This window comes from Salmo salar, chromosome ssa07 (genome assembly GCF_905237065.1).
Source record: "Salmo salar chromosome ssa07, Ssal_v3.1, whole genome shotgun sequence".
NCBI lineage: Eukaryota > Metazoa > Chordata > Actinopteri > Salmoniformes > Salmonidae > Salmo > Salmo salar.
Window position 1 is genome coordinate 47,653,166 of NC_059448.1, and position 72,089 is coordinate 47,725,254.

Below are 72,089 nucleotides of genomic sequence, written 5' to 3' on the forward strand. Positions count from 1 at the left end.
GCTTCACAACATTAAAGTTGAACTAAAATCATTTATTTTGATGGTTCAAGGTATTTCATAAACTGCTTATTATGAAGACAATGTAGGTATGCATCTTTAAAGTATCTATTAGGAAACTTTTGATAAAGCTCTCAAATAAAAATCAACTTTAAAACCTCTCCCGATGTTCTTATTAGGCCTATACTTTGTAGATGTCCCTGCATAATAGCCAGGGCCTGATTACGAACAGGTTTGCAGGGTCAAACTCAGGGCACGCGCCCCGGGGCCCCAACCCATGGCAAAACGTTTAGAATTGCAGGAAATTAGCTTTAAAACTGCAACATTTTATCTTAGCCTCAAGACAAAGTATGTAGAGTAGAATTCTAAAACTGCACATTGTTCCTCCTGCACCATGGCAAAATGTGTTGAAATACAGGAAGTTAGCAGAGCATTTGTTGTTGTTGTTGCTTAAATGTACCAAATCAATTATTAGTAGGCGAAGAACTGATGGAAAAACGCATAAAATGATTATTGTGAATTTCTATGGGCATAGTTGCAACTTGGAAAAGTTGTCGCAAATGTCACCCATTATCTCATTCTTAAATCGACAAAATCAACAAGTGCATGCATGTTCTCTTGTGCAAGCACTCACTACTAATATGAAGGGAATCTTGCCAAGATTGACTAACCTTGAGGAAAGCACTCCCCCTGAATCCACTTCCCACATCCAGTTCATAGTTAGTATTCCTTGAGACTACTGCATTTCCCTCGAAGTGGCCCCTGTTGACTCTGTAACCACTATCGAGTCTAAAGAAGTCACAAACACCTTGAGAAATCTGCGGATGAGATCAAGGGCTCCCTCTTTCGTCTTTGGCAGCACACCTCTAAACTAGATTTAACCAGAAAAACACATTCAGGAGCCTCGTTTACCAACACTTCAGAAATGCGTCTTTTTCGGCCAACAAGATTAAGTATGACTTTAAAATGTCATTTTCGCAAAAGTCAGACCAGAGAATGGTATTGTTTGTAAAGGTTACTGCACATTCCATGCCATTCAAAATACCAGGAGCGAGAGAAGGCTAATTTTGGGACCGTTCAATTTCTATAATTCCTGGACAGTGACTGCACAGCGTGAGTTGAGAGTTCTCTCATCTTTGTCAACAACTAACAAGCAACAATGTAACAGAACATTAATAACAAATAACAACGCATACGACGAAGTTTTCAGAACAGCGAGGGATGACCCTGACCAGTTTTGGAGTGAAGCAGCACAGAATGTAACCTGGTTTGAGCCATGGGGCCGAACACTGGACAATGGGGACGCCATATTTCCTAAGTGGTAACTATTTTCTGTATGTTGCTTAGTTTGAGTCCATCAATACCAATGAGGTGAACGCCAAATACGGGTTTGTTGCATAATGGTAAATATTAGTCATTTTACAACCGCTGGTGAATGACAAAGCAATGGAAAAAGCTACTATTAATTACATGGGCATTATCCTGCAAGTCATTTCGGTGCAACGTAGAATTCGCTCAGTAACACTTGGGGCACAGAATTTCTAAACCCAGTGGCGCAACATTGTGAGACTTCCGGGAACGCTTGCAAAGCAGACCAGTCCTGGGTTTGAGATGTCAATGAAAGAGGTGAAAAATTCGGAATCTGTAGGCACAACGTAGATTTGAGCCAATGTCCTAACTAGTTGAACATATTATAACTTCACACTCTTCGCAGCCGATGTGAGTAAGACCTTTAGACAGGTCAACATTCACAGGGCCAGACGGATTACCTGGACGTGTACTGCGAGCATGCGCTGACCAACTAGCAAGTGTCTTCACTGACATTTTCAACCTCTCCCTGTCCGAGTCTGTAATACCAACATGTATTAAGCAGACCACCATAGTGCCTGTGCCCAAGAACACTAAGGTAACCTGCCTAAATAACTACCTGTCTGTAGCCATGAAGTGCTTTGAAAGGCTGGTCATGGCTCACATCAACACCATCATCCCAGAAACCCTAGACCCACTCCAATTTGCATATCGCCCCAACAGGTCCACAGATGATGCAATCTCTATTGCACTCCACACTTCCCTTTCCCACCTGGACAGAAGGAACACCTACATTTGAAGTCGGAAGAATACATACTGTCACGTCCTGACCAGTACAGGGGTTATTGGTTATGGTAGTTTGGTCAGGACGTGGCAGAGGGTATTTGTTTTATATGGTTCGGGGGTTATGTGTATGTAGAGGGGTTTTGTATTTATGTGTTCCGGGGTTTTTGGTGTATGTTCTTGTTTTGGGTTTCTAGGTTTTCTAGGTTTTGTATTTCTTTGTTGGCCTGGTGTGGCTCTCAATCAGGAACAGCTGTACATCGTTGTTCCTGATTGGGAGTCACACTTAGGGAGCTTGTTTTCACCTGTCTCTTTGTGGGTAGTTGTATTTTGCACTGCTGTTATTATTAGCCTGTAAAACTGTTGGTCTGTCGTTCTTTGTTTATTGTTTTCGTGTTCACTTTAATTAAAATAAATTATATGATGAGCACGCAACCCGTTGCGCCTTGGTCCCCTTCTCTCTTCAACGACGGCCGTTACACATACACCATAGCCAAATACATTTAAACTCATTTTTCACAATTCCTGACATTTAATCATAGTAAAAATTCCCTGTTTTACGTCAGTTAGGATCAACACTTTATTTAAAAAATGTGAAATGCCAGAATAATAGAAGAGAGGATGAATTATTTCAGCTTTTATTTCTTTCATCACATTCCCAGTGCGTCAGAAGTTTACATACACTCAATTTTTATTTGGTAGCATTGCCTTTAAATTGTTTAACTTGGGTCAAACGTTTCAGGTAGCCTTCCACAAGTTTCCCACAATAAGTTGGGTGAATATTGGCCCATTCCTTCTGACAGAGCTGGTGTAACTGAGTCAGGTTTGCAGGTCTCCTTGCTTGCACACATTTTTTTCAGTTCTGACCACACATTTTCTATAGGATTGAAGTCAGGGCTTTGTGATGTCCACTCAAATACCTTGACTTTGTTGTCCTTAAGACATTTTGCCACAACTTTGGAAGTATGCTTGGGGTCATTGTCCATTTGGAAGACCCATTTGCGACCTAACTTCCTGACTGATGTCTTGAGATGTTGCTTCATTATATCCACATAATTTTCCTGCCTCGTGATGCCATCTATTTTGTTAAGTGCACCAGTCCCTCCTGCAGCAAAGCACCCCCACAACATGATGCTGCCACCCCCGTGCTTCACGGTTGGGATGGTGTTCTTCGGCTTGCAAGCCTCCCCCTTTTTCCTCCAAACATAATGATGGTCATTATGGCCAAACAGTTCTATTTTTGTTTCATCAGACCAGAGGACATTTCTCCAAGAAGTACGATCTTTGTCCCCATGTGCAGTTGCAAACCGTAGTCTGGCTTTTTTATGGCGGTTTTGGAGCAGTGGCTTCTTCCTTACATAACTTTCAGGTTATGTCGATATAGGACTCGTTTTACTGTGGATATATGTACTTTTGTACCTGTTTCCTCCAGCATCTTCACAAGGTCCTTTGTTGTTGTTCTGGGATTGATTTGCACTTTTCGCATCAAAGTACTTTCATCTCTAGGAGACAGAACGCATCTCCTTCCTGAGCGGTATGACGGCTGCGTGGTCCCATGGTGTTCATACTTGCGTACTATTGTTTGTACAGATGAACGTGGTACCTTCAGGCGTTTGGAAATTGCTCCCAATTTGCTCAACAATTTTTTTTTCTGATTTCTGATTTCTTTTGATTTTCCCATGATGTCAAGCAAAGAGGCACTGAGTTTGAAGGTAGGCCTTGAAATACATCCACTGGCTCAGTTGGTAGACCATGGTGTTTGCAATGCCAGGGTTGTGGGTTCAATTCCCATGGGGGACCAGTACAAAAAAAAAAGAAGAAAAAAAATCTATGAAATGTATGCATTCACTACTGTAAGTCGCTCTGGATAAGAGTGTCTGCTAAATGACTAAAATTTAAAACATGTTAAGGTATAGGGGGCAGTATTTTCATGGCCGGATGAAAAGCGTGCTCAGAGTAAACTGCCTAATACTCGGGCCCAGAGTCAAATATTTGCATATTATTAGTAGATTTGGATAGAAAACACTCTGACGTTTCTAAAACAGTTGAAATGATGTCTGTGAGTATAACAGAACTCATATGGCAGGCAAAAACCTGAGTAAAATCCAACCAGGAAGTGGGAGATCTGACACTTGTAGTCTTTCAAACCATTGTCTATTGAAACTACAGTGTCTGTGATGTCATGTTGCACTTCCTAAGCCTTCCACTAGATGTCAACAGTCTTTAGAAAGTCGTTCGAGGCTTCTATGGTGAATTTTGAGGGAATAACAGCCGGTTCAAGCAGTGGACTGTCTGAGGTCATGTAGTTACTTCATGCGAGTTCACGCATGGTTAGCATTTTACATTTTTCTTCTGTAATGAATACGCTATTGTCCGGTTGGAATATTATCGACTTTTTATGTTAAAAACACCCTAAGGATTGATTGTAAACATCGTTTGACATGTTTCTACAAATGGTAATGGAACTTTTGAGCTTTTCGTCTATTGAATTGCGCTCCCGCATCGCGCCTTTGGAATAGTGTTCTGGACGCGCCAACAAAACGGAGGTATTTGGACATAAATGATGGACTTTATCGAACAAATGAACATTTCTTGTGGAAGTGGGAGTCCTGCGAGTACATTCCGCCAAAGATCAGCAAAGGTAAGGAAAGATTTATAACACTAATTTAGAGTTTTATTGATCCCATGACTTGGCGGGTAGCTGTATCTTGCATTGATGGCTGAGTTCTGTACTCAGAATATTGAACAATGTGCTTTCGCCGACAAGCTATTTTAAAATCAGACACAGCAGTTGCATTAAGGACTAGTATATCTATAATTCTTTAAATAATTGTTATATATTTTGTCAACGTTTATGATGAGTATTTCTGTAAATTAATGTGCACATTCACCGGAAGTTTTGGGAGGCAAACATTTTCTGAACATCACGCGCCAATGTAAAATGCTGTTTTTGGATATAAATATGAACTTGATCGAACAAAACATACATGTATTGTGTAACATGATGTCCTATGAGTGTCATCTGATGAAGATCGTCAAAGGTTAGTGCTTAATTTTAGCTGTATTTCTGGTTTTTGTGACGCCTCTCCATGCTAGGAAAATGGCTGTGTGGCTTTTCTTGTTTAGGTGGTGTGCTAACATAATCTAATGTTTTTCTTTCGCTGTAAAGCCTTTTTGAAATCGGACAATGTGGTTGCATTAAGGAGAAGTGTATCTTTAAAATGGTGTAAAATAGTCGTATGTTTGAGAAATTTGAATTATTCGATTTTTAATGTTTTGTATTTCGCGCCCTGCTATCCCATTGGCTGTTGGCTAGGGGTCCCGTTCCGCTAGCGGAACGTCTGTCCTCAACAGGTTTTAATGTTTGCCACAATGCGGTGGATCGCCATGTCGAGAGCGGACGAGGAGATCCACCGGCCATCATTTATGACAGCCCAGTGACTGGAACTAAGCAGACCATCACTTTTAAAGAACTACAGGAACAGGTAATGATCTTAACCACTTTTAGAGAACTACCAGAACAGGTAGTGATCTCAACCACTTTAGAGAACTACAGGAACAGGTAATGATCTCAACTACTTTTAGAGAACTACAGGAACAGGTAATGATCTCAAACACTTTAGAGAACTACAGGAACAGGTAATGATCTCAAACACTTTAGAGAACTACAGGAACAGGTAATGATCTTAACAAACCTCTTCACACTGTAGATATTCATTTAGACTGTAGGACATCCCTCTAAATATACATTTTCACCAGTATGTTGTAACATAGTATAGCCTCCCCTAAGCAGCTTGAGCCCCTTCCCCTCCTCTCTGCCCAGGTGTCCAGGCTGGCTGGGGTCCTGGTGAAACATAGGGTGTTGAAGGGCGACCTGGTGGTCATCTACATTCCCATGGTGCCCCAGGCCATGTTCACCATGCTAGCCTGTGCCAGGATCGGAGCCCTGCATAGCCTCATTTTTAGGGGATTCGCCTCCAAGCAGCTGTCTGTCCGCATCGACCATACCAAGGTCAGCTGACCATCATAGCTTCACATTGTGTCTCTTTAGTTTGATGTGGTGGATGACACGTCCCTTTGTTCTCTCAATTTCGTTTAAAATGGACCATGCACTCAAATATATTTTGCTATTTGTTATTTTCTCCACTGTCAGATCTGTTTAATGGTTGAATGGTTAAATGTGAAATGTACATGCCACATTTATAGCACTGTTTATAGAAGAGTTGATGGCCCACTTTCACAGTCACAGAGATAGTAATATTACAGTATATAAAGGTCTCACTGAAGCCAAGTGAACCACTTTGTTGGAGGGATTTCATCAAAGCAGCAGGGATATTAGCCAGTATGCGACTCTGATGCTGAATTACATATACTGAAATCCTTTTAAGCTATATAAGCCAGACCTTCAAGCCTTTTAAGTTTTAGGCCTATATAACATTCAGAGAGGAGCACCTCCACTATAGCTGAAGATTCCTCCTCAAACATTTGGGTAGAGTTGATAAGCCTGTTTTATATTGCATTAGAATGAAAGAACAAGTGTCTCTAATTTTTCAATGTTGAATGAGACAGTCATTTCAGATCTCTTATTAAATTTGATCAGTAACCCGAGGAAGGTATCATGGTGTGCAGATAGTAATTGAGAGGTAATATTGGTCATATTGATAGTACATTACATAATCATAACATGGCCTTTCAGAATGTTCTAAAGTCCATTTCAGACTAATGCATTTGTTGAGCTGTGTTGTATCACATCTCTTAAGTCTTGTTTCTTTTAAGAGGCACCGCTAGCACACTGTGTGAGTGCTGTGTCTTCCAGCCTAAGATGATAGTGACGGACTCCTTTGGCATTGAGCCTGGCAGGAGAGTGAGAGACATTTTTATTTTTTATTTTAATTTTTTATTTCACCTTTATTTAACCAGGTAGGCTAGTTGAGAACAAGTTCTCATTTGCAACTGCGACCTGGCCAAGATAAAGCATAGCAATTCGACACATACAACAACACAGAGTTACACATGGAATAAACAAAACATACAGTCAATAATACAGTACAAAAAAAAAAGTCTATATACAGTGAGTGCAAATGAGGTAAGATAAGGGAGTTAAGGCAATAAATAGGCCATGGGAATGGTAGATGTGCAGAAGATGAATGTGTAAGTAGATATACTGGGGTGCAAAGGATCAAGATAAATAAATAAATACAGTATGGGGATGAGGTAGATAGATGGGCTGTTTACAGATGGGCTATGTACAGGTGCAGTGATCTGTGAGCTGCTCTGACAGCTAGTGCTTAAAGCTAGTGAGGCAGATATGAGTCTCCAGCGTCAGTGATTTTTGCAGTTCGTTCCAGTCATTGGCAGCAGAGAACTGGAAGGAAAGGCGACCAAAGGAGGAATTGGCTTTGGGGGTGTCCAGTGAGATATACCTGCTGGAGCGCGTGCTACGGCTGGGTGCTGCTATGGTGACCAGCAAGCTGAGATAAGGCGGGGCTTTACCTAGCAGAGACTTGTAGATAACCTGTAGGCAGTGGGTTTGGAGACGAGTATGGAGCGAGGGCCAACCAACGAGAGCGTACAGGTCGCAGAGGTGGGTAGTATATGGGGCTTTGGTGACAAAATGGATGGCACTGTGATAGACTGCATCCAATTTGTTGAGTAGAGTGTTGGAGGCTATTTTATAGATGACATCGCCGAAGTCGAGGATCGGTAGGATGGTCAGTTTTACGAGGGTATGTTTGGCAGCATGAGTGAAGGATGCTTTGTTGCGATATAGGAAGCCGATTCTAGATTTAATTTTGGATTGGAGATGCTTAATGTGAGTCTGGAAGGAGAGTTTACAGTCTAACCAGACACCTAGGTATTTGTAGTTGTCCACGTATTCTAAGTCAGAGCCGTCCAGAGTATTGATGCTTGACGGGCGGGCAGGTGCGGGCAGTGATCGATTGAATAGCATGCATTTAGTTTTACTTGCATTTAAGAGCAGTTGTAGGCCACGGAAAGAGAGTTGTATGGCATTGAAGCTCGTCTGGAGGTTAGTTAACACAGTGTCCAAAGAGGGGCCAGAAGTATACAGAATGGTGTCACCCCCCTGGTGGAGAAAGCCCTGGAGCTCAGCTCTCACAGTCCCTCCAAGGTCCTCATCTACAACCGGCCCAGCAGGGTGAGGTCCAAGAGATAGAATACTGTTCTATGTTATTCTGTGGTAAGGCCTAACTCACTAACGTCAACTCTCTCGGAGAGATGCCTGTCATTTCCCAAAGACAATAACTCTGCTGACATGCAATAGTTTTACATTATCCTCTCTATTGGTTACCTAATGCTATTACTTCCTGAATGGACCACGAATCCGGTTCCAGTGTATATATAAATGGGATGATTTCAGCCGTGAGCTTGTATGGAGTTATGGATGGCTCGACAGATCTGTCACTCTTAAACGGCCTGTTGAAACAAAGGCGGGAGAGAGAAACGGTGCGCATGAGGGACTGAATCACGTAACGCACGCAGCGCTGAGATGTGCCCCTAGGTTGTGGTGGGGAGCCTGGCACAGCGTCAGAGTGAAACCAGGGAGAACCGGTAGAATAAAAGACAGTCAATTTCCCCCAAAACAGCCAGCAGGCACTTACAGTAATGTGTTGGCACTCCAGCAAACTGAAATGAGTTTCTTCTCAACTCGTACATAAAAACAGCCAAATCTCTGCTCAGGGAAATCATTCTGAAAATGCTTTGCAAAGTATTGCAATTACTCTGCTCAGGCAATCTTTCACACCTATTTTATTAGTACCACCTATGTTTGGAATGTATCACAATGTCTGGGGTTTTGCACCCTGATTGCTGCTGTGTTACCTTTATGCACAGTTACCCTAGTAGCTATTTTTGATTATGCAACACTGTCACAGTATCCACAGAAAATGGTGCCCCTCCTCGGCCGGGCGGCACTCGCCGGTCGTCGTCGCCGGTCTACTAGCTGCCGCCGATCTGTGTTTCTGTGTTCATTGTGTTTTGTCTGTCTAGGTCCGCACCTGTTGTCATTTCTGTCATTAGTGGGGGGGTATTTAGTTTGTTCCTTTGGGGTTGTGTGTTGTGCGGGATTGTTTGTTTGTCAGCGGGTTTATGCTGTGGCCGTTTCTTTTCTATCGTTTTTATATTGGAGGATTTATTTTCTCGCCGGGCTGCGCCCCGTGCGTGATTTTCCCTTTGTGGATTACCTGTTTCCCTTTTGGGTATCGTGCACTCCCAGTGCCTTTTGATCACCTAGTGTGTGGGTGTGAATAAACTTCGAGCTACTGGACGATATCTCCTGCATTTGACTCTACTCCTTCCTCCTGCCCTAAGTACCCGTGACAGAATCCCGCACCACAAATTATTATGGCGTCAGCAGGACCCGAAGCAACTTCAGTAGCTGAGCAGGTGTCGCAGCATGCCAGCCTCCTCTACCGCCTAGGCTCGGCGATGGACCAAGTACTGACCCGACTGGAGAGCTGGGAGAGAGGTACCTCCTCCACCAGACCAGCTCCAGTGGCTCTGCTGGCGCCCCTACCGACACCCCCTGAAGTGGGCTCGAGTGGGATTCGGATTACGCCACCGAGGGAATTTGATGGGACGGCCGCTGGGTGTAAGGGGTTTTTACTCCAAATCGAACTGTACCTGGCGACCGTCCGCCCCTCTCCCTCCGACGAGGAGAAAGTGAGCGTCCTCATCTCCTGTCTTACGGGTAGAGCCCTGGAATGGGCCAACGCGGTTTGGGAGGGCCCAGACTCGGCTCGGAACGACTACCCGGAGTTCACCCGTCGCTTCCGGGCGGTATTTGATCATCCCCCGGAGGGCAAGGCGGCGGGTGAGAGACTGTTTCATTTGAGACAGGGGACGAGGAGCGCTCAGGACTTCGCCTTGGAGTTCCGGACTCTCGCCGCGGGATCGGGGTGGAATGAGCGGGCCCTGATGGATCACTATCGCTGCAGTCTAAATGAGGATGTCCGTCGGGAGCTGGCTTGTAGGGACCACGCCATCACCCTCGACCAGCTGGTGGATTTATCCATCAGGCTGGACCACCTACTGGCTACCCGGGGACGTTCTAGTCGGGGTCTGTTCATTCCACCTCCCAGCCCTCCTGCTCCACTGCCCATGGAGATAGGAGGAGCTGCTCCGAGGAAGACCGGAGGGGGGGGCCTCTCCTGCACCCACTGTGGACGCAGAGGACACACTGCGGACCGGTGCTGGAGGGGTCCCCCCAGGAGTCCAGAGGGCAGGCAGAGCACTACATCAACCCCCCAGGTGAGTCAGCACCAGACACACCCAGAGCCCCCTGTCGACCACATGTACACTTCTGTTTGTTTTCCCGATTTTTCCCCTCACTCCCAGTATAAGGCACTAGTCGATTCAGGTGCAGCTGGGAGTTTTATGGACCGTGGGGTCGCTAATAGGTTAGGGATTCCCCTGGTTCAGCTGGACCACCCCTTCCCTGTGCACGCCCTAGATAGTCGACCGCTAGGTTCCGGCCAAGTGAGGGAGGTTACTGTGCCACTGGTTATGACGACGTGGGGGGGTCATGTGGAACGTATCAGCCTATACCTCATTGACTCCCCGGCGTTTCCGGTGGTACTGGGACTCCCCTGGCTAGCCACTCACAACCCTCAGATTTCGTGGAGACAGAGGGCTCTTAAGGGGTGGTCAAGGGAGTGCTCAGGTAGGTGTGTAGGAGTTTCCATCGGTGCAACCACGGTGGAGAGTCCAGACCAAGTCCCTACCGTGCACATTCCTTCTGAATATGCCGATTTGGCTATCGCCTTCAGTAAAACGAAGGCAACTCAATTACCACCCCATCGACAGGGGGATTGTGTGATAAATCTCCAAGCTGACGCGGTCCTTCCTAGGAGTCATGTGTATCCTCTGTCTCAGGAGGAGACGGTGGCTATGGAGACATACGTCACGGAGTCCTTGAGACAGGGATACATACGGCCATCTAAATCACCCGTCTCCTCGAGTTTCTTTTTTGTGAAGAAGAAGGGGGAGGCCTGCGCCGTGCATTGACTATAGAGGTCTAAATTCCATCACAGTGGGGTTCAGTTACCCACTACCTCTCATTGCTACGGCAGTGGAGTCATTCCACGGGGCGCGCTTCTTCACCAAACTAGATCTCAGGAGTGCGTATAATCTGATGCGTATCCGAGGGGGAGACGAGTGGAAAACCGCATTTAGTACCACATCTGGCCATTATGAGTACCTCGTCATGCCGTATGGGTTAAAAAATGCTCCCGCTGTCTTACAATCCTTTGTGGACGAGGTTCTCCGAGACATGCTCGGACAGGGGGTGGTGGTGTACATCGATGACATCTTGATCTACTCCGCCACCCGTGCCGAGCATGTGGCTTTGGTGCGCAGAGTGCTTGGGCGTCTGCTGGAGCATAACCTATACGTCAAGGCTGAGAAATGTGAGTTCTCCAAACGAGCCGTCTCCTTCCTAGGATATCGCATTTCCACCACAAGGGTGGTGATAGAATGTGACCGCGTTACGGCTGTGCGTAATTGGCCTACCCCTACCACGGTGAAGGAGGTGCAACGGTTTTTGGGGTTCGCCAATTATTACCGGAGGTTTATCCGGGGTTTTGGTCAGGTGGCAGCTCCCATTACCTCACTGCTGAAGGGGGGTCCGGTGCGGCTGCGGTGGTCGGCGGAGGCGGACAGGGCCTTCCGTCATCTGAAGGTTCTGTTTATTGACGCTCCGGTGCTGGCGCATCCGGATCCCTCTTTGCCATTCGTGGTGGAGGTGGACGCGTCCGAAGCTAGGGTAGGAGCAGTTCTGTCACAGCGTCCGGGCGCTCTTCTGAAGCTCCGCCCCTGCACTTTCTTTTCTAGTAAGCTAAGCCCGGCGGAGCGCAACTACGATGTGGGGGACAGGGAGTTGTTAGCTGTGGTCAAGGCTTTGACAGTGTGGAGACATTGGCTTGAGGGGGCACGTCACCCTTTTCTCATCTGGACCGACCACCGTAACCTGGAGTACATCCGGGCAGCGAGGAGACTGAATCCTCGTCAAGCCAGGTGGGCTATGTTCTTTACTAGGTTTCAGTTCACCCTTTCATACATTCCGGGTTCTCGGAACCGGAAGGCCGACGCACTGTCGCGTCTCTATGACACCGAGGAGAGGACCATCGATCCCGCTCCCATACTCCCTGCGTCCTGTCTAGTGGCGCCGGTGGTATGGGAGGTGGATGCGGACATCGAGCGGGCGGTTCAGTCAGAACCCATTCCGCCTCAATGTCCCGCGGGTCTGAGGTTCGTTCCGCTTGGTGTTCGCGATCGCCTGATCCGATGGGCCCACACTTTACCCTCCTCGGGTCATCCTGGGGTGGAACGGACAGTGCGAGGCCTGAAAGGGAAGTACTGGTGGCCCACCTTGGCTGAGGATGTAAGACACTATGTCTCTTCCTGTTCAGTGTGCGCCCAGTGCAAGGCTCCTAGGCACCTGCCTCGAGGGAAACTACAGCCCCTCCCCGTTCCACAGCGACCTTGGTCTCACCTCTCGGTGGATTTCCTAACTGATCTCCCGCCATCTCAGGGGAACACGACGATCCTGGTTGTTGTGGATCGGTTCTCGAAGTCCTGCCGTCTGCTCCCGTTGCCCGGTCTTCCTACGGCCCTACAGACCGCGGAGGCCCTATTCACCCATGTCTTCCGGCACTATGGGGTGCCCGAGGACATCGTATCTGATTGGGGTCCCCAGTTCACCTCCAGAGTGTGGAGGTCGTTTATGGAGAGGCTGGGGTCTCGGTCAGCCTGACCTCGGGTTTCCACCCCGAGAGTAATGGGCAGGTAGAACGCATCAACCAGGATGTGGGCAGGTTTCTGCGGTCATATTGCCAGGACCGGCCAGGGGAGTGGTCGAGGTTCGTGCCATGGGCCGAGATGGCCCAGAACTCTCAACGCCACTCCTCCACTAACTTGTCACCTTTTCAAGTTGTATTAGGTTATCAGCCGGTCCTGGTGCCTTGGCAGCAGAGCCAGATGGAGGCCCCTGCGGTGGAGGAATGGGTACAGCGCTCTCAGGAGACCTGGAGGGCTGTCCAGGAGTGCCTGAAGCGGGCTATCGGGCGACAGAAGGAGAGCGCTGACCGCCGCCGCAGTGAGGCTCCCGTATACAATCCAGGGGATAGAGTCTGGCTCTCGACCCGAAACCTGCCCCTCCGCCTGCCCTGCCGGAAGCTGGGTCCACGATTTGTGGGGCCGTTCAAAGTCCTTAGGAGAATAAACGAGGTGTGTTATAGGTTACAACTCCCTTCATATTACCGCATTAACCCCTCGTTTCATGTGTCTCTCCTCAGGCCGGTGGTAGCTGGTCCACTGCAGGACGCTGAGGTGCGGGAGGTCCCTCCGCCCCCCCCTGGACATCGGGGGGGGCCCGGCGTACACAGTCTGGGCCATCCTGGACTCCCGACGTCGGGTAGGGGGCCTGCAGTACCTCGTGGACTGGGAGGGGTACGGCCCGGAGGAGAGGTGCTGGGTTCCGGTGGAGGACATTTTGGATCCCACTATGCTCCAGGAGTTCCATCGTCTCCGTCCGGACCGGCCGGCGCCTCGCCCTCCGGGTCATCCCCAAGGCTGGCGTCGGCGTGCTGCGGGAGCCGCGCGTCAGGGGAGGGGTACTGTCACAGTATCCACAGAAAATGGTGCCCCTCCTCGGCCGGGCGGCGCTCGCCGGTCGTCGTCGCCGGTCTACTAGCTGCCGCCGATCTGTGTTTCTGTGTTCATTGTGTTTTGTCTGTCTAGGTCCGCACCTGTTGTCATTTCTGTCATTAGTGGGGGGGGGTATTTAGTTTGTTCCTTTGGGGTTGTGTGTTGTGCGGGATTGTTTGTTTGTCAGCGGGTTTACGCTGTGGCCGTTTCTTCTCTATCGTTTTTATATTGGAGGATTTATTTTCTCGCCGGGCTGCGCCCCGTGCGTGATTTTCCCTTTGTGGATTACCTGTTTCCCTTTTGGGTATTGTGCACTCCCAGTGCCTTTTGATCACCTAGTGTGTGGGTGTGAATAAACTTCGAGCTACTGGACGATATCTCCTGCATTTGACTCTACTCCTTCCTCCTGCCCTAAGTACCCGTGACAAACACAGGGAGGATACTTTTAAGGTGATACGTTGTATGTTGTCATGGAAACTGTCCGAGCAAATCACCATACCTCCCTTGTTGGAGAATTTGAGATGTCCCGCTTTTTCTGTTGTTGAAGTCGTTGGGAAATTTCCGCTCTTGTAAATGTTAAACCACTCTAGTAATCACTATGAAAAGGCAGCGAGTGGTTCCAGAGAAGTGGAATTCAAAACCCACCCATAAGGCCCTCGTGAATCAGAGAAGGGTCCTACTACTGGATTCTATTCTTTTGGAAGAGGAGAGAACAATTGAAAAACAGCTCAAGGTTTTGGGGGTCTTCTCTCCTTTCCCTCGGCCTTTGGGCAGTTGGAATTCCACGTGTTCTGCATCATGAAAGCTCACTTATTGAAAAATGCACAGTTGAAAACCTAAGTTGTGAAGACTATAAAAAACGTTTCTTGAACAATGTGGCATTGGTGGTCGGATGAGCCTTGTTGAGTTGTGTACAACTAATGCATCTGTTTTAATCTGTCTCTTATGTCCACGTGGTAAAAATGATTGAATGTGTGTCTCTTGAATATGTCATGGAAATGAATACATCTCTCCTGGTTGATTGTCTGCAACAGGAGAAGGTGTCCACGCACCCTGACCTCAGTCTGGACTGGGAGGAGGAGATGTCCACTGGACGTCCTCATGACTGTGTGTCTCTCCCTACCAGCCATCCTCTATACGTCCTCTACACGTCTGGGACCACCGGAACTCCTAATGTACAGCACTCGGACTAGACACAACACGTTCATTACAGGAAAGGGTGTAAAGTCCCACTGGGAACAGACATCAGTTCAACGTCTAGGTTTGATTTACATTTGGTTGAGTTGTCAACTAATGTGAAATCAACAAAAAATGTCACCATGACATTGGATTTAGGTTAAACGTTGGGTGAATAAACAGATGAAACTCCCTTACATTGATTACTTTTTTCAAATGCAATCCATTTTCCATTTTGATTCAACGTCATCACATTGCATTTTTTGGTTGAAATGACATGGAAACAACGTTGATTCAACCAGTTTTTGCCCAGTGGGGTCTGACGACTTTTATCATAAGGAAGCCAGTCAATTTCACAGTTTAATGCAAGAGATGAGTATCATATACTACAGTAGACTTTCCATGGCTCTGCAAATGTGATTCAAGTTCCTTCTAAACTCTACCACCATGAGATAGATGAGACCATGTTTAAACCAGAACCAGTAGTACTGAATATGAGGTGAACCATGCAGGAGGTAGAGAAATTGCCCGGAGGTGGCTCTAAATTGGAAAAATACAGCTCCAGATAGCTCACAGCTCCAGATAGCTCCCAGCTGAACTCCTACAGGTTTTGTTACCATACATCGTAAAGATGGCCTCACGAAATAGTTGAATTTAAAAATCAAGATTTGTACCAGGGTTTGATGTATAATAAAATAAATAAACCTGTTGAGAGCTTGTTGCATTCGTCTTGCATCAACGTTCGCCTCTTTTCTACGTGTCCCCCTCAGGGCGTTGTCAGGGATACTGCTGGGTACGCTGTGATGTTGACGTGGACCATGGCAAACATTTATGGCCTCAAGCCCGGTGAAGTAAGTCCATGTGAAACATCTCCTGTGTTCTTTATCATTGTATTACAGAACATACACCATATACATGCACAAACATAGTACAGTATGGATTCTCTCTTCTTTCTCTGCCTACTCTCTGCTAGGTATGGTGGGCAGCGTCTGACCTGGGCTGGGTAGTGGGCCACTCCTACATCTGCTATGGCCCTCTCCTCCACGGCAACACCACCATTCTATACGAGGTATGTACCGTAGCCTACATAGGCCTATTATAATGACCTGTGAATGGGTCACCATTGGTCAATTAACTCCAGAAAAACAAACAAACTCAACTTTCTCAAGGACTTGTCCCTTTCACTCAGTGATTCCAAATGCTTCGCAGATTACTCTATTTAAAGATAATGAGCGCAAGAAAAATGGACTCCTAATGACGTATGATTATATGTGGTTTCAGACAACCGGCATCTTGATATTCATGCACATGATCATCATTGCAAATTTACACCGGCCTCATTAAATCAATATTCACTGGCTCAACAAGGCCCAGTTAGCTTGGTTTGTGGAAGTTATTTGTATGAAGAGCTGCTGGTGATTCTGCTGTGTTTGGGCCCTGGGAAAATAACCCCAGGGCCCAGGGCCCAGGGAGAGAGGGGTGGGGAGGTAGGACTGCTCATGGAGCCTATCTGCCTCAATTAGCCTTTTGGTCTCTGTGGCTGTTGGAGGATTGGAGGTGGGTGTTGAATTCATCAGCCTGGCTTTAACCAGAGCCTGTTGTCTGTGGCTGCATTTGCCTTGTGGAGTGCACTGCTCCTGTCTACCCTGCTCCACACAAGACCTTCTGTCCTCTCACTGATCAATACACAGTCATAGATATTCACACTGGGAGGAAATGAAGGCCCTCGAGTCTGTTGTTGTTGATTTCCCAGCTCATTTTAATCTGTCTCTCTCTCTCTCACACACACGCCTCGTCTCTCTCATGCCTCATCTCTCGCTCTCTCTCCTTACATGTGGAGCAACCTCGCCGACTGAACCTTTAGAGAATGAATATCGGTTCCGCTCGCCCGTAGGCTCTTCCTCACTGCGACTTTTGTTGGTGCACAAAACTTTCTCAATAGAGTAATCTTGTTTCTATTCATCAGTTTCAGCCCATCTGTCTGGGCTCCAAATAGAATTTTGTCTCCATTTCAAACAGATCTTGCCATGAATATTCATTCTGTTCGGCACAGTGGAAGTGTTAATGTTGTGGAACGTCAATAGTAACAAAACTTTATGGCCTTAGTACTGTTCTTCTGTTTGATAGGTGGCTGGCTGAGTCATTACTACTGCAAGCCTCTAAAAACAGCTTGCTCTGAATGCACTGCTACACTTCAATACCCAATTGGCATGTTCATGTAAGCTTATGTCCTCAGGCTGTTTGGGTTTGTAACGGATCTCTCTCTCTATGCAGGGCAAGCCTGTTGAGACGGCGGATGTCAGGGCGCTCTTCCGCGTGCTGTCAGAGCATGGTTGTTCCTCCATGTTCCCCGCGCCCACTGCCATCCGAGCCATCCGCCAGCAGGACACCCATTCCGCCATTGGGGCTCAGTACCCCCTCACCAGGTACCCTCACCACCCAATCCCCACATATTGACATAACACTGTGGAGATGGACCATTCAACAACTGTCGTGGCTAGCTCTGTTTTGTACCTTTTCTGCCCACTTGAAGTAGGCCTACCCTTTATTCCTCTCAACGTCCAGGGACTGGGTACCTTTCATCCATACCCAGTGTTGTCCCCCACTGGCTGAAGGTTTTGGCACTGCCTGCCCACTCTCTTGTTAGTCTCTGTCCATCTGCTGGAACAGTGTCCCTGCCAGGCCCAGGCTCATCACTCACAACCTGTGTTCCCATTTAGACCTGATTGAGGTTTAATCAGGATGGATAAAACACCGGCAGGGCATTCATTCCTATTACATAATACTGTGCTGCTGCCATGCTGCTAAACACACAGGGAATCACTGAGTGCTGTAGAGAGCCCCAGGCAATACCATCTTTGATGGTGCCTGGTTCCAGGGACTGAAGTGATTGTTATCCCCATGGGAAATGTCATCATTTATATTGATAATAAATCTGTTGAAAATACAGTTTTGGTTCCTTAATATTTTGAAACAGTATCACAGTCGGGGGAGTGGTGGTAACTCCACTTATTTAGATTTTTCTCCATACCTGTGTCATAAAGCAGGGGCTTTGATCTTTGGTCATAGTTTGCCATTGAATAATCTGCATGTAGGGTATTGAAGGTATTTTGTGTGCTGTTTCTGAACACTGTTTTGCCTCGATTGCTCCAGGCAGACTTGAGACACAAATCCCAAAGGGATTGAATTCATTGTTTTCCCTGGACTTTAACATGACATTCTTTCTGCTCGTTGTTATGATGGACTATGCTTCAGTTGTTGGTTTAGTCATGTGCCATGCAGCATCTTTCCATGACTGTCTTTCTCCCAGAGGGAGCAGGTTAGTGAAAGACTACAGCAATTCAATGAGAGAGAATTGACGCACAAACACAACAACCGTAATCTAAGATGTTTCCAGAATCCAGACAGACTCAGACAGTAGTCGAATATCCGGTTGACCTTTGTGTTTCCTTGCCTGGAGACAAAACAGACAACCATCAAATGTATTTTTCTCCCTCCTCTACTACCAAACAGGTAGCAGCGCTAACAGTCAAGAAGCAGACACTAGACGTTGTAAGGGCTGTCTTCAGGAAAGGACCAAAATGCAGCAGAGTTAGTATTCATCCTTCAATTTAATTGGAAAGAACACTATACAAAAACAAGGAAACTGACAGCCAACAGTCCTGTCAGGTGCAACCACACTAAACAATTACCCACAAAACCCAAAGGAAAAACATGCTCCTTATGTGTGACTCCCAATCAGCAGCAACGAGCACCACCTGTGCCTGATTGGGAGCCACACACATGGCCCAAAACAAAGAATACCAAAACATAGAAAAAGGAACATAGAACGCCCACCCAATGTAACACCCTGGCCTAACCAAAATAAAGAACAAAAAACCCCTCTCTATGGCCAGGGCGTTACAGTACCCCCCCCAAAGGTGCGGACTCCGGCCGCAAAACCTGACTCTGAAGGGGAGGGTCCGGGTGGGCCTTCTTACGGCGGCGGCTCAGGTGCGGGACGTGGCCTCTGCTCCACCCTTGACGTCGCCCTCTTATGTGGCGCACCTGGCCGCGCCGAAGGTCTGGTGGGCGACGCTGACTGCGCCCGGCTGGCGACCGGCGATGGTTGCGCCCGGCTGGCGGGCGACCCTGGCGGCGCCCGGCTGGCGGGCGTCCCCTGGCGGCGCCCGGCTGGCGGGCATCCCTGGCGGCTCCGACGGCACTGACCCAGGATTCACCAGGCTGGGGAGACATGATGGATGCCTGGCCCTGGGCACAGGCACAGGACTCACCAGGCTGGGGAGACAGGACAAAGGCCTGGCCCTAGGCGTAGGCACAGGACTCACCGGGCTGGCGGGCGTCCCTGGCCACTCTGGCAGTTCAGGGCAGTCTGGCCACTCCGGCAGTTCAGCGCAGTCTGGCCACTCCGGCAGTTCAGAGCAGTCTGGCCACTCCGGCAGTTCAGCGCAGTCTGGCCACTCCGGCAGTTCAGCGCAGTCTGGCCACTCCGGCAGTTCAGCGCAGTCTGCCCTCTCTGGCGACTGTTGACTGGCGGGCAGCTCCGACGACTGTTGACTGGCGGGCAGCTCCGACGACTGTTGACTGGCGGGCAGCTCCGACGACTGTTGACTGGCGGGCAGCTCCGACGACTGTTGACTGGCGGGCAGCTCCGACGACTGTTGACTGGCGGGCAGCTCCGACGACTGTTGACTGGCGGGCAGCTCTGGACAGGTGAGACCCACTGGAGGCCTAGTCCTGGGAGGTGGCACAGGACGGACCAGGATGGGGAGACCCACTGGAGGCCTAGTCCTGGGAGGTGGCACAGGACGGACCAGGTGTCGGAGACCCACTGGAGGCCTAGTCCTGGGAGGTGGCACAGGACGGACCAGGATGGGGAGACCCACTGGAGGCCTGGTCCGAGGAGGAGGCACAGGATAAACCGGGCTGTGGGGGAGCACTGGAGTTCTGGTACGGACACTCTTTACCTATACTCCAGGCTGAATGCCCACTTTGGCCCGGCACGGGCGAGGAGCAGGCATTGGGCGAACTGGACCCTCCCAGCGCTCTGGAGACACAGTGCGCAACGCCGGCGCAGGATAACCTGGACCGAGGAGGCGCACTGGAGACCAGACACGCTGAGCTGGCACCATCCGCCCTGGCTCGATGCCTGCACTCGCATGGCACTTGCGGGGGACTGGTATGTAGCGCACCGGGCTTTGAACGCGCACTGGGGACACCGTGCGCTCCACAGCATAACACGGTGTCTTACCAGTACCACGCTGCTTCCGGTAAGCACGGGGAGTTGGCTTAGGTCTACCACCTGACTCCGCCAATCTCCCCGTGTGCCCCCCCAAAAAAAATTGTGGGGCTGCCTCCCGTGTCCGTTGCGCTCCCTTTCCTCATACCAGCGCCTCTCAGCTCTCGCCGCCTCGATCTCCCACTGCGGGCGGCAATAATCCCCAGCTTGAGCCCATGGTCCTTTCCCGTCCAGGATTTCCTCCCAAGTCCATGACTCCAGATAGCGTCTCTCCTGGTGCCTCTCCTTGTGCTGCTCCTTCCTCTGCTGCTTGGTCCGTTGTTGGTGGGTAATTCTGTAAGGGCTGTCTTCAGGAAAGGACCAAAATGCAGCAGAGTTAGTATTCATCCTTCAATTTAATTGGAAAGAACACTATACAAAAACAAGGAAACTGACAGCCAACAGTCCTGTCAGGTGCAACCACACAAAACAAGAAACAATTACCCACAAAACCCAAAGGAAAAACATGCTCCTTATGTGTGACTCCCAATCAGCAGCAACGAGCACCACCTGTGCCTGATTGGGAGCCACACACATGGCCCAAAACAAAGAAAAAGGAACATAGAACGCCCACCCAATGTAACACCCTGGCCTAACCAAAATAAAGAACAAAAAACCCCTCTCTATGGCCAGGGCGTTACAGACGTGCTATTTACAGCTCAGGAAATTGGATGTTCTCAGTGAATGTAAAAAGAACGCAATCCAGTAAAGTTGAATACAATAGCAATTAATGTCAATTAAAACGTCAACTCTATTTCCCCTCTTTCTCATGAATTGATTATAAACTTGTAGTTTGAAAGGCAAGCGTTTTGAGAACACTTCATTAAGCATTAAGACACTAAAACACCTTAGTTCACGTGTGGATTGTTGCTCCTATGAACGGGTTGTTGCTGGTATCTCCTCAGTGTATGGCACCGTTATCAGTAGGCCATAGACAGTTTGGTAGTAATATGATGTGGGTGGATAGCATATGAAATATTCATCACGATCTCTCTGATAAGCTCACTGCAGTAGCCTCTTCTCAGCTCCTAGCTCAGTTACGTCACATGGGTAGCTAATTGCACTGATTCCTGTGCTAAAATATACCACAGAGCCCATAACAACTATTGCCGCTCGTGACAGAGCCTGGGGAGAAGCCACTGCCATGGACCAGAGGAAAGAGGGTCTCCGGGTACAGAGGGTCAGTGAGGCAGAGTGAACGCTTCAAACGTAGGCTTTATTACATCACTTACCAACAGAAATCAGGCTTTATTACATCACTTACCAACAGAAATCAGGCTTTATTACATCACTTACCAACAGAAATCAGGCTTTATTACATCACTTACCAACAGAAATCAGGCTTTATTACATCACTTACCAACAGAAATCAGGCTTTATTACATCAATTACCAACAGAAATGCTTACAAATAAGAAACTTAAAGTATAACTTCAAATAACAAAGACTCTCAGTTTAAGATAACCTTTCAGCCCCAAACTGTCTGCTGCTACTGTATCTCCAGTTCTCTCCCTCGAATGTGAGCAGCAGCAGCCTAATCAACTGTTGGGGCTGATTGTCCAGCCAATCACACACTTGATTGACTTATTATCCATTAGCCTACCAACAGAGAAAGTGCCGGAAAGGCGCTGGAAGGATAGATAGGTCGTGACCGGCCTCACACGCCAGTACAGTAGGTAGCGGTGTATGCACCTGTCAGTTGGTTGCGATTCGCAAACATTTTTTAAAGAAGAAGAAGGCGCTGGAAGGGCACGGCAAGAGGGCTTGCCTCCTCCAGTGCCACAAAGTCATTATGAAGGAACTTTCCTATGTGCTGATTTTCAGAAAATCAGATTTGCCTGTGTAGCACTTTCCAAGTGTTGAAAGGTGCAGACATGCCAAAACCACAAAATTGCCATTTTCAGCCCAGTATTTCGTTCTCGCTGGGTACTTCATGATGACTATTGTTATTACAACACATGAGTTGCTTCCGTGGAATGGCTCTGCACTGTAATGGCCTTGGAGCATTATCAGTGAGCTTGAGCAATTTCACTCATCACCCCAGATGTCAGGAAAGTAATAGAAAAGCGGGTTTGGAGCTCTCTGGAGTAGGAGTCACGTCTAGCTCTACCGTTCATCCCACACAGAGGAACAATCACAGCACAATGGAGCAAGCACCAGTTTATAGCCCTTATTAACATAGCCCGGAGCACTAACTCAACGCTCACAGGCAGAGCAGACTCTTACTTATGGGTGACAAAGTTCATGATTTCAGTCAATAACATTTTCCAGCTTGTAGCACCAGGAAGCTTGGCTTGTGACTCACTCTGCCTGTTTGCTTAACATTTGCAGTATTTATATCATGCATTATCTGGGATGTCATGTGCCATCTTTCAAGGAATATATGTGATATTGATATACCTTCTCATTGCAAGGTGACACGTACAAGGTGCGCATACCCTGGAGCGGCAGGGTAGCCTAGTGGTTAGAGCGTTGGGCTAGTAACTGAATGGTTGCAAGTTCAAATCCCCGAGCTGACAAGGTACAAATCTGTCATTCTGCCCCTGAACAAGGCAGTTTACCCACTGTTCCTAGGCTGTCATTGAAAATAAGAATTTGCTCTTAACTGACTTGCCTAGTTAAATAAAGAAAAAATAAACAGACAAGCACATGCATACTAAATGCAATTATGGGGCCGAATGTTTCCTCTCTCATTGTCGTTAATGAGACACAAACTTCCCCAGTGGGACTATGTTAGGTATAGTACTGTGGGACTATTGTTGCCTGTCCAAGGCTGAATCTGGGCCTCTGAAGATATGGAGAAATGTGCTTGGCCTTCACCCACCCACTTGCATAAATTACACACAGATCCAACCATCAGTGGCTGCCTGTCTCTCCCCTCCTCCCAACATCTGTACTCAGATTGTTCCAGAGTTGGAGCAGGGAACACAGGGCAAGGTGTCACGGGTGAGATTTAAATGGCGTGCGGTGTAGAATACGGAGAAAAGAGCAGCAGAGTGATGTTCTGTAGAGTTCTGTGACCCTGCTTCTTCTACCCATTCTCATTCAGATTACACCAAGACCCAGATAACAGACCAATCAGAGGAGGATGGTGGGAGGAGCAATAGGAGGACAGGCTCATTGTAATGACCGGAAGAGAATATACAGTATGGAACGGTTTCCATATGTTTGAGAATGTCCAATGACTGCATTCCAGCCATTACAATGAGCCTGTCCTCCCACCAGCCTCCTCTGAGGCCTATTCGAATTAGAATTCCTTGAGTTGTTATGTGTGGCAGGAGGCCATGGAAACTGTATGGCCTCAGACGTTTTGGCAGCAAATGAAGTCTTCTCTGCTTTATCAGACCATGTCAAGGTCCCTGAGTGAAGATTAGCATGGTCGGTTGTTTACATACACTTAGGTTGGAGTCATTAAAACTCATTTTTCAACCCTTCCACAAATGTCTTGGTAACAAACTATAGTTTTGGCAAGTCGATTAGAACATCTACTTTGTGCATGACACAAATAATTTTTCCAACAATTGTTTACAGCCAGATTATTCCATCTGGAATTCACTGTATCACAATTCCAGTGGGTCAGAAGTTTGCATACACTAAGTTGACTGTGCCTTTAAACAGCTTGGACAATTCCAGAAAATTATGTCATGGCTTTAGAAGCTTCTGATAGGCTTATTGACATAATTTGAGTCAATTGGAGGTGTACCTGTGGATGTATTTCAAAGCCTACCTTCAAACTCAGTGCCTCTTTGCTTGACATCATGGGAAAATCAAAAGAAATCAGCCAAGACCTCAGAAAAAATATTGTAGACCTTTACAAGCGCCTGAAGGTACCACGTTCATCTGTACAAACAATAGTACGCAAGTATAAACACCATGGGACCACGCAGCCGTCATACCGCTCAGGAAGGAGACGCGTTCTGTCTCTTAGAGATGAATGTACATTGGTGCGAAAAGTGCAAATCAATCCCAGAACAACAGCAAAGGACCTAGTGAAGATGCTGGAGGAAACAGGTACAAAAGTATCTATATCCACAGTAAAACGAGTCCTATATCGCCATAACCTGAAAGGCCGCTCAGCAAGGAAGAAGCCACGGCTCCAAAACCGCCATAAAAAAGCCAGACTATGGTTTGCAACTGCACATGGGGACAAAGATTGTACTTTTTGGAGAAATGTCCTCTGGTCTGATGAAACAAAAATAGAGCTTTTTGAACATAATGACCATCGTTATGTTTGGAGGAAAAAGGGGATGCTTGCAAGCCGAAGAACACCATCCCAACCGTGAAGCACGGGGGTGGCAGCATCATGTTGTGGGGGTATTTTGCTGCAGGTGGGTCTGGTGCTGTCACGGGTATCGTCGGTGAAGGAGGACCAAAATGCAGCAGGACTGTGTTTGTTCATTTTGAACATTTATTTAAATCCAAACGAACACAAAAACAACAAACAAGAGAACGAACGATCCACTGACAGTCTGACAAGGCACAAGGCTAACACAGAACAATCTCCCACAAATGACAAACACACCCTAATATATGGGACTCTCAATCAAAGGCAAATAGACAACACCTGCCTTCAACTGAGAGTCCCAACCCCAATTAACCAAACATAGAAACAGACACACTAGACTAAACATAGAATACATGAAAATCAAACAGTGCCCAAAAACCCCGGAATACTTAAATCAAATGCCCCTTCAACAAACACACCACCCCGAACCACATAAAACGAATACCCTCTGCCACGTCCTGACCAAACTACAATACCAATTAACCCTTATACTGGCCAGGACGTGACAGGTGCACTTCACAAAATAGATGGCATGAGGTAGGAAAATTATGTGAATATATTGAAGCAACATCTCAAGACATCAGTCAGGATGTTAAAGCTTGGTCGCAAATGGGTCTTCCAAATGGACAAGCATACTTCTAAAGTTGTGGCAAAATGGCTTAAGGACAACAAAGTCAAGGTATTGGAGTGGACATCACAAAGCCCTGACTTCAATCCTATAGAAAATGTGTGGGCAGAACTGAAAAAGCATGTGCGAGCAAGGAGACCTACAAACCTGACTCAGTTACACCAGCTCTGTCAGGAGGAATGGGCCAAAATTCACCCAACTTATTGTGGGGAAACTTGTGGAAGGCTATCCGAAACGTTTGATCCAAATTAAACAATTTAAAGGCAATGCTACCAAATACTAATTGAGTGTATGTAAACTTCTGACCCTCTGGGGGAATGTGATGAAAGAAATAAAGCTGAAAAAAATCATTCTCTCAACTATTATTCTGACATTTCACTTTCTTAAAAAAAAAGTGTTGATCCTAACTGACCTAAAACAGAGAATTGTTACTAGGATTAAATGTCAGGAATTGTGAAAAACTGAGTTTAAATGTATTTGTCTAAGATGTATGTAAACTTCCGACTTCAACTGTATATAACCACAGCTAGAGGGGGATTTTTACTCAGATCAACAGAAACAATATGGGTTGTTTTGTGTACACGTTTTTGTGCAAGTTTGTCTGTGACTCATAAGGCAATTATAGTCTAATGGGAAAACTCAAGCTTATTGCTTTTTTCACCCTGTTACTGGCACAACTCACTTTTATATAACTTGAAAACACAGCCGCAACCTTCCTTGGCTGTTAAATTGTTTTTCATGAACTTTGTGGTTCGAACTGTGAATGCTGATTGGCTGAAGCTGTAGACCGTATACCATGGGTATCAAAAAACATGTATTTTTACTGTTCTAATTATGTTGGTAACCAGTTTATATTAGCAGTAAGGCACCTCGGGGGTTTGTGGTATATGGCAAATATACCACGACTAAGGGCTGTATCCAGGCGTTCCGTGTTGCGTCATACATAAGAACAGCCCTTAGCCATGGTATATTGGCCATATATCACACCCTCTCAGGCCTTATTGCTTCATTATAGATCTACCACTACTCTATTACACTGTCCTGGCCTATAGAGCTTGACTGTTCTCTCTACTCCTCCAGATTGAAGAGCCTTTTCTTGGCTGGAGAGAGCTGTGACGTGGAGACTCTGAACTGGGCCAAAAGGAGCTTTGGAGTGCCTGTACTGGACCACTGGTGGCAGACTGGTAGAACTTTAATTCGCTACTGGAACATCATAATGGACACTACATGTTACACTAGGACGATGGTTTGATTTCTTGATACCGGCTGTGGTATTACATCTGACCCAACATATCCCCTATATCTCATTTAAAGGCTCAGAATTAAAGAATAGTCGTAACAAATTATAAATGCAGGACTCTATTCTCTGAGCACCTTTTGAAAGTGTGTATCTATTATAGTTTTAGTCTATCTTAGGGGAATTGTCAATGTGAGTGAATTGTTATTGCAGTCTTCGTAGTATTTTATCAGCCCATTGACATTAATTTGGCCTTGAGAAGGCGTAACAAATAGCTATGTCTCCACAGCATAACTCTTCCTTGAAAGCCCCCTGCAGGCATTAAGTGCATGGACTATGCTCCCGATTTAATTCATCCTTCGCACTTATACTGTATACGGAGCACCAGAGGAAAGGCCATTTCTTTCACTGAGTGCCATGCTAAGAAGAGGAATTAGCCCACAAGGATTTGGGATTGCTCTGCAATGGTCCTAGAGTGCCCTAAGGCTTTCACTACGCTCCCACAGCTACCCAATTAACTTAATCAGCTTCTCACTCTAACCTCATTAATACTAGTCCTTTCAGAGCAATTCACATTTCATCGTTCATAGACCATGTGCTGTGGTCTAGTAGCTTTACAATGGATAAGGAGGGGAAGTTCTTCTTGTTGGTGAAAGTGTGTGATTCATTTTGTATATAATACCTTCCAATTGACCTATCATCCATCATCACTGTTGTCTTTATTAGTGATGAGATGTGTAATTGGGGTCTTGAGTGCAGGGCTATACTGCATTGTTTTATCCTGTTTCCCCTGTCACATTCTAATGACTTTAGATTCACTAAGACCCTATTAGCCACTTGGTGGGTGATTCCAGCCCATGTTCCAGGAAGCGAGCCATCATACGAATGTCCCTCTCTCCCTTAGCCACAGTCCCACAAAACAGTGATAAATGTGGTAGAGAAGGCGGCACGAGATAGGCATTGGATTCCTTGTACGTTTTTTTTATTTATTATTCTGCGTGCCTGACAGAGAATCGATCGAGGAAGAGCAGACATCTCTGTGTTAAATATGGAATAAAAAAATAGACATGGACCTTGAGAATGTACGGGTGAGAGTGAGAGAGAATCCACCTGACACTGTCTTGGATCTCAGCCCAGATGAGTCTGTTTGGGGAGATGGCTCTTTCTCTCCCAGACCTCCCTGGAAGTGGGTGTTGTTAACTCAGCAGCAGTAACCCACAGGAGTTACCACATAAAAAGGGCTTTTGGTGTTTTACTGAGTCATCCACTGTTAGTTATCATGATCCAATGTGCCACAGTGCAACAGCTCCAGTTGCTACAATATACAGTATGAGCCTTCCTTCGTCTTTTCAGATGACCATTAGGTTGCTTTGGTTTTCTCAAAAGCCTATATATATATATATATACACTGAGTATGCCAAACATTAGGAACACCTTCCTAATATTGAGTTCCACCTAAGCTGTGGCGGTCATGACATTTTGTCAACCGGTGATTGTCAAGCAAATAACTGCTGGTCTCATGGTAATTGACCATTAATGAACACAAATTATCAAGGCTCAGGAGAAGACCAAGACGCAGACAGTTTCGACAGTAATCCAGGGTGGTATAACAAGGTACAGAACGACAGGCAGGGTCAAGGCAGGCAGAATGATCAAAAACCGGGAAAGCTAGAAAACAGGAACTAGAGACAGACAGGAGTACGGGAAAGAAACGCTGGTAGGCTTGACGAAACAAAATGAACTGGCAACAGACAAACGGAGAACACAGGTAAAAGTACACTTGGGATAATGGGGAAGAAGGGCGACACACACCTGAAGGGGGGTGGAGACAATCACAAAGACAGGTGAAACAGATCAGGGTGTGACATAAACACATTTAGCATCTCCTGGCTTCCACGCAAAGCCTACAAGCCACTGATGCAGACCTTTGGAACATCTACATTTTAAAAAGTCTGATAAATCCATGTAATATAGCCTACACCATCACAATAAATCCATCATTTATTTTAGACAGGTCTAAAGAAACATGATATGAAGAAAATGTAGTCTATTTCAGAAGAACAGAATACCATATTCTGAGTTGTCCTTATGTTAGGTGCTGATCTGGCTATGCCATATGGCTGTGGGCTACAATAGTTCATTTAGCAGACAAGATTTGCTTAGAATTCCGTGGCATTATTTTATAGTATGAAGAATACAAAGCTGAATAAAATAGAAAGGATATTTTCTCCGAACGATTTGAGGGAGGCTATTCTGTGTTGAGCGGTTAACAAAAATAACATATAGGAGTACCTGTTTCTATGTATTCATGTAACTTTAGTTGTGATACAAATGTTGTGCTATAGGTTCTGATTTTTAATACATTCTAAGGCTGCATGATGCGACTAATGATGATTTTAAAAAAGTTGCATGGAAGGCATGATCTCTGCCTTGTTTTTTGTGCAGGCTGTACACACTTCATCAGTCTCTCATTCACAATTTGACAAGCACTTGATAATTCCTCGAATTTCCCGGCTGCATCCCCTTTGTGTGGCTGTAATTCCCCCTAAAAAAAATCCATGCCTTTTGTGGCTAGTAGCCATTGTGCCCTTGGGCTGAATATAATAATTATAATTCCCTTCTCCCAGCTGTGTGCTGAAGCACCTCTTGCTCACATGGCTCTCCGTAATGTCATCGGGTCTTTCTCACCTGCTACAAGTGAAGACAGACACATCGGGGACGCAACTGCGCATCCTTATCCAATAACGAGGCGCATATTGGAACTGTCCACATTTACTTTTCGGCAGCCAACAAGATGAGTAGGCCTAACGAACAGCAAAAGCACTAGACTATGTCAATCTACTATCCCCCATAGTACAAAAGTTGACCTATTCTATTCTGTGCGAGAAACAAATATTCCAAACATAGACTGGAACAGATGCGATAGATGCCAAATTAATACAACCACTAGCATCAAAAAAACAGTTTTAAGCAATGAGCCTGACACAACAGCTTAAAATGTTGATAAACTATTAGGCTATTTCTTCACATTATGAGCGCAGTAAGCTATAAGCGCGAAGGGTAATTTCCCGCTAATGAAACATTCTCAAAAGTGACCACAAATGCGTTTATGCATGTAATGCTTTTATTATAAAGGTGCATTTTTATAGTGAAAATGTTATTCCGCAAACTTGAAACTCACGTGCTGCGTATGTATCAAATCAAATCAAATCAAATTTATTTTTATATAGCCCTTCGTACATCAGCTGATATTCTCAAAGTGCTGTACAGAAACCCAGCCTAAAACCCCAAACAGCAAGCAAAGCATGTGAAAGAAGCACGGTGGCTAGGAAAAACTCCCTAGGAAAAACTCCCTAGAAAGGCCAAAAACCTAGGAAGAAACCTAGAGAGGAACCAGGCTATGAGGGGTGGCCAGTCCTCTTCTGGCTGTGCAGGGTGGATATTATAACAGAACATAGTCAAGATGTTAAAATGTTAAAATGTTCATAAATGACCAGCATGGTCAAATAATAATAATCATAGTAGTTGTCGAGGGTGCAACAAGCACGTCCGGTGAACAGGTCAGGGTTCCATAGCCGCAGGCAGAACAGTTGAAACTGGAGCAGCAGCACGGCCAGATGGACTGGGGACAGCAAGGAGTCATCATACCAGGTAGTCCTGAGGCATGGTCCTAAGGCTCAGGTCCTCCGAGAGAAAGACAGAAAGAGAGAATTAGAGAGAGCATATTTAAATACACACAGGACACCGGATAAGACAAGAGAAATACTCCAGATGTAACAGACTGACCCTAGCCCCCCGACACATAAACTACTGCAGCATAAATACTGGAGGCTGAGACAGGAGGGATCAGAAGACACTGTGGCCCCATCCGATGATACCCCCGGACAGGGCCAAACAGGCAGGATATAACCCCACCCACTTTGCCAAAGCACAGCCCCCACACCACTAGAGGGATGTCTCCAACCACCAACTTACCGTCCTAAGACAAGGCCGAGTATAGCCCACAACGATCTCCGCCATGGCACAACCCAAGGGGGGGCGCCAACCCAGACAGGAAGACCACGTCAGTGACTCAACCCACTCAAGTGACGCACCCCTCCCATGGACGGCATGGAAGAACACCAGTAGGCCAGTGACTCAGCCCCTGTAAAAGGGTTAGAGGCAGAGAATCCCAGTGGAAAGAGGGGAACCGGCAAGGCAGAGACAGCAAGGGCGGTTCGTTGCTCCAGCCTTTCCGTTCACCTTCAAACTCCTGGGCCAGACTATACTTAATCATAGGACCTACTGAAGAGATAAGTCTTCAGTAAAGACTTAAAGGTTGAGACTGAGTCTGCATCTCTCACATTGGTAGGCAGACCATTCCATAAAAATGGAGCTCTATAGGAGAAAGCCCTACCTCCAGCCGTTTGCTTAGAAATTCTAGGGACAATTAGGAGGCCTGCGTCTTGTGACCGTAGCGTACGTGTAGGTATGTAGGGCAGGACCAAATCGGAAAGATAAGTAGGAGCAAGCCCATGTAATGCTTTGTAGGTTAGCAGTAAAACCTTGAAATCAGCCCTTGCCTTAACAGGAAGCCAGTGTAGGGAGGCTAGCACTGGAGTAATATGATCAAATTTTTTGGTTCTAGTCAGGATTCTAGCAGCCGTATTTAGCACTAACTGAAGTTTATTTAGTGCTTTATCCGGGTAGCCGGAAAGTAGAGCATTGCAGTAGTCCAGCCTAGAAGTAACAAAAGCATGGATTAATTTTTCTGCGTCATTTTTGGACAGAACATTTCTGATTTTTACAATGTTACGTAGATGGAAAAAAGCTGTCCTTGAAACAGTCTTGATATGTATGCCAGTTAATAAGCCCTGCACCTGTCGTGAAGCAGATTAACATGCTTCACTTTAAGAAGTTATTTGGCCACTTTAATTGCGATACAATCCTTATCAAAACATATAGGCCTATGGGCTAGGCAACATGAGGTGTGGAACTATGATTTGAAAAAGTTGCAAAAAAAGCATATGCTGTTTCTTGCCTTACACTGGGCATCATTCACAAGTGATAATATATCATTAATTCACACTTTACATATACTAAATAACTTGTTTTGATTTGGAGTGGACCATTATCATGCACCTGTCTCGAAATAGGGGCAGCGGGAAAAAATCGATGTCATCTATGCACTTAAATAGCAAATGGAGGACGCTTTTCCTGTGGTTCATTTTCATGCCAGTCAGGTAGGCTATACTCCTGTTGTAAAGAGCGCTTAATTTTAGGAAAGGTGAGAAATAAATATAGTAGGCCTAGCCTATAGAAAGCTGATGGGATCCTCCTCTTTTTAATAGAAGCCATCAATCCACTGTATATATATTTTTCTATTGTGTTATTGACTGTACGTTTGTTTATCCCATGTGTAACTCTGTGTTGTTGTTTTTGTCACACTGCTTTACTTTATCTTGGTGAAATAAAAAAAACAGTTTTCTCATGCAATTGCATAGCCTATAGAAATATTGGCAACATGAGCTCATGGGCTCTCATGATTTTCGATCACATTTGCATTGATGTCAGAGTGATTTGAGGGACAATAGAGTGCCTAGTACCAGGCAGTCAGCAAGTTTGGTAGGCTACTAATGACCATCAGCAGCATCAGAGCTTGGAGAAGCCTAATTACCATGACTAAACGGTCACATGGAATTTGACTGCTGTCATGATTCGTGAACTCCGGTGTGGCGGTAATACGGTCACCATAACAGCCCTATTTGCACCTACTTTTGCCTTCAGAACAGCCTTAATTATTCGGGACATGGCCTCTACAAGGTGTCGAAAGCATTCCACAGGTATGCTGGCCCATGTTGACTCCAATGCTTCCCACAGTTGTGTCAAGTTGGCTGGATGTCCTTTGAGTAATGTACCATTTTAGATACACACGGGAAACTGATGAGCCTGCAAAGAAACAGCAGCGTTGCAGTTCTTGACACAAACGGTGCACCTGGCACCTACTACCATACCCCGTTCAAAGGCACTTAAATCTTTTGTCTTGCCCATTCACACTCTGAATGGCATACATAAACAATCCATGTCTCAATTGTCTCAAGGCTTGAAAATCCTTCTTTAACCTGTCTCCCCCCCATTCATCTACACTGATTGAAGTGTATTTAACAAGTGACATCAATAAGGGATTATAGCTTTCACATGGATTCACCTGGTCAGTCTGTCATGGAAAGAGCAGTTGTTCTTAATGTTTTATATAGTCGGTATATATGGAAACCTGTAGGAGTGCATTGTTTTGCCTGAAATCGATTGTGCTTTGCCCCAGAGTTAAGGTCAATTCCATTTTAATTCCAATCGATTTCCGAAGAATTTAAATGCAGCTGGTGAACTGGAAAAACAGAGGAAATGTCACATTGATCAATTGAACCTCAGTTAATTCCACTAGTGCTAACAGAGTTGAAATGGAATTGACCCCTCTCTTTGGCGCCACTCTCCTCATATTTCACTGATCAGTCATGAGTGCTGTTTTAGCAGGCACGCCACACAGGCATTATTACGCAACTCTTTTTGGCAAGGGTGTAAATCTGCTCTGAGGGGCCAATAGGAGATGAGGGGGGATGAGTGATTGACATCCCAGCATGTGGCCCTGACACACACATAGTTTCCACAGCGAGCAGATAGATCAAAGACTGCCTTCTATTGGTTGGCTGGTACAGTGTGATCTGAATGGCCAGATGCCACACAGGCACACATATACACACACACGAATGCAAACACATATGCACACACACGTCACACACACAGTTCAGATGAGTGTAAAGCCACTGGCTGTCTCCGTACTGTCTCCTCTTCTACTCTTCCAGTTTTCAGGAGAGTCTCAGAGCCTGTCCAGCACATTGCTCAGAGGACGGGTTTATGAGGCATCTATCAGTCTGGATGTCTTCAAAAGACTCCTTCCTTCCCCAGCTTGTCCTTTGTGTCTAGCTCATCCATTCTCTTTGTGTATGTGTGTCCGTGTCTGTGTGTGTGTGTGTGTGTGCCACACCCAGTTCCTTTCCCGGCTCTTTAACTCTCCTAGGAGGTGGTTCTTCTCCATGGTTGTGGTGTTGATGCGAGGTTTATCAGAGACGACAGGCTGATTCTCAGAGCATATCCTTGGTGCTCTCTCTGTCAGTCCTAGCCCTGAGAGATATGATAGGATTCCTTCACACTATCCGCCTATGGTTCGCTGAAGTTCAGTCAAACCTCAGACTGCTGATAGATTGAGTTGGAACAATAACCCTGGCACCTTCCAGACCAGGGAGCTTCATCTACTGCAGGCTGTGTGATTGGCGGCAGCACTAACCTCAAAGCCATTACTGGGAATAAAGGCTTGCAGTTCTCAACCTGTTCGCTGGAGAGTCGAGGAGTCTGTCTCTGACAATAACCGAAAGTTCTCTCTCACCCTGGGCTTTGTCTGTCTGTCTGTCTGTCTGTCTGTCTGTCTGTCTGTCTGTCTGTCTGTCTGTCTGTCTGTCTGTCTGTCTGTCTGTCTGTCTGTCTGTCTGTCTGTCTGTCTGTCTGTCTGTCTGTCTGTCTGTCTGTCTGTCTGTCTGTCTGTCTGTCTGTCTGTCTGTCTGTCTGTCTGTCTGTGAGAGAGAATAGACAGAACTCAGACAGACTCAATATGTTAAAGGGACCATAATGAATGTGAGCAGTCTGTGTTATTGTGAGAGATGAGGAAGCTGCAGGCATGTTCTGTTCTCCACTGTCACACAAGCCTTCTAGAGCATCGGAGTTTCTGCCAGAGGTTTAGAAATGGGCCCCAAACTTTGGGCTAAAACATTTCCCTTTATATTGACAGCTGGAAAATAAAACCTCTGCAGTAATTTGATTTTGACTATGGGAGAAGGCATGCATAATTAAGTCCTGTGGAAGAACCTGACAGGCTGTGCAGTAAATTTCTGATTTCTCCCTCCTGTACTGGATTAAGTCACACGTCATCTAAGGATTTCAGCACACTGTGCGTCAACCTCTCTGTGACAGGTGATCCATCAAACCCATTTATCAGCCCCAGTCTTGTCTTCTCATGAGAAGAGGAAGGCGAACTGCAGTGATGGCAAAATCCTAACTGTGGTGCAGGTTGACATTGGCTTGCAGCCTAGGGTTCTGGAGAGGATTGTACATTTAATGCATAATGTTCTTGCAGTAATCCCAAGATCACTGAAAAAACACATTAATTAAGAAACAACACAGTTATTGGTATTATTCCAAACATTATTATTCCAAACATGTTACTTTGAAATGTTTTGGTGGGTTCTCACAAATCTAAGTTTAAGACATTCTCGGAAATCAAAGTACAACTCCTTTGGAATGCATTCCATGGACAGTTGTTTCGTTGAATAATCCATCACACACTTCCACTTATTTTTAAAGAATGTAAGATGCCTGTAAAGATTTGCCTTTCAAATGCAGTCTCCATCCAGGGGCTTTACTGCTGAGCCTACCCAGGCTGATCTACTAGCTCCCTGCAAAATGGATACAAATTGAACAAAATCAATTACTCTTGGATTTTCACAAATCATTCCACAACATGCCCTGTAATCTCTTTCCAATGTAATATTCAGCAAAGGAAAGCTGAAATCGATGGCATGAAAATCAGCAGGAATGGAGGCTCAGAGAGATAGAGATTTTAAAGGCGGGCGGGTGACGTGTGGTAATCTGAATTAGAAGACACCGCAAAGAGAGGCTGTCTGACCCATAGAGATCCTATTAAATTAAGATATAATTCTGTGGTCTGACCACTTTCAGACCACTGATCTAGAGTCAGTATTAAGGTGGTGGAAGATGATCTGAATGGAAGAGGCTGTCTGCCAGATCACTGATCTAGAATCAGAGTGAAATAGCATTCAAAGTATTCATGCTCTGTAAAGGCTGGCTGCCTTCCATCTGAGAAAATGAAATGTATCACAGCTTGAAAGCAGCAGTCCCTGGTCATTTCGTGGGCTTTTCTCTACCCTGGAGCAAACCTAGTATAGTTATGTACCACTGCTGTGTGGCAAACTGTATCATCACAGAGAGCCAGGAGCAGTGTCTCTGCCTCGTCTTGACCACCCAGGGAACTCCTCACATGTACTGTGGGCCCTGGGTTTCAAACAGTAGGAACTCACAGTGGAACTACTGTAGGAGGCCGTGCTGTTTGTAATGAAATGACAGACAGAGTAGATATGAGTAGAGAGGCTTCAGTACAGACGTGGATATAAGTGTTCCTTTCCTCCTTCAGCCTTCAAAGAACTGTAAATTAGTTTTTACAAAGGGGCAGGTATTTTGAGCAGCATTCTTTCTCGTCTGTCACTGCAGGAGTGTTGCGTCTACTGAACAGCGATAATAAGTGTGAGAAATATGTTCTTCTTAATTGTGTTTGATGAAAATGGCACGGCACATCAACAGCTCGCTTCAAACTCTTCTACTAAATGATGCCTCTGATTAGTCTCAGCTAAATGTGTCTAAATTGTCAGGGATCTCATATGAACAGCATATTTCAATTATGTAAACAAGCTTACAAGCAGAGTTTGACTGATTGACCAATTTGGCTTTGAATTTGAATTTGTTTTTTCTTTGTTTTCTTTCTCCAAATCAGATGTCATTTTGCAGGGCCAGTGGATAAGATGACTTTACTGATATAAAGTAGAAGTGATTTGTGCGCTCCTTACTTTCATGTACACTCAGACACACACTCTCAGCTGATTCGCTGATACATTGTGTGTGTCAATCATTCTCTCTCTCTCTCTGTCTCTCTCGCTCTCTTTCACTCTCCCCTCTCTATCTCCCCTATCAAGAGTATCCACTCTGTCTCCATTTCTGTTACATCACAGACAGTCACATCTATTACAGTTTTTTTCCAACTGCTTACACACGTTTTCAAAACTGTCTCCTTTTTTGTCAAAACTCTACACACAATTCCCAAAACTGCACACACAAAATGCAAAATGCCTCACATCTCCTTCAAAATGTAACACTGCATTCAAAATGCCATAAACACATGTCAGAATGAAGCATTTGCATCAAATGGCAAACACTGCTTTCATAATAGTACATTTTTGGATATACCATGTAAACACTGTTGTTCTAAATCTAAAGCTCTTTGGTCTTTCATAGGCTTATATCTACATTTCAATACAATGTTCTACAGTGAACGTAATCTGCTGAGAGGGGTAACAAGTACACTGTAAACACCAATGCAATGTAGAAACAGAAAATATTTATTAGGCCAAACATTACTCTTCTATACAGTAGCATACAACAAAACCATAAACATATGTAAACCAAAAGTATATTCTTTAGAATACAGTAAAGAACACAATTGTGTGTGTGGGGTCCCGGGGGGCAGTCCAGGAATTGGTAGGGGTTGGGGGCAGTCACCAGTGCTAAGCTACGCTTCGTCCACATCACAAGATACGTTTTCTCTTGCCAAACATCGAGGGAAGTATCTCCTAGCATGGCGTATCCAACCTTGGACAGAGGCAACCTCTATGTCCCCACATGCGTCCTCCATTGCCTGGAGAAGCGGCATGCGGGCATAGGGTTGCGATCATACACTTTCCAGCGCCAGGCTGAGAAGAATTCCTCTATGGGATTTAGAAAAGGTGAATATGGGGGTAGGTACAAAACTACAAATTGTGGATGGGTGGCAAACCAGTTTTGGACCAGAACAGCCCGGTGAAAACTAACATTGTCCCATAAAACCACAAATCTAGCAGGCTCCTGATCTGGATCAGGGACAAGCATTGTGTAAATTGCATCCAGAAAAGTGAGCATATGGCCAGTGTTGTACGGACCCAGTGTGGCATTGTGATGGAGGACCCCGTTTTGAGTGATGGCAGCACACATAGTTATATTACCCCCACGCTGTCCAGGGACATTGGTAATTGCCCTCTGTCCTATTGTGTGTGACCTGGTGAATAAGTGTAGCATTTTGATTGGTTGTGTTTGGAAAAGGAAAGCAAGTCACTTCCTATTAGATATTTGTGTTTTAGGTAGAGAATTGTGTGTAGTGTTTTGAAAAAAGTGTTTTATGCAATTGACAACTGAGTCAAAGGTTGAGAAATAGCTTATGGTTTTGGATATTTGGTGTGTAGTTTTGCACTTTGAGTGAGAGGTTTCAAAAATCGTGTGACATGAAAAGATTTTGTGTGTAAGCAGTTGGAAAAAAACGTAACTTCAGTTAGTCATCCACAGCAGTCTCTGACCCCCACCCCTTTATCCAAATCTGTCTGAATACTGGCTCATTTCCCCCTGTGTATCCAGGAAGAAAACAGAGAAAATGGCTGCTATTTTGAAGCCTGATAATAATCTGTGTCGCTATTTTAAGACCCCAAGTGCCTGGGGTTGGAGGGACGGCTGATGATGAAGGTTGCTGATGTCATCGGTGTTGCCGGGCAACCCGAATATTTCCAGTTGGCAGGGTCTGGCTCACCAGGGTGAAGTGGCTGATGGGAAGCAGCGATTAGAGATGCAGGGAGGGCAGGCGGCTGGGTCTCTGTCCCCCTTCTGTCCAGCCCCTGTAGCCCAAGCCCCAGCCCAGGGACATGACATGCTAAAGGCTCTTTCCACTAAAGCTCTGTCTCAGTACGAAGGTTCATTGTAACATGGTGGTGAAACATGTCTAGGAGCAGTACACAAGACGTCTATTCTCTGACATTTGGTAATCATCACACAGAGATGACGAATAGAAGCTGAACAATTAAGTGCTAGACTGTGATATTACACAAATGGGTGCATAATGAACTGCAATTAAATAAACCTATGTGAGGTTGTAAATTAAAGTGCAATTAGAAACAGGATCCTACGTTTTGCAGCAAATGAGGTTTAGAAATAATGACTTTCCTTTACAACTACGGTGTTTCTTTCTTGATCTCATTCTGACTGCAGAGTTAGAGAGTTCATTCTCCTGGCCCTGTGCTCTGCACTAGAGAGTAGCCAGTCCTGTCTGTGGGTCAATGCCACCATGTGAAGTGGCTCTATATTCTCCTGTGTTCACACAGCCTCCTCTAAGCAGCCTCCTCGCCAACATGAAAACCAGTAGCTTTGTGCTTGGCACTTGAGGCTCTAAAGTCCAACATGATTACGCCCCAGAGAGTCAGGAGGTTAAGAGGAAACCTTAACCTCCCTAGGTTAGTGGTAGTATCTCCTCCCATGTTATGGTAATGCTGCTAGGGTAACGTACAGCTATGGTGTAATGGACACCTACTTGGTCCCCTTATCTAAAGCTATAAGACTACATCCCATTACCAGATAATTCAAAGGATTGCAGCCAAATAAAAATACCTAATGTGTCCTTTGTTTACCCTACTACCCAGATACACATTACATACACAATCTATATTCAGATGAACGCCCTTCCTTTGGCCAACCTTTCCTTGTTTTCTGTGCCCACCTGTGGATTTGCGTGGCGTGTCACACCTAGCATGTCACTCATTACCATATGGCTCCCATCCCACAGACTGGCTCATTAAGAGTTTCCTGGCTCGTGGTGGGTGACGCCGCGAGCGTAATTACAGCCTGGCTCTCCTCCGAGACACTGTGTGTGTGTGTGTGTGTGTGTGTGTGTGTGTGTGTGTGTGTGTGTGTGTGTGTGTGTGTGTGTGTGTGTGTGTGTGTGTGTGTGTGTGTGTGTGTGTGTGTGTGTGTGTGTGTGTGTGTGAGCCTGCTAGTGTCATTGGCTCCTCAAGCAGAGTGGTTTTGTGGTTTTCTGTCGGCTGTTAGCTAGCTCTGCCTTGTTTAAACTCCATGGGCCCGTAAAGCTGGTGTTTCTTATTACAGAGGTAATTTTGTAATGAGAAAATGTGTATGCGTGAACATTCCACTGTGGGTTTGAGGGAGAGGAATTTGAGATGCTATTAGAGCAGGTGTGATTTCCCTTTCTACTCCTCTACCTGTTCATCCGCATACATAAGTTTGTGCATGTTTGTCACATGCCTGTGTGATCCAGAGCTGAGCAGCAGCTGTGACCTCCATGAAGGTTTTCTCCCTCCCTCCCTCCCTCCCTCCCTCCCTCCCTCCCTCCCTCCCTCCCTCCCTCCCTCCCAGGTACAGCTGCTCCAACCAGAAGGGTTATTAACCAGCAGTGCTGTAGCTTTGCCCCAGTCTGGCACCTCAGCTCACTGCTGGCTGGGAGGTTGTCAGACTGTCTGGACAGGACTCGATGGGCTCTTATTGAAGCTCTAAAACAGATATGCAAATGTTCTGTAAGAGTGGTAAGGCGTGGACCTTTCCTCGGATCCTGTCTGGGACACACCTGTTAAGCAATAAGGCCTGAGGGGGTGTGGTATATGACCAATATACCACGACTAAGGGCTGTTCTTAGGTGCCTGGATACAGCCCTTAGCCGTGGTATATTGGTCATATCCCACAAACCACTGAGGTGCCTTATTGTTATATTTTTTTAAATGTACCCCCTTTTTCTCCCCAATTTTCAATCTTGTATCATCGCTGCAACTCTCCAACGGGCTCGGGAGAGGCGAAAGTGGAGTTATGCGTCCTCCAAAACATGACCTGCCAAATCGCGCTCCTTAACAACCACCAGATTGACCCGGAAGCCAGCCACACAAATGTGTCGGAGGAAACACCGTTCAACCAGTTGTGGCACAGCCCGGGAATGAACCCGGGTCTGTAGTAACGCCTCTAGCATTAAGGGACTGTGTGATGCAATGCCTTAGACCGCTACACCACTCGGGAGGCCCCAACCTTATTGTTATAATAGACTGTTTTCCAATGTAATTAGAGCAGCAAACAAGTAACTGTGCATCATACCAGACAATATACTCAAACTAACCGGTTTATAATATACTCTGATCCAAAACATTTAATCCTAGTAACAATTCCCTGTCTTAGGTCAGTTAGGATCACCACTTTATTTTAAGAATGTGAAAATGTCAGAATGATAGTAGAGAGAATTATTTATTTCAGCTTTAATTTCTTTCATCACATTCCCAGTGGGTCAGAAGTTTACATACACTCAGTTAGTATTTGGTAACATTGCCTTTAAATTGTTTAACTTGGGTCAAATGTTTCGTGTAGCCTTCCACAAGCTTCCCACAATAAGTTGGGTGAATTTTGTCCCATTCCTCCTGACAGAGCTGGTGTACCTGAATCAGGTTTGTAGGCCTCCTTGCTCGCACACGCTTTTTCAGTTCTGCCCACACATTTTCTATAGGATTGAGGTCAGGGCTTTGTGATGGCCACTCCAATACCTTTGTTGTCCTTAAGACATTTTGCCACAACTTTGGAAGTAGGCTTGGAGTCATTGACCATTTTGAAGACCCATTTGCGACCAAGCTTTAACTTCCTGACTGATGTCTTGAGATGTTGCTTCAATATATCCACATCATTTTCCTGCCTCATGATGCCATCTATTTTGTGAAGTGCATCAGTCCCTCCTGCAGCAAAGCACCCCCACAACATGATGCTGCCACCCCTGTGCTTCACGGTTGGGATGGTGTTCTTCGGCTTGCAAGCCTCCCCCTTTTTCCTCCAAACATAACGATGGCCATTATGGCCAAACAGTTCTATTTTTGTTTCATCAGACCAGAGGACATTTCTCCAAAAAGTACGATCTTTGTCCCCATGTGCAGTTGCAAACCATAGTCTGGCTTTTTTATGGCGGTTTTGGAGCAGTGGCTTCTTCCTTGCTGAGCGGCCTTTCAGGTTATGTCGATATAGGACTCGTTTTACTGTGGATATAGATACTTTTGTTCCTGTTTCCTCCAGAATCTTCGCAGGGTCCTTTGCTGTTGTTCTGGGATTGATTTGCACTGTTTGCACCAAAGTACGTTCATCTCTAGGAGACAGAACGCGTCTCCTTCCTGAGCGGTATGACGGCTGCGTGGTCCCATGGTGTTTATACTTGCATACTATTGTTTGTACAGATGAACGTGGTACCTTTAGACGTTTGGAAATTGCTCCCAAGGATGAAACAGATTTGTGGAGGTCTACAATTTTTTTTCTGAGGTCTTGGCTGATTTCTTTTGATTTCCCCATGATGTCAAGCAAGGAGGCACTGAGTTTGAAGGTAGGCCTTGAAATACATCCACAGGTACACCTCCAATTGACTCAAATTATGTCAATTAGCCTGTCAGAAGCTTCTAAAGCCATGACATCATTTTCTGGAATTGTCCAAGCTGTTTAAAGGCACAGACAAGTTAGTGTATGTAAACTTCTGACCCACTGGAATTGTTATAAGTGAAATAATCTGTCTCTAAACAATTGTTGGAAAAATGACTTGTGTCATGCACAAAGTAGATGTCCTAACCGACTTCCCAAAACTATAGTTTGTTCACAATACATTTGTGGAGTGGTTGAAAAACGAGTTTTAATGACTCCAACCTAAGTGTATGTAAACTTCCGACTTCAACTGTAAGTCTATGTATGTGTGTATATATGTGTGTATATACAGTACCAGTCAAATGTTTGGACACACCTACTCAATCCAGGGTTTTCTTTATACTGGTCTATTGGTTCAGACAGGTCAGTAGAGAGATGAGAGGTAGGACAGTGCTGCAGGAATGTTTGCCATCTCCTCTCTCTCTCTCTTAGCTCTGCCCCAGTAAGGGTCTGCTGACCTTGGGCCTGCTGTCTGATCACGGTCATCCTCTGACTTAGAGTGTCCCCAGCAACCGCACATCACCAGGACAACCCAAAGTTACCCCAGCAACCGCACATCACCAGGACAACCCAAAGTTACCCCAGCAACCGCACATCACCAGGACAACCCAAAGTTACCCCAGCAACCGCACATCACCAGGACAACCCAAAGTTACCCCAGTAACCACACATCACCAGGACCCACCCAAAGTTACCCCAGCAACAGCACATCACCAGGACAACCCAATCCCCCCCGCTCTCTCCACACACACACACACACACACACACACACACACACACACACACACACACACACACACACACACACACACACACACACACACACACACACACACACACACACACACACACACACACACACACACAGTCTGCCCCCTGAGATATGACACCTGACATTTGAGAAGGGTCAGATGAAGGACGGGAATGGCCAGATAATTGTCTGACTCAAGATTGTGTGTGTGGGTGCGTGCGTGTATGCTTACTTTTGTGTGTTTGTGCTTCTGTGTGCATGCGTGGTATGTGGTTGTGTAAAAGTCAATGTGAGATTAAAGAGAAGAGCAAGTCAAGGTGGTTCTGGGAGAGGATTCATTAGTGTTTATATGTCAGAGATCCCAGAACAAAGATAAAGGATTTGTGTAGCTCTGTGTCTGTTCAGACAGACCAGTGATGGCTCTTGGCTTTTAGACGGCACCCTGTTATGAAAGGGCACAATGCTACCTCCCCTCCTCTCCTCTCCCTCCCCTCGTCTCCCACCCACTGCATGGCCTCTCACAGTGTCCCTTAATTCATCACTCTCAAACAGCCTCTCACCACCACAGACCCAACAGATCCGTCTGTCTGGAGAAGATTGATGTGCTTGCGTACTGATATCTGACCACTGAGATAGAGAGAGCGAGCGAGACCCACACATCTTTCATCCCTCGTCCATGTCTAAGCCTGTTTTCACACTGATTTCCTCTCAGTATCCCTCTCTCTGGTGGACATCCGGAGCCTTGCTCAGTCGACTCTGCTTGTTTTAACTAGGCAATTTCCCCTGTTATTGGGAATATAACGATAACGTCCGGCTTCAGTGTTTTGAATGTGTCATGGGGATTGTTTTTTCTGTGCTTAGCGTAGCCTTGCTGTTTAAGAGCACTCAAAGTATGGAGAACTAAGCAGTGCAGTGGCATATTAATAGGCCTTCCTTCCACTCACTGGAATAAATAACAGCTCTGAATTTCAAGGCTATTGCAATATGCAGCATGTTAAATTATTGGCCATTGGTTAGAATGGAAATGTGCCTTCTGTCTTTCTCAACACTCCCAGATACACACAGACTAGAGGTTGGACTCAGACCTGAGGACAATCAGACCCGGATCCGAACGGTCCGATCATAACAAAAAGGGGGACCCAGATCTGAACGGACCAAACCGCTCGGGTCCTAGGTCAGGTCCGGTGTATTCAAGTTGGGGTGGACCATGAAGACCTCTAACACAGACACGTTGAGAGGCATAAGGTTAGCAGCAGTGCAGCACCCCTCGATTGAGAGCAATTGTTGGGGGTTAAATGCTTTGCTCAAGGGCTCAACGACAGGCGATGTTACATGGGATCAGACAGAGTCCAGCAGCCTTCCAATTCAGTTCCATTCCCATCTTTGTGTTGCCCGCCACAGGGCTTGAACCAGAAGCCTTCCTGGCTGCTGTTCCACCTCTCTCACCTCTAGGCTACTGCTGCCCCTTACACATGAGGAAGAACTCGGGACAAACTGAAAGTATTTGAAACAAAGATCAAAGATCAAAGATTGGTTAACAATCAATTAATAAAGCACTGTAGATCAATACTTTTCCCATGGAATTGGGTAGTGGTGCAGGTGTTGGAACCCAGAGATGTTCCAAAGTGTTTTATTCTCTGTGCTCTAGTATCCACTAACAGCCCAAATGTACCTGGTTATGTAAGCAGACCGTTAAGCCCTGGGCATCGTTTTCCTTCTAAGTGTTTAATTGGCGAGTGCAACTATATTGGGCCATTATATTGGTTGTCTCTGCTCATCTCTGTTCCGGCTTTAATTGCTGTCTGAAATCTACGCCGCAGTTACAACGACTGCTGCTACCAGCGTGATTTTAAACACAACGCTTCTGCCACAGCTCAGTGGGTTTATTGTCTAATCCTCACATGTTCCCATTTAGAGAGGTCTGTCACGGTCTACATGTGTTGCTAGAATCTGCCGTTTCTGCACTGATCTATATGTGGGTTGAGCAGACACACACAGCTACTCTGCACAGGTTTATTGATATCTATCCACATATATATAACGTGTGTAAACAGAGCTGTAAACATACGGCGGGCATACTACACCATATCATCTCCCTGCTTCCACACCTGAGGAGGAAGCAGAACATTGGCTGGTTTGTTGTCATTGGTCACTGAGATGGCTGAGGCCACCGGCTGATAGGCCTTAAATTTTGACCAGGTAGGTGGGACTGGGGCAGACGTGTCACCCTTCTGCGTCTCCTATTGGGGGAGACATCTGTGTTGATCCCTCAGTGTTGGCCGGAGGTAGAAGGGCTTTGAAGTCTACAGGGAGTGATTAACCTGCTGATGATTAATGAGCCCTGAGAGGTGCAGAACATCTCCAGTTCAGAGGGCACTACCCTGGTGGCTAGAGGAGGAAGATTCATTTCTCTCCCTCCATTGATCTGGGATGTTACGCAACGTCTCCATCACAGTCAAACCCCCCCCTTCAAGCAACGAATGCCTTATGATATGGGTAGAAACTTAGTCCAAAAAGCTAGCTAAGAACGTGAAGTAGGTTAGAGTGCTCTCACGTTCAGACATTTCCATGACAACAGGATACAATGATGAGGATATAGCAAGAAAACTATTTGCGGTGGTGACAATTGGTTATATTCTCTTCTCCTATCCTCCATCAGAGCCTCCCCTGTGTGATGTGTCACCTCTGTGATGGTTCTGCTGTATTTAGGTTGGAACCAGGGAGACAGAAAAGACCGAGATATCTCAGTGGAAAGTGGAGCAGCTGTGCAGACTGGAGGTTGATTGTGTGAGTCAGAGAGCCCATAGGAGCTGTCATAGTTCTGGTAATGTAGGTTAACTGTGCTCACAGGAAGAACACAGGGCTCAACCACAGCTTTAATGACACGCATGACACTCATGAAACTGACTTTTATTCCACATAAAGGTATGAATAATTGGTTCTCTTTTGCACATTCTGTAAAACGTTTTATGGTTGTGTGGGAAAAAGTTGAGATTGTGATGTTACATTGATCTTTGCGGACAACGCATGTGTACATGCGTGTGTATGTTTCTATGTGTGTGTGTGTGTACACACGTGTGAATGTGTGTTTATAAAGTGTATGTGTGTTGCAGAGATAGGAGAATAGTGTGGAAGTTGCATGAGTTGTGGCAGTAAAAGTGTCTTAATGATCTCACCCTGTATGCCCTCTGTCCTCAATCTCCCTCTCCTTTCATCAGAGAGTGGCTCAGCCATCACGTCCTCCTGTATTGGTCTGGGAAACTCCCTGTCTCCCCCTGCTGGTCAGGCTGGCAAACCCGTTCCAGGATACAATGGTGAGCACTAACCTGTCTCTGTCATTACAGTTTTTCTCAATTGCTAAAACACAATTTCTGAAACCTTGCTCCATTTCCTGAAAACATTAAACACAAAACCTCATCTTCAAGCACTATTTACATAACCTCTGACTCCTCTCGCAAAATGAAACATTCGCCTCAAAACAGTTTTACCTGTGTTCAAAATCAAACACTGCTCTCAAATCATAAACAAAGTGATCAAAATGATATACACTCTCAAGCAGTCAGTAAACAATACACCGAAAAATAGAAAACACATTGTTCAAAACATACAATTCTCAGGGAGAAGTACATTTTTAATCTAAAAAAAATGCATATTTTTCCGTCATTGTCTTTTGATGAACGGAAACATGTTCTATCATAGTAGCTCAAAATTGATCAGAAATTACTACTCTGCTTTGCTCTTTGCAATTTTGTTTTTTGTTCTTCCTCCTCCTTGTACCTTTATTTTTACAGTACTGTACCCTGCATCTCACAAACTTGTCCTTTGTCTCTGTGATACTGTAATTCTTGTTCTTTGTTGATATGAACCTGCAACCAGTCAAAATCTATTGAGCAGTCAGTACTGTTAATAAATGGAAAGCACAATGTTCAGGGCCATACAATTTGTCCATTGTACAGTATACAGCCTACAATGCACTGTACAGTTACATTATACAATACTAAAAGGGACAAAAATCAAAGGAGTAAACATGTGATCAATGTGCTTCTTCTTGTCTTTGGGCTGGGTCAGGCCAGAGCACTTCGTCGACATCACAAGCAATATTGTCCCTCCTGAGGCAACGGGGGAAGAAGCCTCTTGTGTGCCGTATCCAGCCCTGACATGATTCCTCACCTATATCACCACAGGCTAAATACATGGCTTGCAGCAGATTTACTCTGGTGTAGGGTTGTCTATCATACACTTTCCATCTCCAAGAGGAGAAAAACTCCTCAATCGGATTCAGGAAAGGCGAGTATGGAGGGAGGTATAAGTTCATAAACTGCCCATTGATGTTAAACCATTCCCTTACCTGAGCAGCTCAGTGGAAACTGACATTGTACCACACTATCACATAGGTGGGAATGGGATTCTCATTTAGCTCTTGACCCTGCTGCTCCTGAACCTGCTGCTCAAATAAAATATATCTTAGATTGGCAATAAATGTTAGAAGGTGCTGGGTGTTATATGGCCCGAGTGTAACATGGTGATGTAGAACACCATGGTTGCTGATAGCAGCACAGATTGTGACATTGCCACCTCGTTGACCAGGGACTTCAACAATGGCCCGCTGTCCAATCATGTTTCGGCCTCTCCTTCTCCTCTTTGTTAGATTGAAGCCTGCTTCATCGACAAAGATGAACTCATGGGGTCTGTTCAAGGATTCCAAGTCAAATATTGTCTATGTAGAAATACAATATACTGTATGTAGGATTTTGGAAGTCGTACAGAGACAGTGCTATTCTTTAGAGTACAATTAGGCCTACTGTACGCACTTCTGATTCACATACATTTTATGTATTGAAGAGTAATGTCATTCACATAGTATGTGTTAGTACTGTAGACAATCTGGATTACAGTAAATGTTTCTGAATGTACACTTACTTGCACATACTGAGCTTGCAGTTCTTTCACCCTTGGTGAGTTGCGCTCAAAAGGTACTCTGTATACTTGTTTCATTCGCATCCTGTTACGATGGAGGACACGGTCAATTGTGGAAATGCTCACACTGTCGATTCCCTGGAAGTGTGTGTTGTCTTGTATCACTCGTTCCTGGATTTCTCTGAGTCGTATTGCATTATCTTGAAGGACCATGCCAACTATAACGGCCTCTTGCTCCCGAGTGAATATAGCTGTCCTTCCACCTGCATGTGGCAGCCTTGCAATTCTACAAAAAGTAGTTGTGCAGTTACAAAACATATTCATGCAGTACAATACATACAGTGATTAACTTTACAAATGTCTATTGAAACAGCTGCATATAGTGTAGTACAGTAAATTTGCAATTACAAAAATACAGTAGTATACTGTACCTGTTCTCTTCTCTGAATGTCCTTACTATGGTGGACACAGAAAATCGGCTCAAATTGGGTTGCACTCTAAGTCCTGCTTCCCTCATTGTCAGTCCATGGACAAGAACATGGTCTATAACTGTTGCTCGAATTTCATCAGATATTTCCACTCTTTGTCTTCCTCTTCCTCTTCGTCCTCCTCTTCCTCTTTCTTGCCCTCCTCCTCCTCTTCCTCCTCGTCGCCCACCTCGCATACGCACTCGTCCTCGTCCTCTCACATTGTTTCTTCTATCCATTCTCAGACTTTCTCCTTCCCACCTTCAACAACCTGTTTGCTCTCTGAACTGGCTTATATTGGTTGTGTCGCATCATTTGAAACAGGTTAAATCAATTCTGAGTGGTTGTGTTCAATCAATGACATGTCTTCCCTATTTGTATTTGATTGTTGCCACTTGTGTTTACCAGTATGGATGACATGTGCATTAGAGTGCAGAATGTATTTTGAGAATGAGAACGTGTTTAGAGTTTTGCTGAAAAGTCTAAGTGAGATCTGCAAATTGGGTTTTACCATGTGGAATGGTTTAAGGTATTGACAACAGACTGCATAATTAGCTAAATGAGTCCAGGCAACTGAGAACTTTGTTCAGCCAATGGGTTTTAGTGTTTTAGCAATTGAGAAAAACTGTAAGCAGAACTATCCAGGGGCGGGGCCACAAAGTGCGTGAGGATGGTTGGGGGGTGGTCCTGAGGGGGGCTAGGCCCCCGTCCGGAAGTTGTAGAATTAACATTTTTCAAACACCTGAAAGAGCTTTTTCCTGCAATCTAGAGCCATAATCATTATGCTTAATGTTATGTAAAAAAAATAATATTTATTTCTGTATATCTAAGCAGAAAAACCTCTTGAGCTGTCTGTATCCTCCTGACTGGTGGTTATTTTTTTAAATAAACTAAATATGCTTCTCTGCTAAAGTCTGGGTAAAAGATTGAAAGTCTACCAACCTTGCCAGCAGGCATGCCAGCTAAGGTACACTATATATACAAAAGTATGTGGACACCCCTTCAAATTAGTGGATTCGGCTATTTCAGCCACACTCGTTGCTGCCAGGTGAACAATATCGAGCACACAGCCATGCAATCTCCACAGACAAACATTGGCAGTAGAATGGCCTTACCAAAGAGCTGTGACATTTTTTTTTCTCCCCAAGTTCGTGATATCCAATTGCGATCCAGTTTCATCGCTGCAACTCCCCAACGGGCTCGGGAGAGGCAAAGGTCGAGTATTGTGTCCTCCGAAACATAACCCGACAAACAGCGCTCCGCTTAACCCGGAAGCCAGCCACACCAATGTGTCAGAGGAAACACTGTTCACCTGACGACCGAAGTCAGCCTGCAGGCACCCGGCCAGCCACAAGGAGCCGCTAGAGTACGATGAGCCAAGTAAAGACTCCCGGCCAAACCCTTCCCTAACCCGGACGACACTGGGCCAATTGTGCGCCACCCTATGGGACTCCCGGTCACGGCTGGTTGTGACACAGCCTGGGATCGAACCCGGATCTGCGATGCAGTGCGATGCAGTGCCTTAGACCGCTGTGCCACTCGGGAGGTCTGAGTTCAGTGACTTTCAACGTGGTACTGTCATAGGATGACACCTTTCCAACAAGTCAGTTCGTCAAGTTTCTGACCTGCTAGAGCTGCCCTGGTCAACTGTAAGTTCTGTTATTGTGAAGTGGAAACGTATAGGAGCAACAACGGCTCAGCCGCGAAGTAGTAGGCTACACAAGCTCACAGAACGGGAACGCCGAGAGCTGAGGCGCGTAGCGCATCAAAATTGTCGGTCCTTGGTTGCAACATTCACTACCGAGTTCCAAACTGCCTCTGGAAGCAACGTCAGCACAATAACTGTTTGTTGGGAGCTTCATGAAATGGGTTTCCATGACCGAGCAGCCAAGCATCGGGCTGGAGTGGTGTAAAGCTCGCCGTCATTGGACTCTGGAGCAGTTGAAACGTGTTCGCTTGGCGGATGCCAGGAGAACTCTACCTGCCTGAAAACAAAGTGCCAACTGTAAAGTTTGGTGGAGGTGGAATAATGGTCTGGGGCTGTTTTTCATGGTTCAGGCTAGGCGCCTTAGTTCCAGTGAAGGGAAATCTTAATGCTACAGCATACAATGACATTCTAGACAATTCTGCGCTTCCAACTTTATGGCAATAGTTTGGGGGAAGGCCCTTTCCTGTTTCAGCATGACAATGCCCCCGTGTACAAAGCGAGGTCCATACAAAAATGGTTTGTCGAGATCGGTGTGGAAGAACTTGACTGGCCTACACAGAGCCCTGACCTCAACCCCATCAAACACCTTTGGGATGAATTGGAACGCTGCCTGCGAGCCAGGCCTAATTGCCAAACATCAGTGCCCAACCTCACTAATGCTCTTGTGGCTGAATGGAAGCAAGTCCCCACAGCAATGTTCCAACATCTAGTGGAAAGCCTTCCCAGAAGAGTGGAGGCTGTTATAGCATATTAATGCTGTGGAGGCTGTTATAGCATATTCATTTTCGAATAAGATGTTCGATGAGCAGATGTCCACATACTTGGTCATGTAGTGTAGAACTATCTACTCTAACTTGACTGAGCCTGAAATGGCTTCTTAGTATCTAGTTATGAGGTTGGGAGAACCTATCTGGGCTAGCTAAAGCCAACTTCATAACTTTTATAGGTTGCTAGTAGTATTCCAGAGAAACAACAACAACAACACATTTACAACAACAAAATCGGTATTTTTTTTAAACAGGACAAATATGAGGGGGCACGTGCCCCCTATGGGCATGATGCCTCTGGAATTATCCCAAATGTTCTGAAATGTCTCAGTAAATTTACCTGACCAGTATGCAGAGAGAGACACTGCTTTTCAGGCTCTGCAACTGTAATCAGTTACATGTAGTTGTCAAATACAGAAAATACAGAAGCTTTTTACATTAGCATGTGACGTTCAGAACTAGCATACCCCCCGCAAACTTCCGGGGAATTCGCTAACATTTTACTAAATTACTCACGATAAACGTTCACAAAAAGCATAACAATTATTTTAAGAATTATAGATACAGACCTCCTCTATGCACTCGATATGTCCGATTTTAAAATAGCTTTTTGGTGAAAGCACATTTTGCAATATTCTAAGTACATAGCCCAGGCATCACGGGCTCGCTATTTAGACACCCGGCAAGGTTAGCACTCACCATAATCATATTTACTATTATAAAAGTTTCATTACCTTTTGTTGTCTTCGTCAGAATGCACACCCAGGACTGCTACTTCAATAACAAATGTTGGTTTGGTCCAAAATAATCCATCGTTATATCCGAATAGCGGCGTTTTGTTGTAGTGCGTTCCAGACACTATCCGAAATAGTAAAGAAGTGTCGCGCGCATGGCACAATTCGTGACAATAAAATTCTAAATATTCCATTACCGTACTTCGAAGCATGTCAACCGCTGTTTAAAATACATTTTTACGACATTTTTCTCTGAGAAAAGCGATAATATTCCGACAGGGAATCTCCTTTTCGGCAAACAGAGGAAAAAATCCCAAAGGCGGGGGCGGTCGGGGTCACGAGCATAAGCCCAGTGTCCCTTGATCGGCCACTTGAGAAAGGCGATAATGTGTTTCAGCCTGGGGCTGGAATGACGACATTCTGTTTTTTCCCGGGCTCTGAGCGCCTATGGACGACGTGGGAAGTGTCACGTTAGAGCAGAGATCCTTAGTAAATGATAGAGATGGAAAAGAAGTTCAAGAAATGGTCAGACAGGCCACTTCCTGTAAAGGAATCTCTCAGGTTTTGACCTGCCATTTGAGTTCTGTTATACTCACAGACACCATTCAAACAGTTTTAGAAAATGTAGGGTGTTTTCTATCCATATGTAATAAGTATATGCATATTCTAGTTACTGGGTAGGAGTGGTAACCAGATTAAATCGGGTATGTTTTTTATCCAGCCGTGTCAATACTGCCCCCTAGCCCATGTCACACTGTAATTGTTTTAATAGGGGCACGTTTGAGAGGTGTCTAGGCATATTGGCTTGGGAAAAGAAAAAACACACACCGTCAATACAATGGTTGAACTTTAGAGCATCCCACATTTTGACATCCCACATTGCCCACTGCTGAAATATAAGCCTTATAAATCAGATTTCTATGCACCTCTCTCTTCTCTAGTCACAGTGATCGACGATGATATGCAGCAGGTGACGCCAAGGACCCTGGGAAATATTGTGGTGAGGTAAGCAAGCCGCATGGTCATGGCCACACCTCTGTGAACAGCTAGGTCATTCTGTTATACTGCCTCTGTCACCTGGAGTAGCAAATATTTCTGTCTCTGTATCAGGGATAAACACACAGGGAGATAGACTCACACACAGACACACACACACACACACACACACTCACTTTTAGAAACTTGAGCACAGTAAAAATAAGTCCTGTTTTATATCTGTTCAAATAGGAGAGTGAAATTGTTTTATGGAAAAAATGTACTTTGAATCGATCATACAATTTCTTTTTCTATCACCCAGGGCTACATGCAGCACCACCGTCTCCATACAGATAGGTCTCCACTGTAGTAGCTCCCTCAGGACCTGAGAGAGAAGTGTGTGTGTTGGGAGCTGATTGTGTGAGCCAGGTCACGGCGAGGGCACTTCAGTCCTTCCTCCCCATTGTGCTCTTATCAGTGAGCCTGTTACCTGGAAATCACTCCCATCTTCCATTCGCCACCTCATTGTTATTGCTGCCACTGTTTCTGCACCAACAAGGTGGATTACAATGGATTCAGCCCAAGCTGCTATGGAGCTTTTCATCAGAGAACAAATAGCCGCAACTCTTATAACCAACCCTTTTCTCTGTTTAAGAACTAACACCTTCAGCTCTGAGGTGAATTGATAAAGGAGAATCTCTCTTCCAGAGTCAAGATGGGAGGCATCAAAAGTCTTTTCTTATAGTGCATTGTGTAAATTAACCTTAGGCATTGTTATTGCCTTTGGGTGGCGAGGATCTCATGCGCTAAGAAAAAGCATTAGTGCCCTAATTGAATTTGGTTTGTTTTGTTGCTTCAGATGCTGTTTTGTGCCTGTGTGTGGAAGAGCATTCAAAAAAAGGTGACAGCCTCATTAGGATATAAATGCAGGCAGTTGAACCATGGAACATTATTAGGTCTTGGTTTGTTCAGAGCAATACCAGGGGTGCCCTAGATCTGGCTGCAGTCAAAGAGACAGGGAAAGCTTCTATACTCTCACCAACAGTACAGCCTTTAAAAAAAAATCTATTCCAATTTTGTTCAAAGGTTATTTGTTCTTAATGCAACTACACTACACAAACAGGCTGCTTCGTAAATGGGTGTGATGCAGACAGGGCTTGAACTTGGATGACCCTCCTCAAGAACAGTTGGAGGTGAACGAGAGTGACCCTGGGTAAACAAAGGCTCAGATACTCAGTCACCCTATACCTGTGTGTGTGTGTGTGTGTGTGTGTGTGTGTGTGTGTGTGTGTGTGTGTGTGTGTGTGTGTGTGTGTGTGTGTGTGTGTGTGTGTGTGTGTGTGTGTTGACACAGAGGGTCAGGTCCAGCAGACACTGGGCTCCATGTCTGAACCCACTAAGGTGTAGTGTAATAGTATCCACTACCTCAGCCCCCCAGCTCTTTTATAAACCTTATAGACTGACAGGCTTGTCTTTCTAATTTAGACACTTGCTAAACCCAAAGTATTATACAGGTTTAGATATCCTAGAGTATCTTGTCTCGCCATAGAAAAACAGTGCCTTAGACATCTTGATGCTGGGGGGGGGGTTATTGGCTTCATGGGTAAGAGAAGAGTATGGCTCATTCTTCCCTCTGTGCCACTGTAATAGTCATCATCCGTGATTGGCCTGGGGATCCATCTGTCCCACGGTGTCACCTCACTCACTCCTGCTGTCTGTTGCGAGTCAGACACCTGTCTCTCTCTCTCACCCACACACACCCCCTCTGTCTCTCTCTCTCACCCACACACACCCCCTCTGTCTCTCCTCTCCTCCAGGCTGCCACTACCACCAGGAGCAGCCTTGTCTCTGTGGCAGAACCAGGAGCTTTTCAAGGAGCTCTACTTCACGGTTCCCTGTCGGTGATCTCACCTTAGACCTTAGATTCACCACGTTACTGTGGTTGGTTGGTTGGTAGGTAGGTAGATAGGTAGGTGTGTGTGTGTGTGTGTGTGTGTGTGTGTGTGTGTGTGTGTGTGTGTGTGTGTGTGTGTGTGTGTGTGTGTGTGTGTGTGTGTGTGTGTGTGTGTGTGTGTGTGTTCACTGCTTTGGATTTGTCACATACTTACCAATATGCATAATGACTTTGGATTCTATATTTAAACTTTAATAACCATGTAAATCATGGGACAGGTAGGTGGGTGATTTTTTTGCTAGCCAGTGATGCCATCTAGTGGTTCAAATGTACTGTATGATTATACACTGTGAGCACGAAACATTAGGAACACATGCTCTTTCCATGACACAGACTGACCAGGTGAATCCAGGTGAAAGTTATGATCCCTGATTGATGTCACTTGTTTAAAAGCCACTTCAATCAGTGTAGATGAAGGGGAGGATACAGGTTAAAGAGTAATTTTACAGCCTTGAGACAATTAAGACATGGACTGTGTATGTGTACCATTCAGAGGGTGAATGGGCAAGACAGTTTAAGTGCCTTTGAATGGGGTATGGTAGTAGGTGCCGGTTTGAGTGTGTCAAGAACTGCAACGCTGCTGGATGGTCCACTACCCAAAGGACATCCAACCAACTTGACACAACTGTGGGAAGCATTAGAGTCAACATGGGCCAGCATCCCTGTGGAACGCTTTCGACACCTTGTAGAATCCATGGCCCGATGAATTTAGGCTGTTCTGAGGGCAACTCAATATCAGGAAGGTGTTCCCAATGTTTTGTACACTCAGTGTAGATAACAGAACAAAAACACACTAGAGTGTCTACACTAGAGTGGTGATTTTATCTGAATGTCAGTCATTACCTGCTCTTTTACCTTAGGGTTTCTATGACACCATGGACACAGGCTACGTGGATGAGGAGGGTTTCCTGTACATCATGTCTCGCTATGAGGATGTCATCAACGTGGCGGGCCACATGCCGGCGGCAGGGGCACTGGAAGAGGTTTGAGTGGAGAGACTAATAGGTCCAGATTGCATGGATATGAATCTACCTGTTAACAGGTTATTCCCTTTTGTTTTGGTGTCTGTGTCAGCCACACGGTGGAGACACATAGCTAATAACTGGAGTAGAAATGTCAATAGGGAAAAAGGTTTCTCCATGTAACCTGACCAGAAATGTTTTAACATCTCTGAGTGTTACAATACCTAAACATCAGACTGTTGCCATGGTTACTCCATGGATTTTCAGTCTGACCAAAGTCACCCTAAAAAAGACTCAATAGTCTCTGCAAGCCAGAATGTTGAATGAAATGCTATTTACGGTTACTTTCCAGGTTGTACATGCTGTTGGTCCTGTTGGAGGTGGAGATAGGGTATCCACAGGAAAGTGTTGTTTGCCCGGCGCCTTTAGGGTCTGTCGCTTGTATTTTCAATCTCATTTCCTCACAATCAGCTGAAAGTGTTTGCCGTTTGGTCTGTGGTTCTGTTAGGCTCTGCCATATTGTGCAAGTGTTTGTCACCTGCGAATTGCATCAGTATTGAAAATAAAAACCAGAAGTTCAAACCGATATACAGACCACTGTATTGAAGGTTGTGTTGATAACACTTCCCTGTCACAGGAGGTTGGTGGCACCTTAATTGGGGAGGATGGGCTCGTGGTAATGGCTGGAGCGGAATTCGTGGAATGGTATCAAATACAGCAAACATGGTTTCCATGTGTTTGATGCCATTCCATTCGCTCCGTTCCAGACATTATTGTGAGCCGTCCTCCCCTCAGCAGCCTCCACTGTTCCCTGTGAATATGTTGTATCAGATTACCTCCGACATAGGAACAAAACCGGCGGACAACAGGTAAAATAAGTTGAAATGAAGTTTGTTCAACATTCTGACGTGTAATGGGACTGTTTTCGGGAATGCTGTGTGTAAGTCTTTCACTTTCGGATTCTAAAAGAGGCTATGTGTGTTCCAGTCTGTCCTGCTGCACCCCGGGGTGGTGGACTGTGCTGTGGTGGGTCTGGAGGACTCCCTGAAGAGTCACGTCCCCCTGGCTCTGTGTGTTCTCAAAAACGGTAAGAGACACAGTGACCCAGAGAGATAGAGGATAAAGGTCCATTTAATGGAGCAATTTGGGGATCCAACATTCCTGTGACTGTGGGGTTATAGAAAGTCAAACATCTTTGTATGTGTGTCTGTCTCAGACCTAAAGAAGAACCAGGGAGATGTGGTGAAGGAGATGGTGAGCCTGGTCAGAGAGACCATCGGACCAGTGGCTGCTTTCAGGAAGGTGCTGATTGTCAGAGGTCTCCCCAAGACCGGTTCTGGGAAGATCCCCCGCTCCTCCCTGGCAAACCTGGTCAACGGGAAGCCATACACAGTAACTCACCACACATTCACCCACCATGTCAGTGCTTGTCAATTCTGTACTTGGATTGAAGTCAACAACAATTTTTTGTAGCATATTAGAATCTGAGGCATTCAGGCACACTTTGAGGAATGGCTGCATATTAATAAATAAAAACGTTTTTTTGGTTCTGGAAGACAAAGGGGCAATTATTCACCAATAATAGCACTGGATTATTATTCCTGTACAGCTGCCAATTATTTGGCGAGTTGGTGTTGGATCAATTTAATTCTTACCGACAAATTGAATAAAAGTTTGAGGATTATATGAAAGATGAAATTCACTTACGATGTAATAAGATTTAAACAGAAATGGAAAGAATATTGCTACTACTAGTAGTATGGAAGACTATGTCTATCTCCACAGATATCCCCTACCATTGAGGACCCAGATGTGTACAAGGATATTGAGAAGATGGCAAAACAGGAGCTGAGACACGCTGGACAGTGACTCTCTAACCTCCTGCTCTAACCCTCCAACTGGGCTGCAGACATTGCAGTCTACCATGAAGGGTGGACTAAAACTGTTCTTCTGACTAGACAGAAAACAGGCAGGTCGCACAAGCTGTATGTACTTTAGCCAACTCCTCTGACTTTCGTTGGCGTGACAACGAACATGGCACAACAGGAGTTGACTGTAGCACAAGCAGGTTTGAAAACCGGTCACTGTGTATCTTCACTATTCCACGGACACTCCCAATTGTAGACTTAAGAGTTGCGCCGTCTAACATTACCCAAAGGGGACAGTCATTCTGAGAGATGGGTGTCACTACCTCTGTGTGGGGGTGACATTGAATAGCCAGGACAAGAAATGACATGAAATATCTTGGTGGTATGTACTGTAGACCTTGAACAGTGGTTAACAATCTTGTGAAAATGTGCAGTATATTTACTACTGTGAATTAAAATGTGAAAAAAACTTGGTATAGCTATACTCTGAGTAAGGCCTAGATTAAATCAGATCAAGTGTTAACCGGCGATAGCGACATAACTTCGTTGAAGCAGCCAAATTGGTGAGAAGCTGCTCTTGATCATTGTCACAAAGCCACACCCATCCCACTCGAGTTAGAAGTTCAGAACGAGAAAGTAGGCTATATAGAAATAATTACGCTAAAATTGAAAAACATTCAAATAAAATAGAGGATTTCTATCAGCCTAATCAAGGTGTAGATTACATCTCACATTCCAGTGTTCGAACTTGTAAACAAGGCTGCATGGTATTTCTCTTAATGCGACTTGCAGCCAATGGCAATGTCCACTTTAGGTATAACGCCAGGAGCTGCTTGTGCATTTAACAGCTCTAACTCAGTTTCACCTCCGACTCCACCAAAACAGCCGCTATGCAGTTTAAAGCTTGTTTGTCATATCCTCATGGTGTTACCAGTAATGGGTACCAATATCAAAGATAGGCAGAAACTGCCTCGCCAATAGAAATCCCAGATCCCACTTTGTAGACGAGCTGGTCTAATGGCTGTGTCGCGCCGAACTGCGCATGTGCAAGCGTCAAATCAAAGGCAGTGGAGGTGTTCAATAAATGGACCTGGGGCTTCCCCACCTGGACCTGATATGCATAAATAATAAAACAAATTATAGAGACCATTACAAACGGACCAGAGGACAACTAGATCCGTTACATATAGACCTGGTCGGATCCAGACCCGATCCGAGTGAGGGAACCAGCAGAAGTCATTTTTTAAGCTACTTTATTAACACGAGCTGATAAAGTGCGAGAGAGGTGCTGCTCAAGCATGCGGGGGAGGGGCTGTAATGTGAGCGAGTGACACTAGGGGGAGGGAGAGAGTAGAGACAGCAACCAACAAACCAACCCGCGCTATAATAGACTAATAGCTACCATAGCTAGGTTATTGATCATCAAATATAATTACGTAGTATCTACATGTCTTGGACTGCATCAAACCGGGAGAAGGTAGTTAAAACCTGTTGAGGCTTGAATCCCGTTAGCGGGATCGATATGACGACAGTCAGTGAAAGTGCAGGGCAGCAAATTCAAAACAACAAAAATCTCATAATTACAATTTCTCAAACATACAAGTATTAAATACCATTTTAAAGATAAGAGTCTCCTTAATCCAACCACAGTGTCCGATTTCAAAAAGGCTTTACGGTGGAAGCATAATATTAGATTGTGTTAGGACAGCGCCTAAACATGAAAAACCACACAGCCATTTTCCAAGAAAGGAGAGGCGTCACAAAAACCAGAAATACAGCTAAAATTAATCACTAACCTTTGATGATCTTCATCAGATGACACTCCCAGGACTCAATGTTACAAAATACATGTATGTTTTGTTCGATAAAGTTCATATTTATATCCATAAACCCCATTTTACATTGGCGCATGATGTTCAGAAAATGTATTCCCACCAAAACATCCGGTGAATGAGCACATCAATTTACAAAAATACTCATCATAAACGTTGATAAAATTTACAACAGTTATTGAAAGAATTATAGATACACTTCTTCTTAATGCAACCGCTGTGTCAGATTTTAAAATAGCTTTATGGCGAAAGCACATTTTTCAATATTCTGAGTACAGAGTTCAGCCATCAAAGCAAGCTATACAGTTACCCGCCAAGTTCTGGAGTCAACTAAACTCAGAATTTGTATTATAAATCTTCCCTTACCTTTGCTGATCTTTGTCGGAATGCACTCCCAGGACTCCCACTTCCACAAGAAAGGTTATTTTTGTTCGAAAAACTCCATATTTATGTCCAAATACCTCCGTTTTGTTTGCGCGTTCAGATCACTAATCCAAAGGCATAACGCGTGAGCGTAAAACCAGAGACAAAAAGTCAAATAGTTCCATTACCGTTCGTATAAACATGTGAAATGATGTTTACAATCAATCCTTAGGGTCTTTTTAACATAAAACTTCGATAATATTCCAACCGGACAATAGCGTATTCATTACAGAGGAAAAAGAAGGAGCGGCGCGCAGTAAACAACTCACTGGTCCCAGGTAGTCCACTGATTGACTAAGCTCCTATTCTCTGCCCAGTAACAGTAGAAGGATGAAACAAGTTTCTAAAGGCTGTTGACAGCCAATGGAAGCCTTAGGAAGTGCAAAATGACCCCACAGAGACTGTAGTTTGAATAGGGATTAGATAGAAAAACTACAAGTCACCTCCTGGTTGGATTTTTTTTTTGCCATATGAGTTCTGTTATACTCACAGACATCATTCAAACAGTTTTAGAAACTTCAGAGTGTTTTCTATCCAAATCTACTAATAATATGCATAGCTTACTTTCTGGGAGTGAGTAGCAGGCAGTTTACTCTGGGCACGTCAGTCATCCAAGCTACTCAATACTGCCACCATCCATAAGAAGTTTTAAGATAGCAAACATTAGCTACCTAGGCTAACTGAGGCTGCAGTGCATGCGCTTCTTCATTCTACAATTACTAATAACTCCATACAGAAGCCGCCTGCCTATCTGTAGGCCCTTGGTCGTTGTAGCCTATCCTTTAACTTTTAATTCCATATTCCATTGATTTAGATATCTCCTAACTTTTGCCACACACGAAATGAGGCTCTGAGTGTAGCCTATTGCCACTTTGATGACAACAACAAGCTCCAATCTCGTGAAAAGCAAGAGCAGCAGCATACATCATATAATGTATTGCTCTCTCTACTGCAGCAGTCGTGTTCGGATCTGTTATACAGTTTCTTGCTCTCTCTACTGCAGCAGTCGAGTTCGGCTCTGTACAGGCCCTTCTAGACAAGTCAGGTAAAATTACAATCATATCAGATCCGACCCAGACACGTGACATTACTTCGAAACCTGGATCCGGACACTCAGGTCCCGAATAGGGTCTCGGTACTGTGATTCGGGTACGGGTGGATCCGTGGACCTCTAAAAGGCAGTCCTTCGATATAAAGTTGTTTTTGATGAAAACGTGTCAGTTTGTCACTTTCATGAGGTCGTAATAATAATTTCAGCTTCTTAAGACATTGTCTCGAATCTAGGGTTTGCTTTTAGATTTCGAGAAAGTTAACTAAGGACGCATTTTCACTTCTCCCATTAACTTCTCAAACCCTGGTCTGGTCTGCCGAATTTGTTTCGCAAGCATTCCCAGAAGACTCGCAATGTTACGCCTCTGGGTTTAGAAACTCTGTGCCAATATTGTTCAAATAGCAATCATGCATTGTGTTAATTATTTATAGAAGCGACATCTCCATTGGCAAAAAAAAGTTTAAGGATGGGTCTCACAGAATCTCAGTTGAAAGTGATTTTAAAGGTCCAATGCTGCCTTTTTGAAAAATGTCTGGGTAAAAGTTAAGTGCCTTACTGTGATTCATCTCAATTAAAATGGTCAAAAAGAAACAAAAATAGTTCCTTAGCAAAGAGACTGTCTGGGAGTGGTCTGAGTGAGGGGTCTAACTGGACGGGCCTAATAGGAGGGATGTGTTTATGTAACCTGAAAACTTTCGGTTATTGGCAGAGAGGTTTGAAACTCTTTGTTATTGGTCTATTGAAGGCCCAGTGCAGTCAAAAACGTGATTTTTCTGTGTTTTATATTTCCACACTATGAGGTTGGAATAATTTGAAAATGATAATGCCCTTTTAGTGTAAGAGCTGTTTGAAAAGACTGCCTGAAATGTCATCCTGTTTTGGTGGGATGGAGTTTTGGCCTGCCAGGCAGTAAATTACTTTATAGATCAATAAGAGTGTTCTAAACTTCTCTGCCAATAACAACATCCCATCCCCACTCAGACCACTCCCAGACAGTCCTAGCAAAAGTCTTGCTTGAGAAATTGCTTTTTGCTAAGGTATTTTTGTTTCTTTTTGATTGAAAACAATTACGATAAGGTACTTTATTGTTAACCAGAAATGATTTGATATTAAGATTTTTAAAAAGGCTGCATTTGACTTGTAAGCAATTTGGGTCCAGGAAAACATCTGAGCCCTGGGTGTATTCGGGTACGTTAAACACTGAACATTGTAGTTAGAAATAGACTGAATAGAGCTGTCACGATTCCCTATTCCATCTGATAGACAATCATTTTTGTTCTACACAATACATTTCTATCTGAACATTCTGTTACGTTATTGTAACGGCTGTCTGGAAGAGGGAACCAAGGTGCAGCAGAGGATGTGTTCATCAGAATTTTAATTTAAAAAAACAAGAGAACACTACAAACTGAACAAAAACGACAGCAAACAGTCCTGTCAGGAAAATACTCTAAACAGAAACAATTACCCACAAAACCCAAAGGAAAAACATGCTCCTTATGTGTGACTCCCAATCAGCAGCAACGAGCTTCAGCTGTGCCTGATTGGGAGCCACACACATGGCCCAAAACAAAGAAATACCAAAACATAGAAAAAGGAACATAGAACGCCCACCCAATGTAACACCCTGGCCTAACCAAAATAAAGAACAAAAAACCCCTCTCTATGGCCAGGGCGTTACAGTACCCCCCCCAAAGGTGCGGACTCCGGCCGCAAAACCTGACTCTGAAGGGGAGGGTCCAGGTGGGCCTTCTTACGGCGGCGGCTCAGGTGCGGGACGTGGCCTCTGCTCCACCCTTGACGTCGCCCTCTTATGTGGCGCACCTGGCCGCGCCGAAGGTCTGGTGGGCGACGCTGACTGCGCCCGGCTGGCGGGCGGCGATGGCTGCGCCCGGCTGGCGGGCGACCCTGGTTGCGCCCGGCTATGGTTGCGCCCGGCTGGCGGGCGACCCTGGTTGCGCCCGGCTGGCGGGCGGCGATGGTTGCGCCCGGCTGGCGGGCGGCGATGGTTGCGCCCGGCTGGCGGGCGTCCCTGGCGGCTCCGACGGCACTGACCCAGGATTCACCAGGCTGGGGAGACATGATGGATGCCTGGCCCTAGGCGTAGGCACAGGACTCACCGGGCTGGCGGGCGTCCCTGGCCACTCTGGCAGTTCAGGGCAGTCTGGCAGTTCAGCGCAGTCTGGCCGCTCCGGCAGTTCAGCGCAGTCTGGCCGCTCCGGCAGTTCAGCGCAGTCTGGCCGCTCCGGCAGTTCAGCGCAGTCTGGCCGCTCTGGCGACTGTTGACTGGCGGGCAGCTCTGACGACTGTTGACTGGCGGGCAGCTCTGACGACTGTTGACTGGCGGGCAGCTCTGACGACTGTTGACTGGCGGGCAGCTCTGACGACTGTTGACTGGCGGGCAGCTCTGACGACTGTTGACTGGCGAGCAGCTCTGGACAGGTGAGACCCACTGGAGGCCTAGTCCTGGGAGGTGGCACAGGACGGACCAGGATGGGGAGACCCACTGGAGGCCTAGTCCTGGGAGGTGGCACAGGATGGACCAGGATGGGGAGACCCACTGGAGGCCTAGTCCTGGGAGGTGGCACAGGATGGACCAGAATGGGGAGACCCACTGGAGGCCTGGTCCGAGGAGGAGGCACAGGATAAACCGGGCTGTGGGGGAGCACTGGAGTTCTGGTACGGACACTCTTTACCCACACTCCAGGCTGAATGCCCACTTTGGCCCAGCTCGGGCGGAGAGCAGGCATTGGGCGAACTGGACCCTCCCAGCGCTCTGGAGACACAGTGCGCAACGCCGGCGCAGGATAACCTGGACCGAGGAGGCGCACTGGAGACCAGACGCGCTGAGCTGGCACCATCCGCCCTGGCTCGATGCCTGCACTCGCATGGCACTTGCGGGGGGCTGGTATGTAGCGCACCGGGCTTTGAACGCGCACTGGGGACACCGTGCGCTCCACAGCATAACACGGTGTCTTACCAGTACCACGCTGCTTCCGGTAAGCACGGGGAGTTGGCTTAGGTCTACCACCTGACTCTGCCAATCTCCCCGTGTGCCCCCCCCCCAAAAAATTGTGGGGCTGCCTCCCGTGTCCGTTGCGCTCCCTTGCCTCGTACCAGCGCCTCTCAGCTCTCGCCGCCTCGATCTCCCACTGCGGGCGGCGATACTCCCCAGCTTGAGCCCATGGTTCACCTTCGTCCAGTAATTCCTCCCATCTCCAGGAATCCTGAACGATCCTCTCCATCTTCTCCAAAGTCCATGAGTCCTTCTCCTGGTGCCTCTCCTTCCTCTGCTGCTTGGTCCGTTTTCGGTGGGTAATTCTGTAACGGCTGTCTGGAAGAGGGAACCAAGGTGCAGCAGAGGATGTGTTCATCATTAGAATTTTAATTAAAAAAAACAAGAGAACACTACAAACTGAACAAAAACGACAGCAAACAGTCCTGTTAGGAAAATACTCTAAACAGAAACAATTACCCACAAAACCCAAAAGAAAAACATGCTCCTTATGTGTGACTCCCAATCAGCAGCAACGAGCTTCAGCTGTGCCTGATTGGGAGCCACACACATGGCCCAAAACAAAGAAATACCAAAACATAGAAAAAGGAACATAGAACGCCCACCCAATGTAACACCCTGGCCTAACCAAAATAAAGAACAAAAAACCCCTCTCTATGGCCAGGGCGTTACAGTTATGTCCTCCTGAAAAGGCCCCTGCAGTTGCTGGAAGGGTCTCCCACCTCATCTTAGCTTCAGTTTGGGTTCAATCCTCATGCTGCCAACATTTTAACACAATTACTAAAGCTTACTTTATACCTACTTACAGACTTCAACAAACTCCAACCGTACAAATCAAAATCCTTTCATATTACTATGATAACATAACCATTTAGCAGTCAACGGAATATCGCTCAAAGCACTAATGATGCCAGAACTGAGCTCTGGAGTGGATATTCCACATCCTGCATCTATCATCCAATCTACCTTGTTGATAAATTGATATGTTAATAATGTGTTTTCCCATATATATATATATATATATATATATAAAATTGTATTTATTTATTTGGGGGGGGGGGGGAATCCCAGCCCCCGGTAGGCCATCATTGTAAATAAGAATTTGTTCTTATCGGACTTGCCTAGTTAAATAGAATAATTGTCATGTTTATTTTATATCTTATAGTTTAATATGAATTAACTCTTCATACTAGAGCTCTGAAGTGAAGCAATGAGTGAAAAAAATTTCATTTCAACGGCTACTTCACTGACAGTATTTTTTTATTGGCAATGAAAATTTGTTTGATCACCACTTAGTTTTGACCAAAATACAATTAGCAATGAATAAAAAATGGACACAAAATAAAATGATTCTTAGTTTGTGCAAATCGAGGATGTAAAAATCAACAAAAAAGTCAAACTTGATCGAGTACTCCAGCAGAAATAACTCAAAGACAGGTAGGAGGGCTGTACAATAGGTTTCCCTGGCAACTCAGACAAAAACAAAGAGTTAACAGTTACACCAATGTCACAGCAAGCAACAGGTTTGTCATTAAAATTCACCTCACTTCGACATGTTCATATACACTCTACGCACACTGAGTTAAGCAGTCTGTCTTTCAGTTATTTCTCAGCGATGCTGAGTCGGGACCAACGGCAAAATAAAAAAAGTCCAGCTTGAGTTTCTTCATGTATGGCTTTATGGTCAAGGTACTGCAGGTGAGTGAGATCATCTGATGAAGAGTGTTCCTGCTGTTAGTTGATCTCTGAGCTGAGTAGCTTCAGAGTGGAGTCTATCTTTTAGTCTGTGGCTGTAGTCCACAGTTTCTGTGGTTGTATCAAAGTGCTTGTCACATCATCAGTAGACGTCACAGTGCGTTTCTGTGTCCTCCTCCCAGAATGCTTTGCTATGAGATGGGCTCCGTCATGATTGTGAGATGAGGGGCTGTGGCTGGTGACTCAGATACATGGGACTGTACACGCCACTAGAGGGAAGGCTTTTCCAGCTGGGCGGAGGGAAGGGGGGGGTCACATGGCGACCAGATGGACAGTCTCTCCAAGGTGAAAACACACATTTATCGGCACAATGGAAAATAACTATGTACAAAATGGTCTCTCGGGGAATGATGGAGCAATATTCAAAGAGCAGCATAGTTTAACCAAGGTCATGGACTTGAAATGGGAAGGGGGGGTTTATTTGCACAAACTCTGAATATCTTTTCTTTTTTTGTAATATAGATGTGTATATATTTATATATATTAAAAAAAAACAACTCATATTTATATTAATTTACAGATAACCTACACATCTCCTGGTAGAAGAAATACACAGTACATTATGCTTCAACAAGTTATTGTACATGTAAAAGGTAGAAACGGTGACAACAGGACAGACTGAAGGAAAGTAGCACCGGCAGCTACTGCCCAGGTTTCAGGGGGCCTTGACTTGTAAGTGCAGAGGGGGGCGGCTTGGCAGGAGGCACCCCTCGCTGCTGTCCCCCCCCCCTCTTTTTGGGGGTAGGGTGGGTGGGAGGTTAGGTAGGGGGTTGCTTCTTGGCAGTGCGTCTCATCAGAATGTTTGTTCCAGGCAGGATGACCCGTCCAGCAGCTCCAAGGTACAGTAAGACCTTCTCTACATACAGTATCTGGACCTGAAAGAGGAGGTAGGGTTTAATTACACTGTGAAGCTTTATCCACAGTCACAGTGCAGTTGTCATGAACATGGATTTGATCATATGGGAATTATTGTTGACATTACTAATTGTGTAACATTATCTCATTTGAGACAGATTCATGTAGCTGCCATATATCTCTCTACCTTGGCATTCAGGGGTATTCATGTATTTATTAGGGATCCCCATTAGTTCCTGCCAAGGCAGCAGCTACTCTTCCTGGGGTCCAAACACATTAAGGCACTTACATCACACATAAAATAAAATATAAAACAGTACATCATATAACAGTATTAAACCACTACATATCTACAATACAAAATGTATAATACCGCCATACTACCTATGTGTGTCTCTTCACAGTCCCCACTGTTCCATAAGGTGTATTTTTATCTATTTTTATCTGTTTCTACTGCTTGCATCAGTTACCTGATGTGGAATAAAGTTCCATGTTTACTGTGGCTGTAGTTGTCTGTGCTGGACAGAGATTAAAGGAGGGACAACAGAGTGAGGCCGCCTCATGCTGCTGCCTTTGACTCCTATCATCTGATCATGAATGCCTGGACTAGAGTAGGGACTCTCCTCTCCAAGCAAACATGGTTATCTGTAAAGACAAGTTACCCTCTCACCCCGTTCCAATGTCTCACAGTCATTTGCTGTCCCTGAGCAGAACGACAGATGTAACAGAGAGGGAGAGTTTGTGCGTGAGCATGTGTCTATGCGCAACTGATAGGGATAATGTGTGTGACTTACAGCTTACAGTCTCTCTTCTCCTCCCTCAGCAGGAGTAGGTTCTCACTGTAGAGCTGTCCAGACGCTGCACTGCTAAAGGGCCAACTGTAGGGGGAGACAGAGACCCGTCAGTTAGTCACCTAGCTTCAACACCCAGAGTGGGCCCAGGGTCAGTAGATAATGCTATCCAACTTACTTTATGCCCATAACAACTGACACAGGATCAGCTCCCATTGCCCACTGTGAGAGGGACAAACAAATGAGAGAGACATACAAAACGGACTCTAAACCAGTTGATAAGGGCTAGGGGTACAGTAGACCATACTGTGGATACAACACTGCACACACACGCACCACACATGGGAAAGAGGTTAGTCAAAATGTCAGCTAGCAAAGCCAAGGCACATTGCATCGCACACTCAGAGGAGGAGTGCACGTGGCCATTTTGAGTGAATCACACCTCGTACAGGAACAAGTCTGTTAATGTCATCACCACCACAGACCAGGGCCCACAGATAGAGGCAGATACAGGAAGGCAGCTCGATTACACTGGGGACAGAGTGTTAGAGAAGAATTCTGGTCAAAACCTGCAATCGGATGTCAGCGACAGACTTACTTGTATCAGAAGTTGCGTCCATAATTCCGGAGTGAGTTCTGGCATATTGCAGCCTGCTGTACTACAGACCAGCTGTAACTCACTGGGCCACAATCACAGACGCAAGTTTCAATACATCTCTCGTCCCCTTGAAAACGTGAACATTTTGACCAGCATCCTCTTTTAACAACAGGGCGAGGAGTGACACAAACCGGCAACTGTAAAACATCCATCTTTTCTATCATAAATCTTTATTACAGGGCAACTAACGTAGCTCAACTAACATAGCTCAACTAACGTAGCTCAACTAACGTAGCTCAACTAACGTATCTCAACTAACGTAGCTCAACTAACGTATCTCAACTAACGTAGCTCAACTAACGTATCTCAACTAACGTAGCTCAACTAACGTAGCTCAACTAACGTAGCTCAACTAACGTATCTCAACTAACGTATCTCAACTAACGTAGCTCAACTAACGTAGCTCAACTAACGTAGCTCAACTAACGTATCTCAACTAACGTAGCTCAACTAACGTATCTCAACTAACGTAGCTCAACAACTAACGTAGCTCAACTAACGTAGCTCAACAACTAACGTAGCTCAACAACTAACGTAGCTCAACAACTAACGTAGCTCAACTAACGTAGCTCAACTAACGTAGCTCAACTAACATAGCTCAACTAACGTAGCTCAACTAACGTAGCTCAACTAACGTATCTCAACTAACGTACCTCAACTAACGTAGCTCAACTAACATAGCTCAACTAACGTAGCTCAACTAACGTAGCTCAACTAACGTAGCTCAACTAACGTAGCTCAACTAACATATCTCAACTAACATAGCTCAACTAACGTAGCTCAACTAACATATGTATAGGGGATTCATTGCTTTAACTTCAAGGGTGCAGCAGCAGAGGCTGCAACTACCAACTACTGTACTAATAACAGTAACCTGAGTAACAATTACTTGACACACAACATGTCTACTATAACAAACTGACAACCTTGACAAACAAATGGTCACCCTTGTAGTTGGCATCAGGGGCAGAACGAAACAGAGGAACAGAGCAGTAGAGGTAGAGAGAGAAGACAGTTGGAGAAGAGAGGAGGTACGGTAGGGTGGACAGCAGGAACCGGGGAGTTTTGGGGGGCGTAAAGGCACACAGGCCAACAACAGGCCACATGGTATAGCTCCAGTATATCTGACCTTGAAACCAGTCCAAATACATGTCGTCAGGACTGTCATCCAGCGCCTCATAGAGCACTGCACACAGAGCAGCATTCCCAGAGCAGAGAAAATACAGGTATAGTCAGCAACATGCTCCATCCACACACCGATAGACGAGAGAGAATGTGATGGGGAGAGAGCTCCAAGTAAAGAGAGAGGCAAGAGGACCCCCCCCAAACTCTAACACAGAAATGAAATGCATCCAGGTACAATCTTAATCCAATATATTTTGTGGCAGCTAGCCATGTTTGTAAGTGTTTGATGAGTGCAATTTTACCATGAAACTTGGCATTTTTAGCAATTCACATTCATCCATTCTAAGTTCCCTAAACTGAAGGCTCTAGTTTAATTGTTAGGTCTACTTTGTGGGGGTCTGTGGGGGAGCTCACCTTCGGGGGGTAGCCTACGGGAGTGTGAGCCGGTGGTGACGCGGAAGCCAGCGGGGAGGGTCTCTGCCGAGCCGGGCATCATACTGATCCCGTGGACGTCCCGCGGGGGGAACTGCCTCCTCCACGACGGCCCCCGGAGGTCATTATCTTCATACTGACGGACAGACACACAGACAGAGACAGGGACAGGTTAGGGATTGAGTTTAGAGATGGCAGCCATTATCTTATCACCAAATAAACTGGTCTGAGAACAGCTTGTGTCTGCATATACAGTAGTGTTTATAGTAGCTAACAAATATTACTAATTTCCCAAGGCCTTATATTTATAACTCAAACCAACACTAAGACAATATGAGAGACAAATGAGTGATGGGTGGATCGGGTGGGAAGTGGAAACTGAGGACAGGTCTGAGGTGCAGTGAGATGGTGGAAAACAGAGTAATGATTGACAACAAACCCAGGTGTGTGTGTCTATCTGCCACGGCCCATCACCCATGGTAACAGCAGGGCTAGCTGTCCGGGTGGCAGGAGTCACTCACCTCGTCCAGTCGTCTCTCAGTGCCCAGGGCTAGCAGGTTATTATATTCCCTCTCCAGAATCTGACGTGCCTGGGGAGAGGAAGGGTAAATAGGTCTTATTAGGTACATTTGAAATGGAAGTTGTAGGTCTCTGTATTTGGGTCTCCAGACGCTTTCAATCATTTTGATACCAAGCTAGAGTGCCAGACCAGTTGACCTACTGGTCTGGCACTCAGGGTATTATTAGACCTGTTTGAGATGGAAAGACTGAGAAATGAAAGATGTGTTTGAAGTGTACTTCTAATGATGATCCTCTAAATCATTTATTCTGTCCTGAAAATCAAAAAAAGAAACAATTGAAAACACTGTTTAATTTAACATCATAATTCACTTGCTTTTAAAGAGACAAGACTACGGACACGGACTCTTGGAATGAAGACGTTAATGTCTTCCTCTTATGGTATGGTTGCGCTAGTATATTATGCATAGCGCTCTTGTGGCGTGACTATGCAATAGCGTGATGCAGGGCAGAGGGATCTGACCTGAGTGCTTTGGTTGGGGATCTGGATGAGCAGCGCCAGGCTGGTGTGGTCAAAGTTGTCGTCGAGGGCGACCAGGGCCCCGTGCACGCCGCTCTCCAGCAGGATGTTGGCATAGTCCTTTAGGCCGATGCTCTGGACCCAGCGAATCACCCGCTCGTTGCTCCACACCAGCACGTCTGGGGCACACAGACATGTTATTACAGTAAACACAACATGGGTGTTTGGTCACAGACACAGAATATTTCCATGTCTGGTTACATGATGAAGAGAACTATATTTCACAATAGAATGCAATACATACTGTAAAGTAAGTGCGCTTCCACAAGTATTATTTGCCTTAGCAGATTACTAACGAGATTGTAATTAGACACTACTAGATATATTTTAGCTTAAAGGTCTTCATAATCGTTCCTTGATCAGTCTTTAAAGAAAAAAGTCCAGCCAAAAACGACATTTTGGTATTTGTTTCATTAGTCCATTGCTGACAGTCCCAAAATGTTATGCTTGTCACCAATCAACTTTTGAAGATACTGTATATAACTTAAAAAATACAGAAATCATCCCCATATGATGGATTTTGCATCATATGATCCTGCGTTTTGCATCATATGATACTAAATGCATCATACGGGGATGATTTCTGTGTTTTGAAAGTTACATATCTTGAAAATTTGATTGCTGACAAGCAAAACATTTTGGGACTATGTCAACAATGGACTAATGAAACAAATACCAAAAGATAGTTTTTGGGTGGAATTTTCCTTTAAGTACCTCTCATTTCATGCTGGCTGTGCTCTCTGCGTCTCTCCAGCTCTTTCCTGTCATAGTTGAGCTTCTTCAGACCCATGATACCATACTGCAAACTCGTCCTACAGACATGGGAACATTAGAAAAGCCATTTTTAGAATGACAGACACAATAATATTTTGCACTTATTACCACAAAATGAGACTAAACACTAAACTTTCTGATCAAATCCTACATCATGCAGGAGGAGGGCAGGTGTACCTGTGAAAGCTGTCCACCATTTTGAGATGCACCCGGAGGTCCTTCTTGGTGAGGTGATCCAGCATGCGGGCATCCACCAGGCACTCCATGAAGTAGCTGCGGTACTGAGGTAGTCCTAGACTGGGCAACCACTCGTTCCCTATCCACTCATGGTTCATGTCACCATATGCTAGAGTCTGACAATAATGACAAGGAAACAATTACACACTGTAGCCCATTGTTCATCTGTAAATGATTTTGATGAAGTTTAAAAGTAGCCACATAGACAACTCTGGTGTGTGCCTAGTTAAACAAAGGTTAAATAAAAATAAAATTAAAATAAAATCATAAAACTAGAGTAGAGAGAACGCAAATCCTTTACCTGCGCCCAGCTCCCCTCCTCGGACTCCCCGGACCTCTGTCATTGGTCAGGCATGGAAAAGAAACAGTTGCAATATGCATGAGAACATAATAGCAACAGGTCACTGGACTTCATCTACAGTCCAATAGTCTCTACTTTAGCATCAGAGGCTCTTGACTTGCTCAAGTCAGAGCAAAGGCCTCAAAACGTACAGCAAAGTTCTCCCTCGCATATATTCCCCTAACAAACTATTCCAATCTAAAAGTAGAGCTCCATCTACTTTTAGTAGAGCTCCATCTAGATTTTTGATTTCCCTCCTTTAGCGTGAGAACTGAACTGGCCCCATGGGATAGTAACACAGTTATCCCTTTAGTCCTGGCCTGGGCTGAGCTGCTGCCAGATTACATTTGATTTGGAGACGGGCGCTGCTGCCACATTAGGCCAATCCAACCCCATTTGCACAAAACGCCTGGCACAAATGTGAGCCTTTTTTTCCGTGGTTCGCCCTCCGTACAATGGTACTGAGTTGGCTATTAGCCTCATTGTGCCTGACATGCAGGCTGTATTAGAGACAGGGAGAACAGTGGAACAAAGAATAACCTTTATGTTCAAGCTCAAAGACATCCATTATTACATGTACAGTATAGTACATAGCTGTCCGTGTCCTAGGGATTGACACGAATGACACCTGCAGTGACTAATAATCCTGCAAGCTTCAATCTTGAGACAGAACCAATTGGTTTTAAATGAACATGTTCGGAATATACTGTATCAATTAGCAGACCTGTATCTGATGTAGCTTCTTACACCGCTCTTGTAAGGTGAATCCTATGTACAATCAGCTGATCATTGTCAGGTTTAAAAGGATGACATTACTAATGGAAAAAAATAGCATTATGTCTTGACGTGTGCTGTATCTAATAAACATCTGGCTGAAACGTACCATAAACACGGATAATATAGGGTAACTACAGTATGGTACCCAAGGGCAATGCAGCTCCCTGAACCATAGCAGTAACACCAACACATACTGGTAAATATAGGGCATTGCACCAGTCATTCCAATTAAAAAGCCTTCTTTACACACTATAATGAAAGGGAGAACTGAGAATGGATGTGATGTGATGCAGTCTAACCACATTATCAACAAACCTACTGTTATTCAATCTCCCTACACTTCAAATCC

General features: G+C 45.4%; 1 protein-coding gene and 1 pseudogene across 13 annotated transcripts in view; one reads left to right on the forward strand and one right to left on the reverse strand.

Annotated features, from left to right (window-relative positions):
* Nucleotides 1-4,804: 4,804 nt before the first annotated feature.
* On the forward strand, nucleotides 4,805-56,576 carry LOC106609382 (acyl-CoA synthetase short-chain family member 3, mitochondrial-like; annotated as a pseudogene).
* Nucleotides 56,577-64,139: 7,563 nt separating this feature from the next.
* Nucleotides 64,140-72,089, reverse strand: part of LOC106609381 (liprin-alpha-2) — a 207,449-nt gene continuing 199,499 nt past the window's right edge. For 7 of the 13 annotated variants that reach the window (XM_045722124.1, XM_045722127.1, XM_045722128.1 and 4 more), the window contains 7 exons: nucleotides 70,925-70,960; nucleotides 70,564-70,739; nucleotides 70,327-70,424; nucleotides 69,556-69,731; nucleotides 69,035-69,103; nucleotides 68,496-68,649; nucleotides 66,527-68,142 (listed from right to left, as the gene is read on the reverse strand). In XM_045722124.1, coding sequence (XP_045578080.1) covers nucleotides 67,865-68,142; nucleotides 68,496-68,649; nucleotides 69,035-69,103; nucleotides 69,556-69,731; nucleotides 70,327-70,424; nucleotides 70,564-70,739; nucleotides 70,925-70,960 — 987 coding nt within the window. In that variant the 3' untranslated portion in view covers nucleotides 66,527-67,864. The other 6 variants (XM_045722136.1, XM_045722132.1, XM_045722131.1 and 3 more) reach the window with 4 other exon arrangements.